The sequence below is a fragment of the Oncorhynchus keta genome, chromosome 28, assembly GCF_023373465.1.
Source record: "Oncorhynchus keta strain PuntledgeMale-10-30-2019 chromosome 28, Oket_V2, whole genome shotgun sequence".
Taxonomy (NCBI): Eukaryota; Metazoa; Chordata; class Actinopteri; order Salmoniformes; family Salmonidae; genus Oncorhynchus; species Oncorhynchus keta.
The window spans coordinates 16881875-16943396 of NC_068448.1; the positions used below are offsets into that span (position 1 = coordinate 16881875).

The following is a 61522-nucleotide window of genomic DNA, read 5'->3' on the forward strand; positions in this document are numbered from 1 at the left end:
CCCTGACCAAACCAAAATAGAGACATAAAAAAAGGAACTAAGGTCAGGACGTGACAGTTCTGTCCATTCTCATTGACAATGGGTCTCCTTTTGGTCGTTTCCGCCATTAAAAAATGTCACAGGTTTCTCTTTTGTTTGACGTTATTCAATTGTTACCATGCAATTGAAACAAGATAGCGCAGATGTGCTAGTGCCTTTTAGAATTTTGAAACATTTCAGAATAGGAAAGACTTCACTGAAATATGGTATTGTACATAAACTACAGGATCATATGGTACAGAGAGCCTCTTGAAAACTGTATAGCTTCTGAGATCTGAGAAGACAGGAGTAGCAATATTGACATCCAATTGGTATTTAACTTTTTCCCACATGGAAAAAGTCAGAATGTTGTCAAACACTATGCTCCCACCCATATTATCAGTCACATGGCTGTAGAGGTAGACTGAAGGAGCTCGATGGAAGCATTATGCTAAACATGGATGCAAGCCTTACAGCAGGAGCAGGGGACTACAGTATAGAAATTAACTATCTCCAAGTTACATGGGAGTCAGGAATATTTACAGTGGAAGTATCGTGGAAGTATTACTTTATACTGTAGCTCGATTGAAATTTAAGGCCATGTTCCCGCGTACACGGAGACGGTCAATTGGATATTACCTTTACATTTACATTTCAACACAGAATCTTCTTGCCTGGCTACCCAAACTGATTGTGCCGGACAAACGCCACATCCACAAGCGTTTCTTCTCCGCAATGAGTCTGGATTTGAGTACCTTCCTGAAATTTTTTGGAACGCAAATACATTCGAACCGTTCTAATTGGTCCTAGGAATTGGCTATGCCGATTTAAGTGATATGACTATAAAATAACTTCTCTCGGTTTAATATTACCTGATTAGGCTAATCAGGTAGATAATTAACAAGAAAGTCGGGGCACCACAAAATAATGTTTATAGAGCTGTTATCTTCCGAATAAACTCTTAAAGACCTAGTAATATTTTACGTCAGTAGCAGTCAATATTCACAGCTGCTCCCACTACGCCCTCTGGTGTTCATTCAGTGTCGTCCTAACCTGCAGTTTTGCCCCTGTATACTCTCTCTCTCTCTCTCTCTCTCTCCCTCTCTCTCTCTCTCTCTCTCTCTCTCTCTCTCTCTTCTATTTCTCTCTCTCTATTTCTCTATTTCTCTCTCTATTTCTCTCTCTCTCTCTCTCTCTCTCTCTCTCTCTCTCTCTCTCTTCTCTATTTCTCTCTCTCTCTCTCTCTCTCTCTCTCTCTCTCTCTCTCTCTCTCTCTCTCTATTTTCTCTCTCTATTTCTCTATTTCTCTCTCTATTTCTCTCTCTCTCTCTCTCTCTCTCTCTCTCTCTCTCTCTCTCTCTCTCTCTCTATTTCTCTCTCTCTATTTCTCTATTTCTCTCTCTATTTCTCTCTCTCTCTCTCTCTCTCTCTCTCTCTCTCTCTCTCTCTCTCTCTATTTGTCTATTTCTCTCTCTCTCTCTCTCTCTCTCTCTCTCTCTCTCTCTCTCTCTCTCTCTCTCTCTCTCTCTCTATTTCTCTATTTCTCTCTCTATTTCTCTCTCTCTCTCTCTCTCTCTCTCTCTCTCTCTCTCTCTCTCTCTCTCTCTCTCTCTCTCTCTCTAATATATAAAATAATATATGCCATTTAGCAGACGCTTTTATCCAAAGCGACTTACAGTCATGTGTGCATACATTCTACGTATGGGTGGTCCCGGGGATCGAACCCACTACCCTGGCGTTACAAGCGCCATGTTACAAGCGCCATGCTCTACCAACTGAGCTCTCTCTCTCTATTTCTCTCTCTCTCTCTCTCTCTCTCTCTCTCTCTCTCTCTCTCTCTCTCTCTCTCTCTCTCTCTCTCTCTCTCTCTCTCTCTCTCTCTCTCTCTCTCTCTCTCTCTCTCTCTCTCTCTCTCTCTCTCTCTCTCTCTCTCTCTCTCTCTCTCTCTCTCTCTCTCTCCTACCAGCTGCAAATCGTCCCATAATCAAGACCTCTACATATACTCATTCCTGCCACCTCCACTCTGCCAGATCGTAAACTCTGCTCAGTCAGTCGCTATCCTAGCCTTTTGTCAGTTCTCAAGATCCTATTGCCCTGCTGTGCTTGTTTCCCTGCCGTACACTGTTTTGTCCTCTCATTGCAGTTACCGCTCTGTCTCTGGATCCTGTCTCCTGTACCACATCTCACCACCCAACCACCTTGCTCGGGACTTCACTCACCATCACCACCTTGGATTCCCCTCAGGACCTGTTTACCCTGTTCACTCAGGCAACTTCAACCTCACTCTACAACTTCAGGGTTTTCTGCAACTCATCCGGTTCTGCACTCCATATCTCTCTGTGTACAATAAACATTTTGGTTCATTCATCCCTGCTTCCGCATCTAAGTCTGCTCTTGGGTTCCCTGTGTTCTCTACGCGTCACATTAGTCTCATCTAAAAGTTGTAAATTATTGGTTATCTTCACGTACCCTGGCTAACAAGTTGAATCAGCAATACAACCTTTGGTTTAATTATTTATTTACTAAATACCTAACTAATCACACAGAATTACATATACACAGAATGGATCATACATTGATTACAAATTATGTCATAAAACGTCCTTGGTGGACGGAGCCAACATGACGGCTGGTTACACAAAGGAAAGGGGATTGGGTTTGAGTGAAAGAGCGGGAAGACTGAGTAACAAAGGGAGAAGCTATGCTATCGTAAATACAGTATCTTATGCATTCTAAATTACCACCCATTTGAAAAAGGAGAATGCAATGAATATTTACTCTGAGCTGCGCTTCGGTAGATTCGTCGTAGATCGTAGGCCGGGTTGTCCAGCATGGATCTCTGGTCCTCTGAAGACTGTCTAGTGGTGGAGTGTGGTAGAATGTATACTCTTTCTGTCCTCTCCTAGCCAACGTTTAGCGGGGGGAGTGGGTAACACTTCTTTAGTGAATAAGAGTTCAAAGTTCATACCAAGTTGCCATACTATATGCTCATGCTATATTCTGGCTGGTATAGTCAAAATTCATCCTTCCGGCATGTAGGTCGTCACCTTCACATTGAAATTCGATGCTAATTTCGTTAGGTTCTCCAAGGTTGGCTTAGTTCTGCAGGTGGTCTTTGTCCTTTCAACGTGGGGACCTCAAGTTCACACGCCCTTGGAACAGGAAGTTACATTTTCATCAAGGGAGGGGAGAGAAGGACTTGTTTCATAGTTTATAACCAATGTCTGTTCACATGGGCTGGGCCACTGAGTTGAGCATAGTTCACTCATGAAAATCCAATTCTTTCATTAGGAAGCTAAGATTACAATTAATCTTTTCACAAATAGTTTTATATTTAAATTGCACAACAATTCTATGTTCCAAGATACAGTTTATGTCGTCCTATCATCAGTAATAATGTCTCAGACGCCAACTGATCTGGCATCATATTCATTTAGTACCAAAGCATATTTTCAGCTGGTTGGATTACCGAAATATGGGTCCGTTCCCATCTTTTGATGTCACCAGATGCTCTTTGTTAACAAAATGATTTTCAATAGCCACATCAGTAGAGAAGAGAGAGGAAAAAGGGGAAAGGTATTTACGGGGTTCATAAATCTCCCCCACTCAGGCCAACGTCATGACAGAACCGATGGGTTGGGCTAGAGCCAGGACAGACGTGGGTAAAGCAGCATTTTAAAAATGTTCTTTGTCATTGACTTTGATCCTCTGATTGGATAGAGACGATCCAATTGCCGATTACTTTGTTTTTTAGAACACCCCTTTTGACATCACCACAAAAGACTTCAACAATGGCAGTCTTAGACTGAAGTATGCAGTGGGTATAGAGCAGCGGAAGAGTTCAGTTTGAGTTGTCAGGCAACAATATTTCCACGATAATAATGAACCATTTTAACAGCAGACCTACAGTACAGTAATAAAACAGTACAGTATTAAAGCACATAAATAGGACCAATAGATAGGACAAATGAAATAGCTCAAAGGATAATAAGTGTGTGACATTGTGTTCACTCTTCTGTATGCTTATATACACAACTGTGGCCATGGACTGATCAGGCAAATGCAATAGTTTAATTACAGGGGAGAAATTGTGTGTCATTGTGTATCTGATTATTCTTCCCATAATGTTTGTTTGTGTATGTGGAGATTGCATATACAGTGAGTATACCAAGCATTAAGAACACCTTCCTAAAGTTGAGTTGCACCCTCCCCCACTTTTGCCCTTGGAAGAGTCTCAAAAACACAGACACTGGACAGAGGAACTCTGCCAGCATCCCGGAGTCGCCTCTTCACTGTTGAGACTGGTGTTTTGCGGGTACTATTTAAGGAAGCTGCCCGTTGAGGACTTGTGAGGCATCTGTTTCTCAAACTAAACACTCTAATGTACTTGTCCTCTTGCACAGTTGTGCACTGGGTCCTCCCACTCCTCTTTCTATTCTGGTTAAAGACAGTTTGCGCTGTTCTGTGAAGGAAGTAGTACACAGCATTGTACGAGATCTTCAGTTTCTTGGCAATTTCTTGCATGGAATAGCCTTCATTTCTCAGTACAAGAATAGACTGACGAGTTTCGGAAGAAAGTGCTTATTTTCTGGACATTTTGAGCCTGTAATCAAACCCACAAATGCTGATGCTCCAGATACTCTAATGAATGCCAGTTTGTTTTCTTTCAAAAACAAGGACATTTCTATGTGACTCCAAACTTTTGAACGGTAGTGTATATACACTGGATAAAAAAATAAAGTGAACACTAAAATAACACATCCTAGATCTGAATGAATGAAATATTCTTATTAAATACTTTTTCTTTACATAGTTGAATGTGCTGACAACAAAATCACACAAAAATTATCAATGGAAATCAAATTTATCAACCCATGGAGGTTTGGATTTGGAGTCACACTCAAAATTAAAGTGGAAAACCACACTACAGGCTGATCCAACTTTGATGTAATGTCCTTAAAAGAAGTCAAAATGAGGCTCAGTAGTGTGTGGACTCCACACGTGCCTATATGACCTCCCTACAGAAGTAGTACTTCAAAGTATTTTTACTGAATTACTTTACACCGCTGGTATTCATAATGGATCATTTTTGTGAATTAAATCATTAAATCATTTGTAAAGGCTAACTAACTTTTCCACAGTTTAGTGTTGTATGTGTACACATCTTACATGCACGTGTATGGCTGCCCTGCAGGAAACTGACTAACGTCTCTGAGGGAGAACACGATGCAGGTTTGTGAGGAGTGCATTTGCCACTGGACAACAATCACAACATTACACCAACAGGCCATCACTGTTGGTCAAGGGCCCTGCCATTTTTATAGACAGAAATTCTGGCCTCTGAGTTGGTCTGAGTAGTAACTTACCTGACCCGTCGTACCTGACCAAGCTCGGATAACAAACTGAAAATGTACTATTGATTGCCATTGACTATCAAGTAATGTAAAAACAAAAGTTTATATCTTCATTACTTACATTTCTATTACATTTACTATATCATACCAAGCACACTAATCAGATACATATTTTCTTAAACATTTGATTTGCACTGAAAGTGTCATTGATACCCATATGAAAAAGGTATAGAAGAATTTAACAATATTCTTATATGTTCTACCTAATATGTACGCCATCAAATACACTTAGAAGATTCATAGAAGATTATTTTAGTGTCCGACTTATATGGGTGGGTAACATTGTATTATATAAAAAACATACATAAGACATGTAAATTAAGCTTTGCATGCCACTGTCTGACATCATTGACGCAGGCAATGTGAAACTTATTGAAAAATAAGGAAAGTCTGCCAGTGAGGAGGAGGAGGAGGAGGGAGGGAGGAGGAGGAGGGAGGGAGGAGGACAGGAAGAGGATTATGAGGAGAGGAGTGGAGAAGAGGAAGAACAGGAGAGAAGGAGGGAGAGGGGGAGGATGTGAGGAGGGAGAGGAGGTTGAGGAATGACATAGCAGCAGTGGATCTATTTAGTGGAGATCTCTCAACAATCATTCTCACGATATGGCTGACCCTATAAAACAACACGTCACTGTGCCTATCCGGTGACATTAGTAAAACATTGTATTATATCATTTTTATTATAAACTTGGTGGTTCGAGCTCTGAATGCTGATTGGCTGACAGATGTGGTGTATCAGACCGTATACCACAGGTATGACAAAACATTTATTTTTACGGCTCTAATTACGTTTATGATAGTAATAAGGCACCTCATGGGGTTGTGATATATGGTGTGATATATGGTGTGGCAGACCAGGGGGTTTGGTCAAGATGTTTACAAAGATCAGACAGAATAGGAATAGCTCTGTTTCAAGGGTGTTTATTTAATTAATAAATCAAAAGAAAAGGATAGATGTCCCCCATGAGACCCTCTCCGGGATACCGTCTTCTGGGCTCCGGGTCTTGCTGTATCCGGTCGGGATCAAAACTACACTCACTCCTGTTACCTCTGTAACCATCCCCAACTATACGGGAGTCCTTTCTTTCCCCACCACCTACCCCACTCTCCCTTGGTGCTGCCCTCTGGCAGCTTTATGGGCCTTGCACAGCTGGTGATCAATTAACCCTTGATTACTCACAAACTCCCAATCAGCCCCAATTAGTCCTGGCCGGAGAACCTGTCGAGACCTGGCACATCCAGCAGATGGAGCCATTGCCTTGTGATGTATACACTGTCTGTCACAAGGCCTCGACGAGTCTCCCCCTGGTGTACGCCACAATGGCCAATATACCATGGTTAAGGGCTGAGTCCAGGCATAGGCTGGGCTTGGTTAAAAACATGGATGGGAGACAAAGGCATAGCTGTAGATTAATCAACTGTTCAGTAGGAGGAGCTGCCCAGCCTTAACCATGGAAACTCATACCTGAATATGAAAATGCAGACTGAGTATACAAAACATTAAGAACACCAGCTCTTTCCATAACATAGGCAGGCCAGGTGAATCTAGGTGAAAGCTATGGTCCCTTACTGATGTTAAATCCACTTCTATCATTGTAGATGACGGGGAGGAGACAGGATAAAGGATTTGTAAGCCTTGCGACAATTGAGACATGGATTGTGTATTGTGCCATTCAGAGGGTGAATGGGCAAGACAAAAGATTTAAGTGCTTTGAACATCGTGCCAAGCGCACATGTTTTTGTCAAGAACTGCAACGCTGCTGGGTTTTTCATGCTTACCAATTTCCTGTGTGTACTGTGTGTACAACTTAACACAACTGTGACAAGCATTGAAGCCAACATGGGCCAGCATCCCTGTGCAGCGCTTTTGTAATGCACATGCCACAACAAATTGAGGGGGGTGGGGGGGATGCATCTCAATATTAGGAAAGTATTCTTAATGTTTGCTACACTCGGTGCATACAGTGCCTTCGGAAAGTATTCAGACCCCTTGACTTTTCCACATTTTGTTACGTTACAAACTTATTCTAAAATTGATTAAATAGTTTTTCCCCCTCATCAATCTACACACAATACCCTATAATGACAAAACAAAAACTGAAATTTAAATAAGTATTCAGACCCGTCACGCAGTACTTTGTTGAAGCACCTTTGGCAGCAATTACAGGATTGAGTCTTCTTGGGTATGAGGCTACAAGCTTGGCAAACCTGTATTTCGGGAGTTTCTCTAATTTTTCTCTGCAGATCCTCTCAAGCTCTGTCAGGTTGGATGGGGAGCGTTGCTGCACAGCTATTTTCAGGTCTCTCCAGAAATGTTTGATCATGTTCAAGTCCGGGCTCTGGCTGGGCCACTCAGGGACATTCAGAGACTTATCCCGAAGCCACTCCGTCTGTGTGCTCAAGGTCGTTGCCCTGTTGGAAGGTGAACCTTCACCCCAGTTTGAGGTCCTGAGCGCTCTGGAGCAGGCTTTCATCAAGTATCTCTCTGTACTTTGCACTGTTCATCTTTGCCTCGATCCTGACTAGTCTCCCAGTCCCTGCTGCTGAAAAACATCCCCACAGCATGAGGCTGCCACCACCATGCTTCACCGTAGGGATGATGCCAAGTTTCCTCCAGACGTGATGCTTAGTTTTCAGGTCAAAGAGTTCAATCTTTGTTTCATCAGACCAGAGAATCTTGTTTCTCATGGTCTGACAGTCTTTAAGGTGCCTTTTGGCAAACTCCAAATTGACTGTCATGTGCCTTTTACTGAGGAGTAGCTTCAGTCTGACCACTCTTCCATAAAGGCCTGATTGGTGGAGTGCTGCAGAAATGGTTGTCCTTCTGGAAGGTTCTCCCATTTCCACAGAGGAACTCTAGAGCTCTCAGAGTGACCATTGAGTTATTGGTCACCTCCCTGACCAAGGCCCTTTTCCCCAATTGCTCAGTTTGGCCGGGCTGCTAGCTCTAGGAAGAGTCTTGGTGGTTCCAAACTTCTTCCATTTAAGTATGATGGAGGCCACTGTGTTCTTGGGGACCTTCAATGCTGCAGACCTTCAATGCTGTACACTTCCACATATCTGTGCCTCGACACAATCCTGTCTCAGAGCTCTACGGACAATTCCTTTGACCTCATGGCTTGGTTTTTACTCTGACATGCACTGTCAACTGTGGGACCTTATATAGACAAGTGTGTGCCTTTACAAATCATGTCCAATCAATTGAATTTGCCACGTTGTAGAAACATCTCAAGGATGATAAATGGAAACAATGTGCACCTGAGCTCAATTTCGAGTCTCATAGCAAAGGGTCTGAATACTTATGGTAATAAGGTATTTCTGTTTTTTATCTTTAATACACTTGCAACAATTTTTAAAACCTATTTTTGCTTCGTCATTATGCGGTATTGTGTGTAGATTGCTGATTATTTTTATTTTTTTTAATGAATTTTACAATAAGGCTGTAACATAACAGAATGTGGAAAAAGTCAAGGGGTCTGAATACTTTCCGAAGGCACTGCATACAAATATAGTATTTTTCTTATAGCATACAAATACACCCCTGACATTTAATGAAAACATACAAAATCTTACCAGATCCTTATTAGATTTTTGTCCAAATCTTCTTCTGCCATACAAGATTCGTATTTGATTTTCATGATTATTTTCCGTGTGGGTAATGGTGATGTAATGGTGATGTATTTAAAATTTTGCGTAAGGCTAACTCAATAATATTACAGTCTACGGAGTCAAGTAATGACATCAGAGTGTAATGAATGAAATTCCAATCACTTTAAGGCTCTCATGATTAGTTTGTTCTGGATCAATCTCACGTAGTCAATCAGTACTATAGCGGTCTGATCTCATTATTGACCCATTTGGAAAGAAAGGGCACATGAGTCACAGGCCACGGCATGTCTCTTAAGAGTGTGGGTGAAAAACTCTCATCCAGCTATCGAGCCCATCTAGTCCACATGCTGTGTTTTCTCACACGTGTTATGATGTCATAGGCAGAGACTTCCTGAATACAGGGTGCATTTACAGAGTCCTCCTCCAGCGAGTCCTGCCACCAAAATTAGGCTCCAAACCTGCTGTCTCCTGGCAACGGGGCTTACAGGGCTATAGTGAACCCTTTGTTGTTATTTGTTTGAGGGAAGGGTGGGGTTGTAAGTGTGTGTGTGTATGTGTACGTTTTTAACTATAGTTGTGGGAATAGTAAACCAATTAAAATTGAACTAGGTCAAATGCAATTTCTAGGGGGTTAAGGGTTAAGGTTAGAATGAATGTTAGGGTTAGAATTACATGGAACCCAAACCGGCTGCACTCGTGCGCCATCGTACGCAAATGTATTTTGTCGATCACGACACGCAGGTTAAAATATCAAAACAAACTCTGAACCAATTATGTTAATTTGGGGACAGGTCGAAAAGCATTACACATGTATGGCAATTTAGTTAGCTAGCTTGCACTTGCTAGCTAATTTGTCCTATTTAGCTAGCTTGCTTTTGCTAGCTAATTTGTCCTGGGATGTAAACATTGAGTTGTTATTTTACCTGAAATTCACAAGGTCCTCTACTCTGCCAATTAATCCACACAAAAAAAACGTCAACCAAATCGTTTCTAGTCATCTCTCCTCCTTCCAGGCTTTTTCTTCTCTTGACTTTATATTGCGATTGGCAAATTTCATAAATTAGGTGCATTACCGTCACTGGGTATAACCAATGAGGAGATGGCACATGGGTACCTGCTTCTATAAACCGATGAGGAGATGGGAGAGGCAGGACTTGCAGCGCGATCTGCATCAGAAATATAACTGATTTCTGTTTAGCCCTTGGCAACGCAGACGCTCGTTGGCGTGTGCGAGCAGTGTGGGTGCAATAATTGAATAACATAGATTTCAAAATGTATTTTGTAACGCTCGCGCACACGACACGAGCGGTGTAGTCAGCCTGTTAGCCCTTGGCAATGCAGACGCTCGTTGGCGTGTGCAAGCAGTGTGGGTGCAATAATTGAATAATAAAGATTTCTAAATTTGTTTTTGCAACCCTCGCGCACGCGATGCGAGCAGTGTAGTCAGCCTGTTAGGCTTAAGGTTAGGTTTTCGGGTTAAGGTTAAGGGTTAGGCAAAATAGGATTTTGAATGGGACTGAATTGTGTGTCCCCACAAGTTTAGTTAAACAAGAATGTGTGTGAGGTGTCACTGAGTTTGTCTGTAATAGGTGAAGCTGTGGTAAAATATGTACACGAAGAAAGGATAACAGAAATGGTCACCTCATTGATGAGTTAGGCAGGAGGAGAGGGGGGAGGAGTGAGAGAGGGTTGGGGTACTATAGCCTAGGTTAAGATATTTCTTTAACCTACTGTAGTATGAGTCACGGACTCTTAGGGTCTGCTGATTTCTATTTTCCCATCACGGTCTAACGAGAGGCATCAGTGACTATGCCCACTGTAGCTTGCCAACAACCAATAGAGGAAGCAACATAATAAAAACCATGAAACTGATTTAAACTGATGTTCTGGATAAGGATGACTGAAGTATTGAAATGTACCTACGGTATGTCAAATGAATTGCAGAAAGATTGTACACAAAAATGACAATAACTGTAGAATTCTTTGTTTATGATTCATTGCTAGTTTAAAAATACAAGTTTTGCCTGGAAAAATAGAGATGAAAATGCCACAGTGTTAAGGAAACATACATCTGATATAGAACAGAAAACGTACAATACGGATCGTCAAGCAGCATAAAGACTATGGGGAACATGACTGCGTTCATTCAAGATGCACAGCAGCTTTGCTTATAAACATTGTAAGACATCTGAAACTAAAATATAATCTGTTTCTCTAATTTCAACATCACTTTTAATATAAACGTTTTGACAGCTATATATATGGCTTATTACTAAAACACTGGGTTAACAAACATAATGAGAAAGCCAGAAAACAACTGATGCAGTTCATAAAACATACTTTTCTACTATACCCTATAACTACCAATAAAAAAGAGGACTACCAGAACCATTTATACAGTTGTAAGCAATTATCTATTTACAGTTAAGGGAGGGGAAAGCTATAAAGTTTACATTCAGGATATTTCAAACATACTGTTTGCTGTACATTGAGAGAATGGCTCAATTAAAAAAGTCAGATATATTAGCTATTAACTATTACTATCTATATCTTTTCATAGCACATAAAAACTAATATAAAATATATCATATGAAATTAGTCAAAATGACATAGGCAGATTCAGTCTGGATCATTAACTTTTAAATCTTTGTACAATCATAGCTATGGCATATAACTTGGCAATGGTCAGGCATAAACTTTTTAAACTATTTGTAAAGTGTTTTTGGGGGGTCTGCTGAAAACATTGAACATATTTTATTTGATATGTAACAAAACACCTACTTTCTGCACCAATCTCAGCTATCCCTTCTTATAATAATAAAAGCACTTTGAGCAGTTTCTAGGCTATATACATGCAGTAAATCATATCGATTATTATGCAACACCAATCATTTTGCTCCAAAAAGACTTTTCATGTTTGAATGTACATCAAATACACGTATAATGACAGTGACACTGAACAAGGAAAGCATAGCTCATCTTAGAAATGTAAGGCCCAGTATGTACAGTGCAGGTAATAATACCTGGGATGTTATTGTATAGGCAGACACTTATTAGCACTGCATATATAGCATGTTGTTCATTCTCATTACGGAAAAACTCAAAATGATATTAATTACACAAAATAGTAATAGGTAGGCTGTAATCTATGTTATACACATATTAACATTTTGCTCTGTTGCAACCAAACATGCAACAGATTTGGATAAATGTTACAATCATATAGGCTACTAATAAATTGGGCACTCATTAGCAAGCATAGAAAGACTATCCCTTTAAGACCTGAATGTAAGTCAGATGCATTGTACACATGCAACACTCAAAACATTGCCTGCTTAGACATCTTCAGAACCTGCTAATTTTGTAATTGCATTTCCCCCTGATCTTTACCTGTGTAAGGATTTAGCATATCATTCTTTGAATATTAGCCTTTTGAGACTAATTCAATATCCAATAATTCATTGAGAAAGATTAAATACTTTTCTCTAAGCAGTATAATCACTGGCCCAGATGAGGCATCTGGCCAATGCACTGCTTATACTGTAATAAACATTTTAGTTACATTAAGTTCATCACATGACACAAACACAATGAGGAAAACATATAAACGATGGAATAAAGACAACACACCATGTAAGAATATACATACACAAATATTCCCCTACTAAACAGTGCATATAACGTTCCAATTATTTCCTGGGAGGGAACTTCATGTGTTGTGCCGAATTGGTACATAACAACATAGAACACAAAAACATGTAGACAAGAAAATAAAAAATATGGAGAGGTGAAATTACAAGACAATATTTATTTGGTTTTTAGCATGGCAGTGTTCGTCTCCTTTAGAGTAGCGAGATGAGATGATCAAAGTAAGCTCAAATTGTATCAAATAATACACATATCACAGTGAAATGTTGACATGTTGGCATATTTTATGAATGGTGTCATTGGTAGAATTGTCAACAAGATGGGTAATAGAGTTAAAATTATTTTAAAGGTTTGCATATAGGCAGCGGTGCAAAGTACTTAAGTAAACATACTTTAAAGTACTACTTCAGTAGTATCTGTACTTTACTTTTTATATTTTTGACAACTGACTTTTACTTCACTACATTTCTAAAGAAAATAATGTACTTTTAATTACATACATTTTCCAAGACACCCAAAAGTACTCGTTACATTTTGAATGCTTAACAGGACAGGAAAATGGTCCAATTCACATACTTATAAAGAGACTCACTAAAAACACATGCTTCTTTTGTAAATTATGTCTGGATATCCGTAAATAAAATAAAAAACAAGAAAATTGTTACATCTCTATTGCTTAACATAAGGATTTTAAAATTATTATTTACACTTTTATTTTTGGTACTGAAGTATATTTTAGCAATTACATTTACTTTTGATTCTGTATTTAAAACTAAATAATTTTTACTTTTACTCAAGTAGTATTTTACTGGGTGACTTTCACTTTTACTTAAGCCATTTTCTATTAACGTACAGTATCTTTACTTTTACTCAAGTATGACAATTGGGGACTTTTTCCACCACTGCATATTGGTTTAACAACCAGTAATGTTACAGCGACTGCCATGATTGTGACTTGTTTAGGAATTTTCACCCTCTCTTATTTATTGTACAGAAAAACATCCATTTGAATCCGATAAACCTAACTAGTAATAAAACAAGGCACAATCTAGTTTCTTTTGGGCCTGAAAACTAAGAAAATTGTCTTTGGCAGAACATTCTTTGGCGTTGAGTAAAAGGCAGAGAATATTTTAGCTGAGAAACAGTTATTTGAAGGAAACGGACAGAGCAGCCAAACTGCTGGTGGCTGGGGTTGATACACTGTAGGGTTTATATGGAGATGGGCACACAGGGAAGAAGAAGAGGTTCTCATGGCAACGAAGAGTGAGCTGCAGCTGTCCACTTCCTGTGTTCTGTCGTAGTCTATGTCTGACCTCTGGCCTGTACGCCGGTCAGATCCTTCCTTATGATCTCGTTTACTGCAGGGAGGAGAAGAGAAACAAATACAGGCTGTTAGTTAGTCAGAGCATCCAAGGTGTTTGATGTAATACTGTGTTTGATGTGTACTGTCATCTCTTCTTCCCAGGCAGCATTTCACAGCTACAGGGAGGGCAATTGTCATTCCTGGCCTTTTCATATCTTGCTTTCTCTTTCAACAAATACTAACAAAAGGTACAGTATATTACACAGACAAAAAGGGCATAACATCTTGACAAAAACATACTGATCCTACAGTAAAACATCCCCAAGGGAAACATGACACTAAGTACTACTGATTACTCTGTGTGCAAGTTGGCTGCGGTAGCGAAACCAGAAGACGTCACTACAGTGAGCTGCATTGGCACAGAGTGTCCACTAGGAGGACCATAGTGTTCCATTCTACCGCTCTTTTTTATTCCCCATCACTTCCTGTTGTTCTGCTGACAGCCAGGTGACACAGCACAGCAGTATAAATGGAAACTTCAGCGTTCTAAAAATAGACTCAGTCAAGTTGTGTGGAGTGCTTACACAGTGTACACACCACGCCATGTTTAAGGTGGGGGAAACACATTTTACACACATTGCGACGAGATTAAACCTGTCCAAAGTTCAAATGTCAAGGAGTTCTTGTCTGGGAGGTCCGTGATAAGGCTAAATATAGCCATCTGTATTAAATTTAAATTGCCATCATGAAGTCATTCAAATATTTTACTATTTGAAAAGTCTACATACATTGAATGTAGGATTTCCTTTTTAGCTTGCCATGATCTGTGTTTTTATTTTTTAAATATTTTTATTTCACCTTTATTTAACCAGGTAGGCTAGTTGAGAACAAGTTCTCATTTACAACTGCGACCTGGCCAAGATAAAGCATAGCAGTGTGAACAGAGAACACAGAGTTACACATGGAGTAAACAAACAAGTCAATAAATAACACAGTAGAATAAAATAGACTATATACATTGTGTGCAAAAGGCATGAGGAGGTAGGCGAATAATTACAATTTAGCAGATTAACACTGGAGTGATAAATGATCAGATGGTCATGTGCAGGTAGAGATACTGGTGTGCAAAAGAGCAGAAAAGTAAATAAATAAAAACAGTATGGGGATGAAGGTAAATTGGGTGGGCTATTTACCGGTGGACTATGTACAGCTGCAGCGATCGGTTAGCTGCTCAGATAGCAGATGTTTAATGTTGGTGAGGGAGATAAAAGTCTCCAACTTCAGTGATTTTTGCAATTCGTTCCAGTCACAGGCAGCAGAGAACTGGAAGGAAAGGTGGCTAAATGAGGTATTGGCTTTAGGGATGATCAGTGAGATACACCTGCTGGAGCGCGTGCTACGGGTGGGTGTTGCCATCGTGACCAGTGAACTGAGATAAGGCGGAGCTTTACCTAGCATGGACTTGTAGATGACCTGGAGCCAGTGGGTCTGGCGACGAATATGTAGCGAGGGCCAGCCGACTAAAGCATACAGGTCGCAGTAGTGGGTGGTATAAGGTGCTTTAGTAACAAAACTGATGGCACTGTGATAAACTGCATCCAGTTTGCTGAGTAGAGTATTGGAAGCTATTTTGTAGATGACGTCGCTGAAGTCGAGGATCGGTAGGACAGTCAGTTTTACTAGGGTAAGTTTGGCGGCGTGAGTGAAGGAGGCTTTGTTGCGGAATAGAAAGCCGACTCTAGATTTGATTTTAGATTGGAGATGTTTGATATGAGTCTGGAAGGAGAGTTTACAGTCTAGCCAGACACCTAGGTACTTATAAATGTCCACATATTCTAGGTCGGAACCATCCAGGGTGGTGATGCTAGTCGGGCGTGCGGGTGCAGGCAGCGAACGGTTGAAAAGCATGCATTTGGTTTTAATGTATAGGGACTATAACAACATATGTATAGGCCTATAGTGAATGACAAAAAAATATGCCTATACTGTGGCTATAATGGCAAGGTGTCAAATGGAATAATGTGTCTCATTCATAACTAGAGCTAGATATTCACATGAAAATTAAGAGTGATTATATGACCTCACAAAAGCAATTAGAGTGCTACTGTAGCTGTAACTTACACCGCAGCAGTTTTTGGTTCACATTGACAATGGGAGAAACCTGCAGTAAAGTTAAAGGACTGTCCAGTAGGTTAAACATGTACTGTAGTAGAGTCTGTCCAGATAGACCACATCTTCCGTACTGCAGTCGGTCTGTCTTTATCAGTAACTAACAGCTCAAACAGGCCTGGAAGCACACTGTGTATACTGGCACTATGGACATAAGAGCCTGACGCCATGGCTTCTTGTTTTGACTTTTAGGGAACACATACATTTTAAGACATTCCCAAAATAGAGGGGGAAATTGTGAGTGTGACAGTGACATTATTTGAGTTTAATGCATTTTATTCATTAATGTAGTATATAAAAGCTGACCATATTCATGGTTACCTGCTGTATACTATATTAGCATGTTTTAAACATTCACAGGGAGGTTGTCTCACTTAATACAATAGTTTAATAGAGCAAACTCTGCTAATATGAAGCATCTTAAAATATGATCAATCTTTTTCACTTCAAAGGGATGAATAAGATAATATAGAGTGAGTAAGATAGTAAGCAGCACCATATTATGTATTGTGCTTTGTTTTAGAGTCGGGTTTAGGGGAACTCAATATCCAACAGGCTTTTAGGAGGCCTATTTAAAAGTTGTGATTGTTTTAAATTAAAATGGTTAAAAATATATTTTTTAAATAGCTTCTTAGCAAAGAGCAATTTCTCAAGCAAGAATTTGGCAAGGACAGTACGAGAGTGGTGTGACATGGGAGGGCAAAACTGAAAACTTGCTATTTTATTTTACCTTTATTTAACTAGGCAAGTCAGTTAAGAACAAATTCTTATTTTCAATGACAGTCTAGGAACAGTGGGTTAACTACCTTGTTCTGGGGCAGACCAATAGAGTTTTACCTTGGGGATCGGGGATTCAATCTTGCAACCTTTCGGTTACTAGTTCAACACTCTAACCACTAGGCTACCTGCCGCCCAGCTATTATTGGCAGAGAGGTTTGGAACTCTTTCTTATCGGTCTATTAACTAATTTATTTCACCAGGCAGCCCAAAACTCCATCCCACCAAAACAAGCCAAAATTTCAGGCGGTCTTTTCAAACAACTCTCATGCTAAAACGGCATTATAATAATTCACACAAATTCACAGTATTATTCCAACCTCATAGTGTGGACATGTATAGAAAACACAGGAACATCAAGTTTTTGACTGCACTGGGCCTTTAAAGCAGTGATCTATATAGTGGAACAAGGGAAATGGTGTCGCCTTTAAACAGCAAGTTAAGCGGACAGACATGAGATAAAACATTCTAAGTTATTGCAAGTCACCGAGTTATTTATCAGATGTGGGAGTTACAAATTATTTTGCCTGACAAACAACCCATAAGCTGAGCTAAACCATTGGCAGCTCAGCAAGCTGCAGACCTTCTTATATCATTAAGAGTAGCAGCAAGTCTATCCTCCTCCTCCCTCTGTCTCTGATCATCTGCAGATGTGAAAGAGAAATAAACCTTGGCCTTTTATAACAGCTCAACACTAAGCACACTTTATAGAGCAGAGCAGAGCTGCAACTGAAACAGGGAGGGAGGGAGGCAAACCAACTAGTGGCCAAACCGGCCCGGGTGCTCCAGCTCTCTCTGCTGTCATCACAACCACAACCTAAACGTCCATGTTTATTTTAGTTTCTAGTGGAATTCCCTTTGACACCTAATGCCTTAAATAAACTTTCATCTCCCCAATGGGGCCATAGGATTTTCCTGAGTATAAAAAAGGGGTTTAGAGAGGCGAGTGGTGCACCAAAGAAGTTACACAGTAGAGAGCTTTAACGGAGCCTCATGAAGGGTTGGCATGGCCATTTGAGGCTGGCCCAGGGAACACTCAGACTTAACCATACAATAGGTGAGTGTCTGGCTTTAGCGTCCTGCGCCAATGAACGTGTTTGTTTACCAACCAGAGGTGGGAGAGAGAGAGAGAGAGAGACACACTCATACGCACACAGTACAGTACTGTAGCTGACTCAGTCACATCACATTGCCTACTGTGAGGTGGGGGAGCGCGCGCACGCGCGTGTGTGTCTGAGAGGGTTGCCTGGGGGACTTGTTGTTGGCAACATGAGAAGAATCAACCCACAGAACAAGTGAGACAGACAGACAGACAGACAGACAGACAGACAGACAGACAGACAGACAGACAGACAGACAGACAGACAGACAGACAGACAGACAGACAGACAGACAGACAGACAGGTATGATGTTACACAAGTTTCCATTACACTTGAGGATCAATCATAGCCATTCAAAAGTTCAATTCTCAGAATACAGTATGGTATATAACACAGTTTAGTTTCTTAACTCTGGTTCCCTGTATTAGTGTGGGTATGTTGCTATTGTTGTCTTTCCTCTGCTCACTGGTAAGTGGGACATCAGTGACCTGAAACTAATGTGTGTTCACCAAGCTGTTTTCCTGTGTGCTTTATCTCTGAACGGTAGCTCTCCTTCTGCACGCTGGAATCATTTCACCTGCTCCACTGCCTCTGGGGTTAATTCCAGTCAGATTCACTACAACTACAACATGGAAAGCTGCAGGTACTAGAGTGTGTCCCAACTCCCATCCTTCACAAGGAAATCACTTTCTAGGTTGTGGACAACATCCTTACAGTATAAAGAACGTTGTAGGCCTATATACACACACACAAAGCCCCTAGCTTCTGATAAAGGCCTTTTGAGTACAGTATGAACTGTGAAGTTCATTCCATGTTTTGATTTTACTCATAGTGAAATACATGACTTTCTTCTGTTGTCCTTGACCTCTGTGACACCACAGAGAGCAGCGCTACTCTGATGATACAGTTCTAGAATCTAAACTAACCACGAGTCATGGTGCTCCAGAGTTGAACACTTTCAAAATGAGCAAGGTGTGAAAGACACTCAAGAGTGACTCATTTGAAAATTGTATTTCCCAGAAAATGTCTTTGTGATGTTCAAATAAATGAATGTTTTGCGCATAAAACACAACTTGACATCTTAGTAGAGAAAGACCAATGGGGCTTTCTGCATTGCCCTGTCTTCCTGTGCTGTGTTTGAACGTTGAAGGGAAGGTTTGAAGGTGAGGCGAGGGTGGCACATGTTCTATTCCATTTCTACAGCTACTGTACATAACTACCACTTGTATTGGGTGGGTGGATTCATACCCTAAACAACATAACTGACGGATGTTTCTGAGTAAAAAGATTCTTCTGATGCTCTGTCTCAAAGTGCACCTATAGTTATGCCTTTTTGAAATATTATATAAAATGGGTCCTCCCACTCTGCCTAGAGCGGGTGAAAATCTGCTAGTGAGAAAATGTCACTACCTTATGTTGTAAAATATATTGTACCAAGACGAATTTGATTCTTCATGTTCTGAATCATTCAGTGGGGTCTTTCTCTAACATATATTTATCTATTTTATTTATTTATTTTGCTCCTTTGCACCCCATTATTTTTATTTATACTTTGCACATTCTTCCACTGCAAATCCACAATTCCAGTGTTTTACTTGCTATATTGTATTTACTTTGCCACCATGGCCTTTTTTTCCCTTTACCTCCCTTATCTCACCTCAGTTGCTCACATCGTATATAGACTTGTTTATACTGTATTATTGACTGTATGTTTGTTTTACTCCATGTGTAACTCTGTGTCGTTGTATGTGTTGAACTGCTTTGCTTTATCTTGGCCAGGTCGCAATTGTAAATGAGAACTTGTTCTCAACTTGCCTACCTGGTTAAATAAAGGTGAAATAAAATAAATAAATAAATAAATAAAATATCATTAACATTATATCCAAAAAGTCAGATTTCACAACCTAATACATCTGATAATAACCACAGAACTCTGTTGACATAACAGTGCAGGTTTCTCCTAACAATGTTTGAGGATTTAGAAAATATGCGCTCAGTGCTCCGTTGACATTTCACAGGGGTACGTTTGTTTTTGAGAGAAATCTTATAAAAAGAACAGGAATTTCAAATTAATACAAAAACCGTACACTAAAATATGAAAATACAACATGTCTGAAATGAGCTGTTCAGCAATCTTATGGCTTGGGAGTAGAAGCTGGTCAGAAGTCTTTTGCCGTGTGGTAGCAGAGAAAACAGTCTATGACTGGGGTGGCTGGAGTCTTTGGAAACTTTTTAGGGCCTTCCTCTGACACCGCCTCGTATAGATGTCCTGGATGGCAGGAAGCTTGGCCCAAGTGATGTACTGGGCCATACGCATTACACTCTGTAGCGCCTTGCGGTCGGAGGCGGAGCAATTGCCATACCAGGTGATGATGCAACCACTCAGAATGCAGCTTTAGAACTTTTTGAGGATCTGAGGACGCATGCCAAATCTTTTCAGTTGCGTTGTCGTGCCCTCTTCACAACTGTTGGTGATGTGGAAGCCAAGGAACTTGAAGCTCTCAACCTGCTTCACTACAGTCCCATCGATGAGAATGGGGGAGTGCTCAGCCTTCCTTTTCCTGTAATCCAGGATCATCTCCTTTGTCTTGATCACGTTGAGGGACAGGTTGTTGTCCTGGCACCACACTTCCAGGTCTCTAACCTCCTCCCTATAGAGGATGTCTCATTGTTGTCAGTGATTAGGACTACCACTGTTGTGTCATTGGCAAAATTAATGGGTGAACAGAGAGTACAGGAGGGGACTAAGCACACACCCCTGAAGGGACCACGTGGCAGATGTGCTGTTGCCTACCCTACCACCTGGGAGTGGTCCATCAGGAAGTCCAGGATCCAGTTGCAGAGGGAGGTGTTTAGTCCCAGGGTCTTTAGCTTAGTGATGAGCTTTGAGGGCACTATGGTGTTGAATGCTGAGCTGTAGTCAATGAACAGCATTCTCACGTAGGTGTTCCATTTCTCCAGTGGGAAAAGGCAGTGTTGAGTGCAATAGAGATTGCGTCATCTGTGCATCTGTTGTGGCGGTATGCAGATTGGATTGGGTCTAAGGTTTCTGGAATGATGGTGTTGATGTGAGCCATGACCAGCCTTTCAGGGCACTTTATTTGCTACAAACGTGAGTGCTACGGGTCGGTAGTCAGTTAGGCAGGTTACCTTGGTGTTCTTGGGCACAGGGACTTTGATGGTCTGCTTGAAACATATTGGTATTACAGCCTCGGCCAGGGACAGGTTGAAAATGTCAGTGAAGACACTTGCCAGTTGGTCAGTGCATGCTCGGAGTACACGTCCTGGTAATCCGTCTGGCCCTGTGGCCTTCTGAATGTTGACTTTTCTGTAAAGGGCTTACTCACATTGGCTACGGCGAACGTGATAACACAGTTGTCCGGAACAGCTGGTGCTCTCATGCATGCTTCAGTGTTGCTTGCCTCGAAGTGTGCATAGAAGTCATTTAGCTCATCTGGTAGGCTTGTGTCACTGGATATGATTCAATCTTAGTCCTGTATTTACGCTTTGCCTGTTTGATGGTTCAACTGAGGGCATAGAGGTCTTTCTTATAAGTGTCAAAGTTTGAGTCCCGCTCCTTGAAAGCGGCAGCTCTACCTTTTAACTCATTGCGGATGTTACCTGTAATCCGTAGCATGTACTTACGGTCACTGTGGGGACAACGTCATCAATGCACTTATTGATGAAGCCAGTGACTGATGTGGTATAATCCTCAATGCCATCGGATGAGTCCCGGAACATATTCCAGTCTATGCTAGCAAAACAGTCCCGTAGCTTAGCATCGGGGCGGCAGGGTAGCCAAGTGGTTAGAGTGTTGGACTAGTAACCGAAAGGTTGCAAGTTCAAATCCCCGAGCTGACAAGGTACAAATCTGTTGTTCTGCCCCTGAACAGGCAGTTAACCCACTGTTCCTAGGCTGTCATTGAAAATAAGAATTTGTTCTTAACTGATTTGCCTAGTAAAATAAAGGTAAAATAAATTTAAAAAATAATCTGCGTAATCTGACCGTTTCAGTATTGAGCGAGTCACTGGTACTTGATGCTTTAGTTTTTGCTTGTGAGCAGGAATCGGGAGGATAGAATTATAGTCAGATTTGCCAAATGGAGGGTGAGGGTCTTGATCGGAGCTCATCCAGTTTATTCTCCAATGATTGGACAATGGCCAATAAGAAGGATGGTAGAGGTGGGTTACTCACTCAACAAAGAATTCTCACAGGGCACCCAGACCTGTGTCCCCTGTATCTGTGTCTTCTCTTCACACGAATGACAGGGATTTGGGCCTGGTCGGGTATCTGGAGTAAGTTCAGTTTGAGGTGAGTAATCGATGTTCTGATATCCAGAAGCTCTTTCAGTCATAAGAGACGGTGGCAGAAACATTTTGTACAAAATAAATTACAAATAATGCATAAAAAGCATAAAAAAGCACAATTGGTTAGGAGCCATTATTATGTCGTCTTTATTGCTTTAAGCTTTACATAATGTGTTCTGAATTTATTATTTACAATGCTTTGGGATTAAAGAGGGCACTTAAATGTAGTACTTCCCCAATTAATATTTTTTACGATATTTCCAGGAAGATGGTGAATTGTTCAAGTAGCTAACAGAATAGAGGGAAGGCTTTACATGGAGGGATCTTGCTAGGGCCGGCAGGGTAGCCTAGTGGTTAGGGTAGCCTAGTGGTTAGAGCGTTGGACTAGTAACTGGAAGGTTGCAAGTTCAAACCCCCGTTCTGCCCCTGAACAGGCAGTTAACCCACTGTTCCTAGGCTGTCATTGAAAATAAGAATTTGTTCTTAACTGACTTGCCTAGTTAAATAAAGGTAAAATTAAAAATTAAATAGGGCGCTCTGAGATCAACACATTGATGTTAGGGAGGAGGATCAAACACAGTCCAACCAGTATGACTCTCCCAGTTACTGTGTGTTAATTCAGAAACAGTAAATGCTGTTGCTGTTTACGGAGGGAAACACTATTAGGCCATCCAAAACTCAATTTCACTCCTGTACCCTTTATTTCAATTTCATTTTTTCCATCTGAACTCGGTCCCTTCCCTCTTCCTGCTGCTGCTTTTCTCCCGACTCCCACACTTATAGCTATCTTACGGAGAGCAGGCTGGATTTTCTGGAAGAGAGCAGCTGCAAATAGGAATTTATTGTGCCAGATTGGCAGAATCCCGGGCTGGAGATGGAAAAAAGCAAATCCTCCAGTGGGTTCCCCCACAGAATTGAGGGGTGTGGGGCCAAGGAGAAACCCTGGCCAAGTACAACAAACAAAGAGGCTTTCCCCGGATCTCCGAGGCAGCCCGTTCCACTGTTTGACAATGGTTGCCATGGAACTTGTTTTTCAGATCATAACAGTGTCAACATCTCCAGGCGATTGGTCAGGAGAACTGGCTGCTGCCTTTTTCCCTTTTCATTTCAGAGAATGAAATTTTTAAAAAGAGAAGTGTAATTTGACAGTTGTGGCTGCTTTGTGTGATATGTTGTCTCTATCTTGCCCTTTGTGCTGTTGTCTGAGCCCAATAATGTTTGTACCATGTGTTGCTACCATGCTGTGTTGTCATGTGTTGCTGCCTTGCCATGTTGTTGTCTTAGGTCTCTCTTTATGTAGTGTTGTCTCTCTTGTTGTGATGTGTGTTTAGTCTTATATTAATAGTGGATTTATTTGTTTATTTTTAATCCCAGGCCCCCATCCCCGCAGGAGGCCTTTTGGTAGGCTGTCATTGTAAATAGGAATTTGTTCTTAACTGACTTGCCTAGTTAAATAAATTAAATAAATGTAATGATATGTGGCGATGCCAGATAAACCCATCTCTCTCTCTGACAGGGTTGTGGTGAACTGAACCACAGGGTTGTCAGGTCCTTCAGACCACAGATCACCAGGGTTACAACCCTTCAACATGGTCTGGGAGCTGCCCTGAGACTGACGAGGACTAGCTACCTCTCCATCCCAACCAGAGAAGACTAGCTACCTACCTCTCCATCCCAACCAGAGGTTTAAAAGGTCAACATCATCATCAGGTCTGGTGATCACACTGTAATAACATGTCGTTTGGATTGGAAGGGGCACAACAAAAATGGATGGGTATAAGACCATGACTTCTGGATGTGGTCTGTTATTCTGATCTCACAGGGTAATAATATTAATAATGAGGCTGACACAGGTTAAATATAAATATATGACTCATAAACCATGTTATTTCCACCTTGAGGAACATACGTAACTACATTTCCTGGCCATTTCCTATTGGGGGGGACCGGGTCAAAAAAATATATATTTAAAAAAACACCTTTATAATAAAACATTTGCAGGTTAACAATAAGATACATTTCCTAATGTGATGAGCAGCCAAGATTCGGGACAAGATTAGGTAACGTTAGTCACTGCAGCCTAAGTTTGTTTACAATACAAAATAGACTTGTGGAAAGAGCAGCGCACATTTCTTTGTAAGTTACTGCATAACAATGTGTGTGAGAAAGAGAGAAAACGAGAGGGGTGTTGTAATTTAATTAGTAAACACAAGATTGTGCCTATTAAAACTGAGCACAAATAGACAGCAAAGCGATCCATCGCAAAGAAAAGATCTCAATCCAGCACCAGTAGGTAGAAAGCGCATTTGCCACTCGCTGGGCCGCACCCAATACTGTGGTGCTTGCTGGATAGTGGGCTAGTATGCATACACGTTTGACATGGGCAGGAGCAGACCAGCGAGTCAAGGGCGAGAGAATGCCATGTTCCTAATTTAATATTGTTTTAATTCCCTTTTTGACACCTTTAGAACTGTAAACTAATAAAAAATAGAAGTGGAAGACTATTTGAGAGCATTTCTCCAGATCATTTGATATTCACCACATTAGTCAAAACAGGAACATTTTACATAAAGCTTGAAATTAATAAGGTAATTATCTCAGAGACAAATGTCCTCATGTCTCCTTCCTATATCCCCCCAACAGAATCCCCATACTTTAACGATGACAGCTTCTCCATCCTAGAGGGGGAGATCAACCATTTCCATGTACTAGTCTGTGGCGACCTAAATGCCAGAACAGGACAAGAACCTGACACTCAGCACACAGGGGGACAAACACCTACCTGGAGGTGACATCATTCCCTCCCTAATATGCCCCCCTAGGCACAACTGTGATAAAACAACCAACAAAAACAGGTCACAAGTCCTGCAGCTCAGTCACACGCTGGGTCTGTACATAGTCCACAGCTCATCCCTTGGCAGTAGTACTGTAGATTACTTTATCACTAACCTCAACCCAGAGTCTCTCAGAGCGTTCACAGTCAGCCACTGACACCCCTATGAGTCTACTTGAACAGAGCAATATTCAACTATGAGGCATCAAAGCCAAAGTAACTGAACAATACTAAGACATGCTACAGATGGAAGGAAAAGAGTGTAAAAACTCCAAAAAAACTATTAGGCAACAAATTCAATCCCTTTTAGACAACTTCATGGACAAAACATTTCACTGTAATAGTGAAGGTGTAAACTTGGCAGTAGGAAACCTAAACAGTATATTTAACCTTTCAGAGTCCCTATCAAATAAAAAAAATAGCAAGCAGACAACCTAAGAACATTTTAAACAATGACAAATGGTTTGATGAAAAATTAAAAAACCTAAGAAGAAACTGAGAAACCAAAAACAGAGACCTTCACTATTGTGAATCACTAAAATACACTATGGCAAAAGAAAGAACAGCATTTCAGAAATCAGCTCAATGTAATTTAATAATCCATAGAATCTAACCACTTCTGGGAAAATTGGAACACACTAAACAAACACGAAGAGTTATTAAAAACAGAGATGTATGGATAAACTACTTCTCCAATCTTTTTGGCTCTATAAAAAAAACAGCAAAAAAAATATAAATGATCAATAACAAGTCTTAAAATCAGCTATCAAGGACTTCCAGAACCTACTGGATTTTCCAATTATATTGAATGAACTACAGGACAAAAAGGCCTGTGGTGTTGATGTTATCCTAAATTACATGATAAAATATACAGACCACAAATTCCAATTGGCTACACTAACCATCATCCCTTAGCTCTGGCATCTTCCCCAATATTTGGAACCAAGGACTGATCCCTCCAATCCACAAAAGTAGAAACAAATTTAACCCCAATAACTTCGGTGGGATATGTGTCAACAGAAACCTTAGGAAAATCCTCTGCATTGTCATTGACAACAAACTTGTATATTTCCTCAGTGAAATCAATGTACTGAGCAAATGTCAAATAGGCTTTTTGCCAAATTACTATAAGACAGACCACATATTCACCCTGCACACCCTAATTGGCAAACAAACCACACAAAGGCAAAGTCTTCTCATGCTTTGTTGATTTCAAAAAAGCTTTTGACTCAATTTGGCATGAGGGTCTGCAATAGAAATTGATTGAAAGTGGTTTTGGGGGAAAAACATATGACATTCTAAAATCCAACAAGTGTGCAGTTAAAATGGGCAATAAACACACATTTCTTATCACTGGGCCGTGGGTGAGACAGGGAAGTAGCTTGAGCCCAACCCTCTTCAACATATGTATCAACAAATTGGCGAGGGCACTAGAACAGCCTGCAGCACCCGGCCTCACCCTACTAGAATCTGAAGCCAAATGTCTACTCTTTGCTGATGATCTAGTGCTTCTCTCCAGTATCTTCTGCACAGATTCTGTCACACCAGGGCCCTGACAGTAAATCTCAGTAAGACAAAAAATAATGTTGCTTCCGAAAAAGGTCTAGTTGCCAGGACCACAAATACAAATCTAGAGGCCGTTGCCCTGGAGCATACAAACAACTGTACCAACCTTGGCCTAAACATAAGTGGCACAGGTAACTTCCACAAAGCTGTGAACGATCTGAGAGACAAGGCAAGGGCCTTCTACGCCATCAAAAGAAACATAGAATTCAAAATCCCAATTAGGATCGGTTAATTGAATCAGTTATAGAACCCATTGCCCTTCATGGTCTGGGGGTCTGGGGTTTACTCACCAACCAAGAAGCTGTTATATTCTACAACGACGTAAAAGGAAGCGATTCCCAAATGCTCCATAATAAAGCCATCACCTTCAGAGAGATTAACCTAGAGAAGAGTCCCCTAAGCAAGCTGGTCCTGGGGCTCTGTTCACAAACACAAACAGACCCCACAAAGCCCCAGGACAGAAACACAATTAGATACAACAAAATCATAAGAAAACAAAAAGATAATTGCTTGACACATTGAAAATAATTTACCAAAAAACAGAGCAAACTGGAATGCTATTTGGCCCTAAGTAGAGAGTACACAGTGGCAGAATACCTGACCACTGTGACTGACCTAAAATTAAGGAAAGCCGCCATAGCCTGTCTTCTCTTGAGAGCAAGTCTGCCTATGTGCACACTGCCCACAAAATGAGGTGGAAACTGAGCTGCAGTTCCTAACCTCCTGCCAGATGTATGACCATACTATAGAAACACATTTCCCTCAGATTACAGACACACAAAGAATTTGAAAACAAATCCAATTTTGATAAACTCCCATTTCTATTGGATGAAATACCCCAGTGTGCCATCACAGTAGCAAGATTTGTGACCTGTTGTCACAAGAAAAGGTCAACCAGTGAAGAACACCATTGTCAATACAACCCATATTTATGCTTATTTATTTTCCCTTTTGTACTTTATCTATTTGCACATCATCACAATGTACATAGCCACAACATAACATTTGAAATGTCTCTATTTCTCTGAAACTTTGTGATCGTAATGTTTACTGTTCATGTTTGATTGTTTATTATCTATTTCATTTGCTTTGGCAATATAAACATATGTTTGCTATGCCAATAAAGCCCTTAATTGAATTCAACTTAATTGAGAGAGAGAAGGTAGTGTGGCGTGTCCAATTGTAAAAAAAATAATTGAATTAAAATGCCTCAATTACGTAATTACTCCTGTCGATACAATCATTCAAAATAGACTAGTACACCAGCAAGCATGATTTTGCCCCAGATGATCATTCGCTTCAAAAAAATTTTTAAATCACAAGCATATAGCCTACAATTGGAAGGCCCACAATTTGGGCAGAACTCATGGCAAATACCAAACAAATGATTGTTGAGTTGCGTCTGTCACGGAAAAGCTGCTAATATAGGCCCAGGCATATCGCAATATTTCAAATACAATCGTGGGAAAACATTGTTTGGAAAGCAAAACTAATCTGTCTTCTAGTTATCAAAATTCTCAATTTGAGTATTTTAGGATCTTATTAACTAACACCAGTGGAGAACATAGTCTTCATCCCCAATGAGTGTGCATATTCACTCTTTATCATTGGGCTAATGAGTGCCATTTGAAACTTTGTATTTGGACAATAATTTCCTCCTCCAGGTTAAACGTCATACTGTACAATTATTGTCTCCCTTTTTAGTAGACCTAGATTAGATGGTTGCATACAAGGCATAGCTGCAAGAATTTGTTTAGAGCAGGGGGTACTGACCAATCACCTTTATAATAAAGCAATGCATGCATCTATGCAGAATAACAAAATCCAATTCCTAATGTGATGACTAGCCTAAGCATAGGACAAGATTTGGTAACGGTATTACTGCAGCCTCATGGCTGTTTGCAAAAAAGCATGTTGTGAACAGCACACACATTTCTTTGTAGGCTACTGCAAGAGAGGTATTTGATATTATTCCTATTCCCGTTCGCCAAGTTTAGATATGTAAACGAATAGAAAATAGTCAGTCATATATATTTTAATATCCTGTGTTCTCTCTTCTACACCTAATTTAATCGAAATAAAACAGTTTGGAAAGCAAATTGCTATTGCTGTAAAGAGAAGGCAATAAAAAGACTCCAATCTTTCTTTTACAGTAGTTATCATAATCTGCAACTTGAGGGAATAGTCTTATTGGCACCAGCGTAGCACATTGGCCATATCCCCTGTGAGTGCCTTGTGCACGTATTAACAGTTAATAATTTTGTCAGTTCCACTTGAAACTTTGTTTTGGATGATCATTTCCTCCTCCAGGTTAAATGGACTTCATATTGTACAGTTAGTGTTAGCAATATAGGCCTATAGTACCCTGTCATTTTTGTCATATTAAAAAAAGATTCTGCTATTGTCTCTAGACAGAAGGTGTAGTAGAATTGCATGGAATATGTTTCTAAACACAAAAAGAAAGATACATATCTGATATAACCTTTAGCCTAGGCCTACTCTATGCCACTGTACGCTCAGCCATGCATTGAACACTGCAGTCTTTTTTGCGAACAGTGGATTATTATTTGCCTAAATTATGACTATCCAATGCTGTTGTGATTCAGACAATAACATTTAAAAAACATGGATGTTACACCACCATGCTTCATTCAAGAGCATTAATTCTATTGATGTATAAAACCCTGGTACTAACTTACACTCACCGTCATCAAGGTACATCTGATCCAGGTTCTCCTCCTTGACCGTGACCTGTCCTCCAGGGAGGCTGGCTCTCTGCTCCTCTCCAGGGGCGCATCTCTGGGCTTCCATCCCTCCAGGGGAAGACCTGCCCTTGAGCACCACCTTGGGCACGTAGGGCTGTTGCTGGATCACCGTGGTGGGGTAATGCTGGGGGGAGTGGGCTGGGACAGGGGAGTGAGCTTGGGCTCCAGCCTGCTGAGGGAAGCCATCACAGTAGATGATATGCTGCTGGTTGTCAGGCTGGAGAGGTGGAGGGTCGCCTCCCCTGAGCAGGTGTTGGTTGGTGGGGGAGAACTGAATTATGGAGGGGTGTTGGCCCTGGCCCCCTCCGTGTTGCTGCTGGACTGGGGAGCCTGTGTGGACCAGGACAGAGTGGTGTGGGTCGGGCATCATCCCCATCCCTCCAGTCTGCTGGTAGAGCCCTTCGGGGCTGCCGCTCAGACTCTTGCCCCCGCGGGTGTACACAATGGCTGGGCTCTGTTGCTGGAAGCGGGGTTCTGGGCCGGGTGTGGGGAGGCCGGATCGGACCTGCTGGCATGAGGCCATGCTGGAGACCAGGCTGTTGTCTGGGTGAATGATCCCCACAGGACTGTGGTGGTAGTAGGACTGCGGGGAAACACCCAGGATCTGGGGCATGGTGAAAGGATAGTCATCCACAGGCTCTGTTTTAATGGAGGGAACTGTGGGAGAGATGGAAGACAATAGAGATATGACTGGGGGTTAAGTCATATTGCTTAAAGTAACTACGGCCTATTACACCAAGCATATCAATGTGACATACTAATGACAAGGAAAAACATAACTTGATATCATTCCTACATCATTGTATTGTTCTTTCAGAGCACTTAAAGGGGCTCAGAGCCTCCTTATTGCTGATGCTTATGGTACCTACCTGCCAGTGGGGTGAATGTGAAGTGCTGTGGCTGGCTGCGCTTCCTCTTCCCGTTGATGACATAGAAGTTCACTTTGGCAGGATGGCAGATAGATGGGTCACGATAGGAAGGGATCTCAACGAACAGCAGACTCTACAAAATGACATCGTTTTCAGTTCATAATAATCTGTCACATTATTTAAGATTATAATCAGAGATGATAAAGTAGGACATTATTTTAAATCAAATTAGTTTTTTTCTAAGACAAAAAATCCAGACAGTATAATCAGTGACTGGTTTGACCACTGTTTCAGACATGGAGAAGTGGGCCATCTATGAAAGGACTGGTACTCACAGGCTGACATTTATCTTTGTCTACTGTTGTCTCCATCTCCCAAATCTGCTGTCCATCTGCAGAGACAGATAAAGGAAGGGTTATTTCAGGTCAAATCAATAATTCAGGGTATATTTCAAAACCCTATTGGACACAGAAAATACAGGAACACAGAACAAGGAGAGGTAAAAAAATAAATAAACAATGGTAAAATAATGTGTGCTACTGGTACTATGCTTACTAAGTTGCTGACCAATGAAAAATGTACTCTAAATAATAACAAATTAACTATCCCAGCTGTATCTCTATCGTCTCTTCAACAGATTGAGAGCATGGGAGGGGATTCTCCACCTGTCTCAGAACACAACGCCTAGTTTAACCCATCACATCACTGTCTTCCTGCCACTAACCCATAGGCCAAATGATTAACATGGTGTTAGAGAAGGCTCTTTGTGTCACATAGATTATATCTCTTTCCTAACCACTTACCCTTCCACCATTCTGCTCACCTACAGCCAAAGACAGCAATATACAATGCCTTCGGAAAGTATCCAGACCCCTTGACTTTTTCCACATTTTGTTAGGTTACAGCCTTATTCTGAAATGGATTAAATAGTTTTTTTCCATCAATCTACATACAACACCCCCCTATGGAAAAGCTAAAATATATGTTTGCGGATGTATTTAAAATAAAAAAACAAATATCACATTTACATAAGTATTCAGACCCTTTACCCAGTACTTTGTTGAAGCATCTTTGCCAGTGATTACAGACTCGAGTCTTCTTGGGTATGACACTATAAGCTTGACACACATGTATTTGAGGAGATTCTTCACTTATTCTCTGTACATTTTCTTAAGCTCTGTCAGGGTGGATGGGGAGCGTTGCTGCACAGCAATTTTCAGGTCTCTCCAGAGATGTTCGATTGGTTACTCAAGGATATAAAGAGACTTATCCCGAAGCCACTCCTACTTTGTATTGAATGTGTGCTTAGGGTTGTTGTTCTGTTGGAAGGTGAACTTTTGCCCCAGTCTGAGGTCCTGAGCATTCTGGAGCAGGTTTTTTAAAGGATCTCTCTGTACTTAAAGACTCCATTTATCTTTGCCTCGATCCTGACTAGTCTCCTGGTCCCTACTATTGAAAAACATCCCCTCAGCAAGATGCTGTCACCACCATGCTTCACTGAAGGGATGGTGCCAGGTTTCCTCCAGGCGTGACAATTGGCATTTAAGCCAAAGAGTTCAATCTTGGTTTCATCAGACCAGAGAATCTTGTTTCTCATGGTCTGAGAGTCTTTAGGTGCCTTTTGGCAAACTCAGAGCGGGCTTTCATGTGCCTTTTCCCGAGGAGTGGTTTCTGTCTGGCCACTCTACCATAAAGCCTGATTGGTGGAGTGCTGCAGAGATGGTTGTCCTTCTGGAAAGTTCTCTCATCTCCACAGAGACGCTGGAGACCTGTCAGAGTGACCATCGGGTTCTTGGTCACCTCCCTGACCAAGGCCCTTCTCCCCAGATTGCCCGGGGTGGCTAGATCTAGGAAGAGTCTTGGTGGTTCCAAACTTCTTCCATTTAAGAATGATGGAGGCCACTGTTTTCTTGGGGACCTTAAAATCTTCAAACCTATTTAGGTACCCTTCCCCAGATCTGTACCTTGACACAATCCTTTTTCGAAGCTCTACGGACAATTCCTTTGACCTCATGGCTTAGTTTTTGCACTGACATACACTGTTAACTGTTGGACCTTATATAGAAGGGTGTGTGCCTTTCCAAATCATGTCCAGTCAACTGAATTTACCACAGGTGGACTCCAATCAAGTTGAAAAACATCTCAAGGATGATCAATGGAAACAGGGTGCACCTGACCTCAATTTCGTGTCATCTAGAAAAGGGTCTGAATACTTATGTAAGTATGGTATCTGTTTTTACATTTTAATACATTTGCCAAAATGTCTAAAAACCTGTTTTCAGCTGGTCATTATGGGGTATTGTGTGTAGATTGCAGAGGATTTTTTATTTTTTAAATCAATTTTAGAATAAGGCTGTAATGTAACTTTCTGAAGTGAAGCCATTCCCTGACCTTACATTTACCATAATATATTGTATGAAATCATACATACAATCACATATTTACTGTGTGTCAAGCAATATTGGTCTTTTTTTTTAAGTAAAGAAAAGTATATTCTATAAACAAAGTGTGATGGAGAACATTGGCCCAAGGTTTGATACACACTAGTGATCAAAAACAGTCCAAACCTGTCTTTAATATCTGACCCTTGGCAAGGCAGTGACTAGGGTCTGGTTTCAATTATGGACTATTTTTGCATAGATTAACTACGTCACTGGGGGGGAGGGGGAGGGGTCCGAACAATCACAGGGCAGGGCAGACATGCCAGAACGTCATGATTTAAAACCAAAGTTTGCAGGCAAAACATGTGGCTTTAGCTGATGGCTTCAGCTGATGCAAACTAGCCACTTGTGAAATGCACTCATTAAAAATAACTTCCGTGATCTCCATCTTGCTAGCTACTATTTTGTATTTTATTCAAGGGGATAACATAGTGACATAAGTAGTGACATACGCAGTGACGCAGTTCCTCTATGCCAAAGGAGTTCATCACTGAAACCAGACCCTAGTCACTGTTTCCTAGGGTCAGGTTTTCAAGACTAAAACCTGTCTGGGTATGAAGAGATTTTAGAGGACAAACTAACACACTTGTTTTACACCATGTTTTATGTATACCAATACTATGAAATTGTTGCTTTTGACAACTGTCACACTGTAAGACATTGCTTGAAACTCAAGGTTATGTCACATTCGTCGTATTGATGAGACCAAGGAGCAGTGTGATAAGAATACATTCTTCTTTTAATTAAACGAAGAACACTTAACAAACTAACAAAACGACCGTAACGCTACAATAACAAGTACTGACAGGCAACTAGACAATAACCCACAAAACCAAAATGGAAATGGATCCCCAATCAGAAACAACGATAAACAGAAGTTTCTGATTGGGAGCCAATTCAGGCCACCATAGACCTACATATCTTGAGATGTTGTTTCAATATATCCACATAATTTTCCTCACTCATGATGCCATCCTGCAGCAAAGCACCCCCACAACATGATGCTGCCACCCCCGTGCTTCACAGTTGGGAAGGTGTTCTTCGGCTTGAAAGCCCCACCCTTTTTCCTCCAAACATAACGATGGTCATTATGGCCAAACAGTTCTATTTTTGTTTCATCAGACCAGAAGACATTTCTCCAAAAAGTACGATCTTTGTTGCAACCCGTAGTCTGGCTTTTTTATGGCGGTTTTGGAGAAGTGGCTTCTTCCTTTCAGATTATGTCGATATAGGACTCGTTTTAATGTGGATATAGATCGTTTTGTAACGGTTTCCTCCAGCATCTTCACAAGGTCCTTGGCTGTTGTTCTGGGATTGATTTGCACTTTTCGCACCAAAGTACGTTCATCTCCAGGAGACAGAACGCGTCTCCTTCCTGAGTGGAATGACGGCTGCGTGGTCCCATGGTGTTTATACTTGCGTACTATTGTTTGTACAGATGAACGTGGTACCTTCAGGTGTTTGGAAATTGCTCCCAAGGATGAACCAGACTTGTGGAGGTTTACAATGTTTTTCTGAGGTCTTGGCTAATTTCTTTTGATTTTCCCATGATGTCAAGCAAAGAGGCACTGAGTTTGAAGGTAGGCCTTGAAACACATCCACAGACACACCTCCAATTCACTCAAATGATATTATTTAGCCTATCAGAAGCTCCTAAAGCCATGTGAAATAATCTGTCTGTAAACAATTGTTGGGAAAATGACTTGTGTCATGCACAAAGTAGATTTCTCCTAACCGACTTGCCAAAAATATAGTTTGTTAACAATACATTTGTGGAGTAGTTGAAAAACGAGCTTTAATGACTCCAACCTAAGTGTACGTAAAACCTTCGACTTCAACTGTATATGGCTGACCCTGTAAACAAACACAGGTCACTGCACCTATCTGGTGTATGTGACAATAAAATGTTTTTTTTTTGTTGTTTTTTTACTATGACGAAAAAAGTACATCTCTTAAATACAGTGTACAATCCTGTAAGCTGTCAATGAAGTACATGAACAATCTGCACTCGATACTAATACTGTCAGCTTGATGAATAATTGGGTGAAGTCTAAAATAAACCTACAACAAAACCTTGCTGTGATAAGCTTCTTATCTGAAAAAGGACACCACTGTTTAGTATCAGGAGGAATCTGAATGCAAATATCTGAGCGGTGAGTGAGGAGGAAAGGTCAGGATTCAAATGACAGAGAAAGCACGCTGGCCTTTGTCACTATTACTCAGTCACATTGATTCACACAGCAATATCTGACCATCTGTGTTGTAATGGTGAATCTGCCATTCCAAAATGAGAGCAGGGATGGGGTCAATTCCATTTCAATTCCAGTCAATTCAGGAAGTACACTGAAATTCCAATTCCAATTCTCTTCAATGCTTTTCAATTAGGAAAATGTTAAATTGGAATTGGGATTACTTTCTGAATTGAATGGAATTAAAATGGAATTGACCCCAACCCTGCAAGAGAGTAATGTAATAAGAAAGGACTGTGGTGTTAAACGCATGGGCAATAACTGTAAGTCTGATTATCATGGCTGGTTTATGAGGGTAAATACTTTTGCAACCCTTCTGGCACATAATGCAAAAGGTTTTTTGCAACAGAATCTGGCAGCTGTTAAACAAATCATTTTCCTGGATCAAAATAACCATAACATTTTAAATAGATGAGGCGGCAAATCATACAGCATATGGACCATGCCATTATCATTTCCTCCCTCCCTCAGAGGTGTTGGCTGAATACTCACCATGGGTTTTTTCCATAAAGATGACTTTGGAGTCAGAGCTGAAGTTCTGGCCCGTCAAGATCATCTGCTGACCTCCCAGGACAGAGCAGCTATCCATGTCTTGTTTCTCCACCATTGGTAGCTCATGGGCCGACCGCTGGGCTGTGGGACGGAAGAGAGAACATGACGTTACACAATCTGTGGTACTGACAGGTCATGTTGGGGTAGTGGGTAGAGAACTGGCCGCTGGGCTGCAGAACAGCAGACTGAGCATGGTATTATGACTTGACATTACACACTCTGTGGTAGGTCAGTTTGATCTCAGGTTGATATTTGCTTTGAACTCACAAGGTAATTGTTGACAGATTTCAATGAATGAGGCTTGTCACGACTCATTTCAAAACCAGATTTCCTCATTGTGTATTTCAAATATTTGTCTAAATATAAGATTTGTGTAAACATTAACATAGGCCAATGACTACAGTGCAGTACATTTAGTGCAGTGGGAGGATATGAAAGAAAGGTTGTAATGTAAAATGCGGCTACACGCTAGAGGCCTGGACGCACAGAGCACATCATGGAAGTGGGACACAGTCCAGTGGAAACAAATGACAGAGTGCAGTAACCTACAGTACAGAAAGGGGCAGAGGGGAGGAGGAAGAAGGAATATGGAGGATGGACCTCTCTAACACTATCATCATTACGCAATGGAGCGTATGTTGGCATATGTTCAACAAACCCTGTGACCTGTATGTGAAGTAGACACTGAACGGCTACTGTAGTGTGTTCTCTCCTGGAACGGTAGATTTCCTGGACTGATAGCTTAATCAGGAAGCTACGGCCACAGAGACAGCCATAGAAATAGAATAGAGGCAGCCATAGAAATATAATTACTAGAATGGGAAAGGCTCCTCAGACCATGGCAATTCAACTGGAACACTCATGGGTACATTCAATATGGTCACCTGTGCATAAACCCATCAACTTGAAAGGGAATTTTGGATATAGTCATTATTTTTGTAATATTTATTTAACTATGAAAGTCAGCTATAAGAACAAATTCTTATTTACAATGACGGCCTATCCTGGCCAAATCCGGACGACACTGGGCCAATTGTGCACCGCCCTATGGGACTCCCAATCACAGCCAGATGTGATACAGCCTTGATTTCGAACCAGGGATTCTAGTGATGCCGCTTGCACTGAGATGCAGTGCCTTAGACTGCTGTGTCACTCTCGGGTCCCATAGGGAGGCATCCAGGGTTGGGGAACCATTACGTTACAGCATTAAATGACTCAGCGCTTCTCTTGCCATCTATAGTGACTGATCTTATTCCTTTGGATCAACTGTCGGCAGTCTGAAGTTGATTCATGCCAGGTAGCATGCTTGAGTTACAAAGGGACCAAATTAATCACTTGTAATGAATGAGAAGGGCAGTTGCCCTGGTTTTAACGGTTTCATGTTTACTTCTAGAGTAGTTTGTGTGGCAATTAAATGTAAAAACATTTAGTACACATGAACGGTGTAGTTACTTCCTCAAGCTTATCGTCATCGTCCTGCCTTAATTACTGAAATTCAATCTCCACTGAGGCTTGTGAAGTGACCTTTGGACAGTCTACTATACTGCGAGTACACTGAGGATGATACCTGGAGGCTAGTCTCTTCATCCACATCACTGACGGACAGTTTCGCTTACTTATCGGCCATTTTGACAGATGTGCTGGGGGTGTTATAGTACGATTGTGCAAATACAACTTTGCACCTGATTATACAACTTTGCACCTGATTTTTGGGGGGGGTTCGGTGATGCTAGCACTACATAATCGTAAACATACACATACACACACAGTGTTGAGGGTTGAGAGAACCAAATCAAATTTATTACATGCGCCAAATACAACAGGGAAGGGAAAGGTGATACCTAAGTCAGTTGAACAAATGAATGCATTCAACCAAAAGGTGTTTTCTGCATTTAACCCAACCCCTCTGAATCAGACCGCTGCTGGGGGCTGCCTTAACATCATAAGGCACCCAGGGAGCAGTTTTGGGGGGTTAACTGCCTTGACTGCTCAGGGATTCGAACCAGCAACCTTTCGGTTAATGGCCCAAAGCTCTTAACCACTCAACACTCTTAACCGCTATACTACCTGCCACCCAACAGGTTTAGACATTCATGTGAAATGCCTACTTACTACAAGCCCTTTCCCAACAATGGAGAGATCAAAAGTAAGAAAAATGGGTAAAAAAATGTTTTTGTAGTAACACAACAAAATAACAGTAATGAGGCTATATACCAGTACCAGTCAATGTGCAGGGGTATGAGGTAATTGAGATAACGTTTTCTAATTTTTAAAAATGTAACCAGGTAGGCCAGTTGAGAACAAGTTCTCATATATGTACATGTAGGTAGTGTTAAAGTGACAAGGCATTCAGGATAGATAATAAAGGGAGTAGCAGCAGCGTATGTGACGAGTGTGAACGTGTTTTGTATGTGTGATTGTGTGAGTGTGTGGCATCAATATACATGTGTGTGTGTGTGTTTTGTGTGCGTGAGCATATGTAGTGTGTGTGTGTGTGTGTGTGTGTGTGTGTGTGTGTGTGTGTGTGTGTGTGTGTGTGTGTGTGTGTGTGTGTGTGTGTGTGTGTGTGTGTGTGTGTGTGTGTGTGTGTGTGTGTGTGTGTGTGTGTGTGTGTGTGTGTGTGCATATGTAGTGTGTGTGTGTGTGTGTGTGTGTGTGTGGGGAGTGTTAGTGTAGTATGTGCAAGTGTGTGGGTAGAGTCCCTTGAGTGTGCATAGAGCTGGTGCAGGAGAGTCAGTGCAAATAAAAAGGCTGTCAAGCTTAATCATAAAAGAGGCTTTGTATGTCTGTGTGCCTGGACCATCAGTACTACTCCCAGCTCATTGAAATATAGTCCCGCTTACTATGTGCGTTACCTCTGGTTAACGTCAGTCCAAATAAAACAGGCAAGAAGAAACATAGCTGGAAATATACTGCACTGTGTAAAATCAACATACAAGCACATACAAATACATGTTAAACCTAAACCACCCTTTAGGACACACCTATAGTAGGCTATAGAACGCATAGACAGAATTATACATCAAATAAAATCATAGATTTATGACATATAGAATGACATGGCCCTTCTCTGGACACTGTGTTAACTAACCTCCAAACGAGCTTCAATGCCATACAACACTCCTTCCGTGTCCTCCAACTGCTTTTAAATGCTAGTAAAACCAAAAGCATGCTTTTCAACCATTCGCTGCCCGCACCCGCCCGCCCGACTAGCATCACTACTCTGGATGGTTCTGACCTGGAATATGTGGACAACTACAAATACCTAGGTGTCTGGCTAGACTGTAAACTCTCCTTATTAAACATCTCCAATCCAAAATCAAATCTAGAATCGTCTTTCTATTTCGCAACAAAGTCTCCTTCACTCACGCCGCCAAACTTACCCTCGTAAAACTGACTGTCCTACCGATCCTCAACTTCGGCGATGTCATCTACAAAATAGCTCCCAATACTCTACTCAGCAAACTGGATGCAGTCTATCACAGTGCCATCCGTTTTTGTTACCAAAGTCCCTTATACCACCCACCACTGCGACCTGTATGCTCTCGTCAGCTGACCCTCTACATATTCGTCGCCAGACCTACTGGCTCCAGGTCATCTATAAGTCTATTCTAGGTAAAGCTCCGCCTTATCTCAGCTCACTGGTCACGAAAACAACACCCACCCGTAGCACGCGCTCCAACAGGTATATCTCACTGGTCATCCCCAAAGCCAACACCTCCTTTGGCCGCATTTCCTTCCGGTTCTCTGCTGCCAGTGACTGGAACGAATTGCAAAAATTGCTGAAGCTGGAGACTTATATTTCCCTCACTAACTTTAAACATCAGCTATCTGAGCAGCTAACCGATCACTGCAGCTGTACATAGCCCATCTGTAAATAGCCCACCCAATCTACCTACCTCATCCAATATTGTTTTTATTTACTTTCTGCTGTTTTGCACATCAGTATTTCTACTTGCACATCATCATCTGCTCATCTATCACTCCAGTGTTAATTTGCTAAACTGGAATTACTTCGCTACTATGGCCTATTTATTGCCTTATCTCCTCACGCCATTTGCACACACTGTATATAGACTTTCTTTTTTTTTGTATTGTGTTAATGACTGTACCCTTGTTTTCTGTGTTGTTGTTTGTGTAGCACTGCTTTATCTTGACCATGTCGCAGTTGTAAATGAGAACTTGTTCTCAACTAGCTTACCTGGTTAAATAAAAAAATAAAACGTGTTGGATTTATAGTACTTACAGCACTCGATTGGATGGGAGGAAACTTGCAGTGAGATGTGTTGCCCATTGGGTTGGGGTATGTGGACACGGAACACCAGGCGCACACGAGTGTTCTTCCGTCCGATGTCCGTCTCGCCCTTCCTTAGCTCAATGTCAGCATTCCTGAGCTTCAGGATCCCAGCACAGTCGATTCTGTGACAAACAAACCAATGTTGCATTATGATTACAACCGATATGGCTAATTACATCAGACCTGTGTTCAATTAGTATGTTATTTTTCATATCCTTGATTGAGCTTGCCTGGCACAATGGAACCAATAGAATTGTTTTATCAGTTCAAATCCATCATGCCCATCTTGTGGCACTGGAGACAGGCTGAGCAAAAATGGCCAAAAGGTTAGAAGAAAACAAATACTATTTGAACCCAGTTCTGCAAAAGACACTGCTCTGTATGGGTGGTGTTCGGCATGTGTCACTACTCTAGCTACTCTCACATCGCTTTCATGTTGTTCTTGGGCTCCAGAGGGATCTCCAGAACTTTGGTGGAGTTGATAATCTTCTCGTAGCTGGTGGTGGTGACCGTCTTGCCCGTGATACGGTGGACCTGGTAGAAGGCGTGAGGCTTCAGGATCCTGTCGTCTGCAGTCCCGATGAAGATCTGAAGGCCTAGGGGCTCCTTACCCCTGTAGCCATGCAACTGGAAGAAACACCAGAGGAAACTCCAATAAAACATGAATAATTCAAAGTCAAGATGTTCACACTTTTTATAATGTGTCATTTTAAAATGTAAAGAACATTTCTACTCTACCTGTTCTTTTTCACTCCTTATATACACACTGCACAAAAACTGGTAGGTACCCAGTGTTTTATTACATAGTTGAATTTATATAATGATTGATTTATATAATGATCTCATTATTTTGCCAATAACTAGATGTATTTTTTTGCCAGTTTGCTGATAACAGTTTAGGCTGAACATAACACTGCTGGAAACATTAGTATTTTTCCAGTCCTCAACATTAGTATTCAGTCGAGTCTCAATTTACTGTTGAGAGTTAGAATAGTAGAATACACAAGGTGCAATTTCAAAATTTTGTTGCAGCAGTTTTTGTCTTGTTACATGCCACTCACTGACAGTCCCTCAATTAGCCCATGTCAGTTAAATAATGTTGATGGGTAAATTAGTCTAATTAGTCTAGCCAGCTTTCTACACTTGTTGTAATCATGGCCGAATTACCGATGGCTCCCACAGATTTTGTTAATCACTCTCACTCAGATATCATTTTATTTGAGCAAGACAAAGGAGATGATCATGGACTACAGGAAAAGGCGGGCCGAACAGGCCCCCATTAACATCGACGGGGCTGTAGTGGAGTGGGTCTCGAGTTTCAAGTTCCTTGGTGTCCACATCAACAACTAACTATCATGGTCCTAACACACCAAGACAGTCATGAAGAGGGCACAATAAAACCTTTTCCCCCTCAGAAGACTGAAAAGACTTGGCATGGGTCCTCAGATCCTCAAAAAGTTCTACAGCTGCACCATCGAGAGCATTCTGACCGGTTGCATCACCACCCGGTATGGCAACTGCTCGGCATCTGAACGTAAGGTGCTACAGAGGGTAGTGTGTACGGCCCAGTACATCACTGGGGCCAAGCTTCCTGCCATCCAGAACCTATATAATAGGCGGTGTCAGAGGAAAGCCCATAAAATTGTCAGAGATTCCAGTCACCCAAGTTATAGACTGTTTTCTCTGCTACCGCACGGCAAGCGGTGCCGGAGCACCAAATCTAGGACCAAAAGACTCCTTAACAGCTTCTACCCCCAAGCCATAAGACTGCTGAACAATTAATCAGATGGCCACCGGACTATTTACATTGACCCCCTCCCATTTGTTTTGTACACTGCATCTACTCGCTGTTTATTATCTATACATAGTCACTTCACCCCTACCTACATGTACAAATTACCTCAACTAACCTGTACCCCCACACACCGACTCGGTACCGGTACCCCTTGTATATAGCCTCGTTATTGTTATTCTTAATGTGTTACTTTTTATTATTCGTTTGTACTTCAGTCTATTTGGTAAATATTTTCTTAAGTCTTCTCAAACTGCACTCTTGGTTAAGGGCTTGTAAGTAAGAATTTCACAGTAAGGTCTACACTTGTTGTATTCAGCACATGTGACAAATAAAGTTTGATTTGATATTGACCTGGCAAATGTGTTGAATTGCAGGAAATTTGATTTAAAAAAAAAAATGTAATGGTTCTACATAAACTTATTACTTTACCTTTCGTTAACAAAATACTTTTTCTGCTAACAGATCCCCCAGTATGTATTAAATTAGAGTTTTTAAACCCAGTGCTGAGTTAATGTAAATGTTATTTGATAAAATATAGAATTTGGCCTTTTCTACAATAGTCAATAGAAAAGCATTTAGTAACACATCCACAAATGGCAAAAATACAGTCAAAAAAATGTATCATAAGGAATATGGTTGAAGTGTTTTTTGGAAACATATTAACCCCTTATTTTTGTTGCCACAAAAATAAGGGGTTAAACATACTTCCATTAGTTTGTTTGGGTTATATTCAGACAAGTCCCGTGACACTGATGGGGGTCGGAGAGAAAAACAGAGAACACCATCATGTTTGTGAGAGTCTCCCCTTTCCATAGAGTGGTGACAAACATTTGGACACTGCAAACATTTTCCTGAGAAGACTGATGTTCTTTTTGTCATGGTCTGACAAACACCGCTGTCGCTCTGCCACCTTCCACCGCAAATGCGGAAACCCGACATAGGCGGATGATATCTCTAGCTTTTTAATTATCTTATCTTACTTAGATTTACGCATGGTTGTGTTTAATAAACTCTTAAGGATTAATGTGTAGGGGCTAATTGTATAGCTAATAGTAAATGAGCTTGAACTTTAAAATATTTTAAAAAATTGGACGGCCCTGTCGGAGGATGGTTTCTGTTTGTCCTAAAGTAAATGGAATTCAAAAGAGCTACGTAGGAACTATGATTCACTGGAATACTTGTTCGATTATGAGAAAATTAGACTGCCAAAGCCTTAGCTTTACCCTGTGAGCCAATGTTCCACAGACACTTTCAAGACAAAAGAAAGAAGGCAAGGTCTACGTAAATTCCAGTACTTCTCAAGTTTCTATACAGTGGAGAGGTCTGGTGAATTGGAGGTAGCCACATAGAAAATACATGTTTATAACATGATGTAAAACTCCTAATCATAAATGTTTATCAAAGTCATTATATAAAATTGCAAATAAGCTGTAGGCCTAGTTGTCGACAATATTGAGCTAAATAAAGTCTGCTTGCAACCTCAGACGTCTACACTTTACATACTTCTCTTTTAACTCACACTACTAAACCCCCTATGTCTCTGTCACACACACACACAAACACAGTGTCAAGCTCATTACTTTTTAGACAGATACTTTTAGTTGCAAGTTAACGCTTTGTGGTTTTTGCATGCTGCCTTCCAAGGTAGTTGCTGGTCTCTCCACTAATCTGCATCTGTGTGTATGTATGTGTGTGTGTGTGTGTATATATATACACGGAGTGTACAAAACATTCCTAATATTAAGTTGCACCCTCTTTTGCCCTCAGAACAACCTCAATTCATCGGGGCATGGACTCTACAAGGTGTCGGAATCTATTGAGTATGAAAAAACTAGCAGTGTTGCAGCTCTTGACGCACTAAAACTGGTGCACCTACTACCATACCGCGTTCAAAGGCACTTAAATCTTTTGTCTTGCCCATTCACCCTCTGAATGGCACACAAATAATTATATATTATTGGATGTAATGTATTTGTATTTTGTATTGTTTTAGTGAGTATGTGTATTGTGAACTTGTAATTGTCCTTAGCTGCTCTGGAACTACAGTGAAAATTTGCTTTTGGCTAACCCCGGCACATTTACATGAATTTTGCCTTAATGTAATATTGATCTTGATTAATGTGCACTGTCCCCTGTAAATAAGTAAATACACAATCCATGTCTCAAGGCTTAAACATACTTATTTAACCTGTCTCCTCCCTTTCATCTACACCAGGTATTCCCAAACTGGGGTACGCGTAATGCCATCGGGGGTACGCCAAATAAAAATGTGATTCACATGAAAAATATATTTTTTTATTTTAATTTATTCACATTTTCAAACAGTACATTTGTATTTTCCAACGGGGCTATACTGTCACGCCCTGACCTTAGAGAGACATGTTATTTCTCTATTTAGTTAGGTCAGGGTGTGATTTGGGGTGGGCATTCTATGTTGTCTATTTCTTTGTTTTGGCCATGTATGTTTCCCAATCAGAGGCAGCTGTCTATCGTTGTCTCTGATTGGGAATCATACTTAGGTAGCCTTTTTCCCACCTGTGTTTGTGGGTAGTTATTTTCTGTTCAGTCTCTGTTACCTGACATAACTGTTTGCTTTCGTTTTGTTACTTTGTTCGAGTGTTTTTTGATAATAAAAGAAATCGTGAAACACTTTTCACGGTGCGCTTTGGTCCGCTCTTTCCGACGACAGCCGTTACATATACATTTGGGCGAGTTTCTTTTCTCGCCTGAGGAGCCACGTTTCACTGCCAAAAATAAAAGTTAACCATCTAGTGTTCAGCGAAATAACAACACAATGTCAAATACAGGTAGCCTAGTCAAATAATTAACATCCAATCACATTAGCCATTACTCTCCACGGGAAACCTTCACTCTTGCGCAGACATTTAGAAACGAAACATGACAATTTGAAAGATAAGCCACGGGAGTTTTTTGAACGAGAATAAAGACAACTTTCGAGAAGTAAGACGTGTATAAAAGCCACAGATACCATTAAGAACAAGGGGCTAGAAGCATCTTATATGGTGAGCTACTGAGTGGCAAGGAAAGGCAAGCCCCATACTATTGTGGAGGACTTAATTCAGATGCTGGGACAATGCTGGGGGAAAAGGCCCAAAAAAACTATACAGACAATGTCTCCAAACACTGCTTCACGACGCATCAGTGACATGGCAGGAGATGTTTTGAAACAATTACTACTTCACATACAAGCCAGTGAATTATGTGCGTTACAGCTGGATGACTCAACAGATGTGGCGGGCCTGGCAAGGCTACTGGTATGTTTATGGGGGGTCAATTAAGGAAGACATCCTCTTCTGCAAACCACTGGAAACCAGGACAACATATTTTTAAAGTATGGGACAGCTTTGTGACATCAAATGGACTTTGGTGGTCAAGATGTGTTGGTATGGTTAACTTTGCAAGGCCCCTGAATTCTCGTGTATTTTCTGCTTTATGCAATGATATGGGCAGCGATCATGTAACACTTAACACATACAGAAGTGCGCTGGTTATAAAGGGACAAAGTATTGACATGTTTTTTTGTGTGTTTTTTTTCTCCCCTTTTTCTCCCCAATTTCATGGTATCCAATTGTTAGTTACTGTCTTGTCTCATCGCTACAACTCCCGTACGGGCTCGGGAGAGACGAAGGTCGAGAGCCATGCGTCCTCCGAAACAGTGCGCATCCAACCCGGAAGCCAGCCGCACCAATGTTTTCGGAGGAAACACCGTGTACCTAGCAACCTGGTCAGCGTGCACTGCGCCCGGCCCGCCACAGGAGTCGCTAGTGCGCGATGAGACAAGGACATCCCTACCGGCCAAACCCTCCCTAAACCGGACGACGCTAGGCCAATTGTACGTCGCCCCATGGACCTCCCGGTCGCGGCCGGCTGTGACAGAGCCAGAGCTCAAACCCAGAGTCTCTGGTGGCACAGCTAGCACTGTAATGCAGTGCTTTAGACCACTGCGCCACCCGGGAGGACCTGACATGTTTTTTTTAAATTGAGAGACAAGCCTAAAGTTCTTTACTGACCATCATTTTCCCTTGTCTGACTTGCATGATGACGAGTTTCTCGCCTGAATGATCTGAATCTAGGATTACAGGGACTCTCCGCAATTATATTCAATGTGCAGGACAAACTTGAGGCTATGATTAAGAAGTTGGAGCTCTTTTCTGTCTGTATTAACAAGGACAACACACAGGTCTTTCCATCATTCTACGATTTGTGTGCAAATGAACTCAAGCTTACAGACAATGTCAAACGTGATATAGCGAAGCACCTGAGTGAGCTGGGTGAGTAATTATGCAGGTAGTTTCCCGAAACAGATGACACAAACAACTAGATTCGTTATCCCTTTCATGCCCTGCCTCCAGTCCACTTACCGATATCTGAACAAGAGAGCCTCATCCAAATTGCAACAAGCGGTTCTGTAAAAATGTTATTTAATCAGAAGCCACTGCCAGATTTCCGGATAGGGCTGCGCTCAGTTTCTTGCCTTGGCAAATCACACTGTTAAGACACTGATGTCCTTTGCAGCAACGTACGTATGTGAGAGTGGATTCTCGGGTCCTCAATAGCATGAAAACTAAATACAGGCACAGACTGTGTATGGAAAATTATTTAAGACAGACTCTCTCCAATACAACCGACATTGCAGAGTTATGTGCATCCATTCAAGCCCACCCTCACTAACCTGTGGAGAGTTATTCACAATTTCTGATGAACAAATCAGGTTCTACATGTAAGATGGCTAAGAGAACAATTATTGATTATGCTATTATTATTATTTGTGTCCTGGTTCTATAAGAGCTCTGTGTCACTTCCCACGAGCCGGGTTGTGACAAAAACTCACTATACATTTATTAAACATAATAATGAGTGTATGTGTGGCAGGCTTACAATGATGGCAAAAAGCAACATTGGAGAGTGAGCTGACCCTGGTGCTAGAGGGGGTACAGCTGACCATGGTGCTAGAGGGGGTACGCAGCTGGAGGTTGAATGTTTGAATGGGTACGGGACTATAAAAAGTTTGTGAACCACTGATCTACACTGATCTACACTGATTGAAGTGGATTTAACAAGTGATATCATTAAGGGATCATAGCTTTCACATGGATTGGTGGCCCCTTCACACACTGGTCTCATGAAAGTGTTTCAGGAGACAGGAGTGATGAGCTTTTAGTCAGGCATACTCATGTGAAAAAATGAAAAGCAAAAATGTAACCTTTTGTTACCTTTTGACACAATTTATACATGCTGTATAGAGTTAGCAGCACTTCTTTACATGTTCAATGTAAGCTGAACTTAAAAGTACAACTGGCAAGAAACAACTTCCCTGAGAGAAAACAGCCTATGTGGTATCGATATTGTTCAGAAACGGTTATTCTAGTGTCAAAATTGACTACAAAGTGTAAATAGGATAATTTTGGTCATAAAGTCAGTCTCGTTCAAAACTGAGTTTTGTAAATTAGTTCGTCATGACTTGAGAGTTTGGTATTGATTTCAACAATGCTCACTTGCCCACTAACACGGGATACACATCTGCAGCGATTGCACTCTATCCAATCCAGCTGCAGAATACACAGACAGTGTGACAGACTGCCCAGCAGCGCAGCGGATCAGACTTTGTTAACAGATTTATTCTTAAAATGGATTCAATCTTTTTTTTCCTCATCAATCTACAAACAATACCCCATAATGACAAATCGAAGACAGGTTTTTAGAAATGTTCGTACATTTTTGCAAATACATTTACATAAGTGTTCAGACCCTTTGCTATGAGACTCAAAATTGAGCTCAGGTGCATCCTGATTCCATTGATCATCCTTGATGTTTCTATAACTTGATTGGAGTCCACCTGTGGTAAATTCAATTGATTGGACATGATTGGGAAAGGCACACACCTGTCTATATAAGGTGCTACAGATGACAATGTATGTCAGAGCAAAAAGCAAGCCATAAGGTTGATGGAGTTGTCCGTAGAGCTCCATGACAGGATTGTGTTGAGGCACAGATCTGGGGCAGGATACAAAAACATCCAAGAACATAGTGACCTCCATAATTCTTAAATGAAGTTTGGAACCACCAAGACTCTTCCTATAACTGGCTGCCCAGCCAAACAGAGCAATTGGGGGAGAAGGGTCTTGGTCAGGGAGGTGACCAAGAACCCGATGGTCACTCTGACAGAGCTCCAGAGTTCCTCTGTGGAGATGGGAGAACCTTCCAGAAGGAAAACCATCTCTGCAGCACTCCACCAATCAAGCCTTTATGGTAGTGGTCAGATGGAAGCCACTCCTCAGTAAAAGGAGCAGCCCGCTTGGAGTTTGACAAAAGGAACCTAAAGGACTGACATACCTTAAGAAACAAGATTCTCTGGTCTGATGAAACCAGGATTGAACTCTTTGGCATGAATGCCAAGTGTCACATCTGGAGGAAACCTGGCACCATCCCCACGGTGAAGCATGGTGGTGGCAGCATCATGCTGTGGGGATGTTTTTCAGTGCCAGGGACTGGGAGAATATTCAGGATCGATGGAAAGATTAACGGAGAAAAGTACAGAGATCCTAGATGAAAACCTGCTCCAGAGCGCTCGCGACTTCAGACTGGGGGCGACGGTTCACCTTCCAACAGGACAATAACCCTAAGCACACAGCCAAGACAGAGCAGTATTGGCTTCAGGACAAGTCTCAGAATGTCCTTGAGTGACCCAGCAAGAGCCCGGACTTGAACCCGATCGAACATGCCTGGAGAGACCTAAAAATAGCTGTGCAGCAATGCTCTCCATCCAACCCGTCATAGCTTGAGAGGATCTGCAGAGAAGACTAGGAGCTCCCCAAATACAGGTGTGCCAAGCATGTAGCACCATACCCACGAAGACTCAAGGATGTAATGCTGCCAAAGGTGCTTCAACAAAGTAGTGAATAAAAGGTCTGAATACTTATGTAAGTATATTTATTTTAATACATTTGCAAACATTTCAAAAAACAGTTTTTGCTTTGTCATTATGGGGTATTGTGTGCAGAGTGATTTTGGAATAAGGGGGGTAACGTAACAAAATGTGGAAAAAGTCAAGAGGTCTGAATAATTTTCCAAATGCACTGTACCTAAGTCAACATATCTCACATTTAACTTGATAAATACTGCATCAGACACCTGTGCTAGATGTATAATTGTGCGACTAAACCTTCTCTACAAAAACGTCTCAATTAATGACAGATTTATTGAGTTCTCTTGGATTCATTCGGACTATTTTGAGGAAGTGATACTGGCTTTGTTCCTATGGTGTCTCATGGGGGACAAACATCAGTAACTGCCACCGCACTACACCCCAAGACAAATCTTGTTTTCTTAGTGAGCAACAGAGAAATAGATGTGGAATCAGTGTGTTCAGATGCTCTTTAATAGAAGACATTTCCACATGTTGACGGTCATCTGTATATTTTAAGCAGGGCCTATAATTTTCAGTTCATATTTTAAAGTTTCCACGGCAACGTAATGAAAGCTTCCTTGTTGTGGTTGTTGACTGTCAGAACCTGGCCGAGTGGAAATTAACCATTTCTCACTTTCTATTTTCTGTCTCTCACGGTCAGTGAGTTGTGCCTGGTGTCATCCAATCATGTGGCTGGCTAGGCACGTCCAAACTCCCTCCCAGTCCCAGACTGAACTCTTCACTTTACTTTTCCCAGTCCCCCTCATTCTGACTCACTCACTGCAACCATGGCAACCGGTTTCTCAAATGGCCTGTTTAGTATTTGCAGCAGTAGACTATTTTACTCACTGTGTCAGACTCAGCTACCTTTGTTCAACACCACGTATTCATGTCACTTTATGACCAAAATGTTCATATTTACACTTTGTAGTAAATTTGATACTAGAATAAATGTTTCTGAACAATATCGATGCCACAAAGGCCATTTTCTCTCAGATATGTTATTGCCTTCAGTTGCGCTTTAATTTCAGCTTACATTTCTGTTTTTCATATGAGTATGCCTGACTAAAAGTTCACCACTCCTGTCTCCTGAGACAACTGTCATGAGACCAGTGTGTAAAGGGGTTCGGGTTAGGGGTGTAGATGAAAGTGAGGGGCCAGGGTAATGAAGGATTTGTAAGCCTTGAGACAATTGAGACATGGATTATGTATGGGTGCCATTCAGAGGGTGAATGGGCAAGACAAAAGATTTAAGTGCCTTTGAATGGGGTTTGGTAGTAGGTGCCAGGCACACCAGTTTGAGTGTTTAAATAACTGTAATGCTGCTGGGTTTTTCACGCTCAACAGTTTCCTGTGTGTATCAAGAATGGTCCACCACCCAAAGGACATCCAGCCAACTTGACAACGGTGGGAAGCAGTGGAGTCAACATGGGTCAGCATCTCTGTGGACCTCTTGACACCTTATAGAGCCCATGCTAAGACGAATTGAGGCTGTTCTGAGGGCAAAAGGGTCATTCCTAATGTTTGGTATATTCAATGTATATTGTTCATAGAAAATTCAATAAATAATAGTCTAGGAAGGTTTTACTGTAGTAAGTATGGGAGTTAGTGTGAGGATACATTAGCTGCCATGTATAAGACATCAGTGCAAGATATAACTCATTTCAGTGAGTGTGGCAGGCTGCTGGGAAGAAAAGAGAGGAGTGAGAGAGAAGGAGAGAGAAAAGATGAGGTAAAGGATGACAGAGCGTACACGGTAACACACAGTAGTCATTTTCATAAGCCAGGCCCTGGGGCAGTAGTACCACATGCTGTAATGATGACTAGGAAATACCATTACACGCAACAGGCCTTCCTATTCAGAGTGTCCTACATTAAAATGGGCTACCTAGAACCATAAAGGGTTCTTCGCCTGTCCCTCTTTGGTTTTAGGATATGTTTTAACATTTTGCTGCAAGGTACTGTAGATTCCTTTCACCAAATGGTTCCTAAAGGGTTCTTGATGGTTCTTCATTTGTTGAAAACGTTCTACATGGAACCAAAAAAAGGTTCCCAAAAGCACCTCCTTTTCTAAGAGTGATACAGAGCCAGCGGCGTACCTGGACGACAGGATGACCTCCAGTGGGGGCTTTGACCGCTCCCCTGCTCCCCTCTGTCTCATAGTGGGCTCGGTGATGAGGCTTGGGCTGCACGTCAACATGGAGCTCGTACTGGTCTGTATGGCTGGGGACAGGCCATTCCAGAGGGGGCAGAGAAGAAAATGGGATGCTACAGGAAATAAGATATGGAAAAAAGGGTTAATTGTCTGTGATTAGGCTTCCTAAAGCTCCTAATGTAGTCATATAACTGATACAATGTAATAGACACTAAATCTTATTCATAATATGGGTGTGTCCCTGGTTAGGCAGAAAGTATTCCACTGCACCCTTTATCTATACAGTACAGGCTTCCTACACCATTCACCTGCAGAGGTTGGGGACCAGCTGCTTGGTCCAGATGGGAGGGATCACAAAGAAGGACTCCGCCCCAGTTTTACTCTTAACGTCTTGCTCACAGGACACCAGGTAGTTGACCTCCCTGTGGTTCTCTGGGTAGAGGGCGTACGCCTGGTTGGCCGTCTTCACTACCTTGGTGGGGACCAGACCAGGCTGGACAGTGCCGTAGCCGTTCATGGCCTTAGCCATACTGTTGGGGGTCCCGTAATGGGCACTTGCATTCTGTTGGGAGTGCTCCCCGTGGCCCCCGTGTGGGGAGGGACTGCGGGAACGGATCCCAGTGACCAGGCTGGGATTCCTGTACATGTCGTAGGTGCGCTTGCCCTGTGGCGAGGTGGAGCGGGATCCTGGCCTAATGGATGGGGAGGGCGAACGGGGGCCGAGACAGCCCTCCTCAGTATGGGGGGAAGTACCTGGGGATGTGCGGGGGGAGGCGGTGTGGATGTTCTGGAAGCGGGGGCAGAGGTCTCCGGCCCCGGTCTGGCCACTACTTGGGGACACGCAAGGGGAGGCCCAGGGGGAATAGCTCTCCGAGTGCCAGCTGGTGGAGGAGTTGCTGCTGGCTGGGCTCAGGCACTGGGGCTCTCGGTATACCAGGCTGTCGTGGCCAGGGACGGTCAGAGTGGGCCGGGGACTGATGTTCAGAGGGTGGTTCTGTAGGGAGTCTCGTCCATGGCTGTAGAGCTCACGTGACGGAGTGATCTCGATCCTGGGGCTCAGGGCGATACCCCCAGGCCTGGTGTGGTCCAGGTAGTTTTTAGCCTCCAGGTGTTCATAACCAGAAAGGCTCTCTGGGTTGTGCTCGCTGCACTTGATGTCGTAGGGGGAAGTCTCCTCCAGGGGGTATGCCAGATGAGATGCAACACTGAGGACTCTCAGTGAGGAGAGATTTGGCTCATCTGCTGAAAGGTAGATAGGGAACAAGGAAGAGAAATGAGCAGAAGAAAATATATTATTTATAAACGGACTGTCCATTGTCTGTAAAATTACTGAAGATATTACGTTTTCTCCGAAATCACACATCTTACAAAACTTTGGATCCATGTTTGCAATACACATGAGAGCCACATTAAACAGAAATGATATGTTCTTTGAATTCAACAAACAACCATTTCAAATAATAATGTTGTCAATCATTTTTATTCAATCATTTTGATCAGTTTGATTAACAATCATTGAAAACAAAAAGGTTTAGGTGTGGAAACTATTCACATTATCAAATGGGGCTCCTTGTGACTGTTAGAATATTTGTAAACATTAAAGCATGCACATAAAACAAATGACAGATTATGTTTTCCAGTTAGAAAGTGTGTTGAAACAAGCTAGCCATGATTATACAATGTATACAGACCTGCAGAGCAAATGCAGGATCAATTGTATAATTTTTGTGAAAAAAAATCAATTTCCTTTTAGTAATGTTTACTAGAACTATAAGTGGAAGGAAAATAGCATTCTGTCAAAATCACATCGCTGTTTATTTGTTTTCAATGACGCCACTGCATTTAACGTTTTACGTTGAAAAGTAATATAAGCGTCTAAAATGTGAAAAGCGCGCGGGAGACTTGACAAGCCATTGGACAAACCTTGATCTTCCCCGGGAAAGTTGTTGCAAGGTGGTTCATATTCAAACAGGTAATCAAACTCCAACTCATCTTGGCAGTTTACTTGACTCAGTTCCTCTTCCAGCCCTAACTCACTAGGGTCTTTTCTGTCGTAAAACGAGCTCATCTGTCTTATTGAATCAATCTACTTATAATAAGAATGAAAGGAAGCAGATATGTTGTATAATCAATGATGTTACTCTGGCAGTTCTCTTCATCCACGAAGGCCTTGCGATGTCAGAGGCCTTGGCGGAGGTGGATAGGCTATGATAGAATCTTCACTTGCTCAATTGAAGCGATAATACGCCACTGATGCCTCAGTAAAAAAAAACTGCGAAAAGAACGAGCAGCGAGTGCAACGTAATAGCAGCTAAACTTCCTCTTTCAAACTAAACCTCATATAGAGAGATAAGGCGTGTCTATTTTCATATAGAAGCCCTAAATAAATACGGTGCAAGGTGTCAAAGGCGGAGTGATCACGCCTCCCTATGATCATTGACAGAACAGCTGCAGCTGCACAACTTCATAGTGATGAGTTGCATCAGTGGTACAGTTGATGTGCTGCTGCCCCCGGGTGTCTGGCACCAAGCAATTACGCATGGCATATAGGGATATCTTACTGTAACTTTTAATACAAACTACAGATATGCCCAACTAGAGTCGCCTTATATAGCCTACAGTATGAAAGGATGCTAGACTGGCTTACTGGATGAGCATTAGAGCATTGTCATCCATTTTCACCCATCATCCCAGATGCTGTATCAATGAGTCAATAAATATTTAAATGATGAATAATTGCAACAACAAAAAATAAGTTCACTGGTATGGTCTATGTTCTAATGAATGTATTACTTACAAATACACGTTTATACCAGACCCTTTATAAACTACATTTGACAAAGGCATTTCTAAAGCTGGCATTGGTTCATTACATGTAAATCCAATGGAAAAGGCTTCAGGATTCGACTGTTTCGGTGGAAATGTTTGTAACACTCTAAAAAGAAAATATTCCTGGAGTATATTTTCGGGGTTCTTCAAATTGAAACTGTGGGGGAAGCCCAATAAGTTGTTTAAAGAACCCCTTTTAATGGTTCCTCAGAGAACCTTTTGAATATGCTTTTGGGGTTCATTTTTTAACTACCCCCCTCCCCTATTATCATTATTAATAATACGCATAACAATAACACAATCTTTTAGTTGTCCGTGTTTATTAGGATTTTAGTGGCATAGCAGAATAAATAAAAGAAACTCCCAGCAGAGCCCTAAGTCCAATGGGTATATCCTCTGGAGTGTTGATGTTAATGTGTTGATGTTCTCCGTATCCATAGCCACAATGATTTTGCAGTGCATGGTGATCGAACAGGTTTCCTGTTATATTCATCAAAGGTGTAGGCAGTGGGTGAAATCTGTGAATCCAAAAAATAGTAATTATAAAGATGTTTAACAAAACCTGCACATGACAGTATTCATACTTTAGTTTTTGTGGTAAATGTGAATGATTGTTTTATTTTTTATAATGGTTTCATACACATACCTTGTCCATAATGTAGGTGAGGATAATTTTTGATAATTGATATCCATTGAATTGTGTCCATTTTCTGTTTTAGAAAGATTTGCACAAATATAAAAAGATAGATGGTATCATCATAAGACACTATCAATTTAGATTATATAGGGGACAAACCTTACCTTAATTTGAGAAGATCTTTACATTGTTCAGATAAGTGCCTGCCTCTGCTGTCCTTTCAAATTTAAAATCAAATGTTTTAGTTGGGCAGTTAGGTTCCTGCAAGAGCCCCCACCAACTAAGAAGGTTCCTCGATAAACCCCACCTCTTATGGGGTTCTTGGAAGAACCTTTTGGGGGTCATTTTCCATGCCAAGAACACTAAGGTTCTTCTAAGAACTTTGAGCATCTTAGAAGAACCCTTGTTGAACCTCAATTTTTTTGAGTGAAGGCAGTACTGTAGACTAGGTTGAAGATACCCAGGTCAGGACAACCTAATAATTCCATGAGGAAGCTTTTAAAAAAATTAACAGATTCATGGGACCAATGTCGTTGCTAACCAGCATCGCTGGTCCCATTGTTTAGAATTCTTCCTAATGTATGCAAAGTTATGGAATATTAGAATCCTCTTGTAGACAGGCCCCACCCGCTATACGTAACCAAGACCACACTTAGTGGGTTGTACTCATGAAACAGCACAGAATGCTGTAGTGTTCAAACTGAACCTCCCAGCGTGCAATGTGCTCAGTCGGATTGTACTAAAAAACAACATTATGTGGCCCAAAATCAGGGCCCGCATTCATAAAGCATCTCAGATTAGGAGTGCTGATCTCAGTTTAGCATGTTCGATTATAATAAATATGATTACAAGGACAATGGGAACTGATCCTAGATCAGCACTCCTTCTCTGAGACGCTATATGAATACGAGCCCTGATTTACATTGAATTGCCTGACTTCTGGTCCCAGATCTGTTTGTGCTGTGGCATGACAATGACCATAGGAGTTGATTAAACAGCACATACATATCTAGGATCAGGCTAGAGAAAGTTGACAGATTATTGTCATTTAAACCGCAGCCTGCGCTCCTTGGTGTCTAAACATGTTTTTTAATAGGATACTTAATATTTGTGATAAACTTGACAGTGGAACAACACCATTTGTAGTTATTACACCAGCAAACCCTAAAGTATCAGCTATTACAGTACAACCATTGTTATAGCATTGTAATAACATCTTGTAATAACACCATACCGCAATAGTTATATTGTAAAAGTTTACAGCAAAAGTCTGAAATATGTGTGGGTCCTACTCCTAACTGCTCTTAGCAACAATAACTGAAAAAGAGTCCCATGCTAAAATTAGGTGCAGCCTAATAATGCCTTGATAGCAAAAAACGTGTGAAATGGCTTATTAATGAAATACACATTTTTATAATTTGTTAAATTTATTAATTCCAAACCAAACTGTTAAATAGCCATGCATACCTTACCTGAAAGTCTCTTGCCTTGGCATTGTCATCATACTGAACTCCCAAAGACGGTCAACATACTGAACTCCCAAGGACGGTCAACATACTGAACTCCCAAAGACGGTCAACATACTGAACTCCCAAAGACGGTCAACATACTGAACTCCCAAGGACGGTCAACATACTGAACTCCCAAGGACGGTCAACATACTGAACTCCCAAGGACGGTCAACATACTGAACTCCCAAGGACGGTCAACATACTGAACTCACAAGGACAGTCAACATACTGAACTCCCAAGGACAGTCAACATACTGAACTCCTAAGGACAGTCAACATACTGAACTCCTAAGGACAGTTAACATACGGAACTCCCAAGGACGCTCAACATACTGAACTCCCAAGGACAGTCAACATACTGAACTCCCAAGGACAGTCAACATACTGAACTCCCAAGGACAGTCATCATACTGAACTCCCAAGGACGGTCAACATACTGAACTCCCAGCCTACCCAGTCATCATACTGAACTCCCAGCCTACCCAGTCAACATACTGAACTCACAATTAATAATGCAAATTAAATCATGTCCCATCCCATAGGCTTTAGGTAACAGCTAACAATGTCTATTATACATCTTTACCATTATAGTATTATTGTGAATTTTGATACATTACTGCCCATTATAGAGTCATTAATGTTATTTTAAGAATGAGGTTAGCCTACTGGTAATACATGTAAACTATTAGAATTATAACCTGAAGCGTCATATTCATGTGACTACAATGACGTATAACCCCTACATTAGCCTACCTTACACTGCGCTATAGTGTTCCCCAATGGCTGTACCGGGGGGCATGTAATAGCGAATCGCCTGGTAGGCTATAGGTTGATCAACTCACGGGCGTCAGTTATTTCCCAAACCACTACCTGTACAGATATATCACATACGTTAGACAACTAACGAATCCATAAACCCTATTTTGTCGAATATACAATGTAAAATTACATGTACATACGTCCAGGCCTAGGCTATTAGGCTACTCGAAAATCAATAGGGTTGATAAATTACCAGATTATCACAATTCAGCACGCGGCATCCATACCTTGATCCATCGACCTCATGTTGTGGTACTGTGCCAATCTCCAAGATTCTCTAAACATTTGGAATACAGTAAAAATAATTATAAAAAAATATTATCCTATCATAGCAATAGAAATCCACTCGCGTAAAAGGCTAAATAAAAATGAAGTATTAGACGTCCAATAGTCGTTTATAAATTCAGAAACATGGAGCTAAAATAGACTCCAGCAAGCTATAGTTGAACTTCTTTTCCTTACTCTGAGGATTACTTGAGTATCAAGAGCGGGTTCCTTCCCTGCTCTGGGTGTTTATAATGGTCCAATGCTGTAAAATAACGGGATTCCCTCAGTGTTTCCTCCTGTTTATGCACTTCGCCATGGAAACCTGGAGCGGCTCCATCTCTCAGAGACTCAGGGCTTTCCTGCTAAGCCCACGCTCAGGAATCCATGACGTCTCCGGCTCATGCGCCAGGGCATTTCTGCGGCTTCTCGCAGGCAGTGGCACACAATAACTTCATTGTAGGGATGTGAAAGAATTACTGTAGGACAGAGGCAAAAAAAAATAAAACAGTATGTATACTATATACAGTACATAAATGTTTTAGGCTACACAATTTTAATGTTTGATGGTCACTTTACTGTAACTTGTACCTTTTAATTGAGTTGTAAAAATCAGAAGTAGTCATATAGGCTATTCAATTAATTACAGTCTGGGTTTGAACCTGTGGGATATGTTGCTGGAAATCAAATGTGGCTATTGGTTGGCTTGCTTGTCATGTCAAACATGGAATCTTTTTGAGGAATTCTCAGTTTCACCCATTCAACTTTCTATTGGAAACTTCTAATATAAGACGGAAAAAAGTTTGAAATCATGGACTGCTAAATTGACCCCAGCAAACATTTGCATTACAAATACATGTGGCATATATTTCCATTAGACATACATATTTCGCAGGGAAGTAGCTAACAAAAAACATAAGATTATTTAGGCCTTTTTTTTTTTGCACCTTACATGTGGAATTATCTCCAATGGACTTTACATTTGGAGGAATTGGTGCTTCTGGGACATTTCAGACGGCTGTTATGGGACCTTTTTACTGAAGAATGTGTCTGTTTTTTATGATGGTGTTTTGCTTTACTGTCACGCCCTGATCTGTTTCACCCGTCTTTGTGATTGTCTCCACCACCCTCCAGGTATTCCCCATCATGCCCTGTGTATTTATGTGTTCTCTGTTTGTCTCCTGGTTGTGACCCTTGCCTGTCCTGACCCTGAGCCCGCCCACCTGACCACTCTGCTTGCCCCTGACCCTGCCTGCAGTCCTGTACCTTTGCCCCATCTCTGTATTACCAACCTCTGCCTGATCTGACCCTGAGCCTGCCTGCCATCCTATACCTTTGCCCCTGTTGTTGTAATAAACATTGTTACTTCGTCTGCTGATAGTACGAACTGGCCTTGACTGACCCAGTAGACCCGGACCAGCTGCGCAACGCCATCTCCTCCCACGACCGGAGACCAAGGCTATGAACACCTACATTGGGGACTCCCTAGCTGCAGGATGTATGCGTCCTTTGTCCTCTCCCGCGGGTGCAGGGTTCTTCTTTGTGGAGAAGAAGGACAAGACCCTGCGCCAGTGCATCGACTACTGGGGCCTCAATGACATGTCGGTGAAGAACCGCTACCCACTACCACTCATCTCCTCGGCCTTCGAGCCGCTCCAGGGGGCCAACGTGTTTTCCAAGCTGGATCTACGGAATGCCTACCACCTGGTGCGGATACGGGAAGGGGATGAGTGGAAGACCGCCTTCAACACGGCCAGTGGCCACTACGAGTATTTGGTCATGCCATTTGGCCTCACCAACGCCCCTGCTGTGTTCCAGGCTCTAGTAAATTATGTTCTCCGCGATATGTTGAACCGGTTCGTCTTCGTCTACATTGATGACATCCTCGTCTTCTCCCGCTCCCCCTAAGACCATGTGCTCCACGTCTGACAGGTTCTTCAACGCTTCCTGGAGAACCAGTTGTTTGTCAAGGCAGAGAAGTGCAAGTTCCATCGCTCCACCATCCCTTTTCTGGGGTACATCATCTCTGCCTCTGCTGGGAGTGTCCAGATGGATCCCAGGAAGGTGAGAGTGTTGGTGGATTGGCCCCAGCCTTCGTCCAGGGTGCAGCTGCAACGTTTCCTGAGCTTCATCAACTTCTGTCGCCACTTCATCTGGCATTACAGCACCCTGGCTTCCCTCCCTGTCAGCACCCATTTCTCCCAAGGTTCCATTCCTGTGGTCCCCTGCTGCTGACCGGGCGTTCCGGGACCTCACACTGCTTCACCACTGCTCCCATCCTGGTTCATCCTGACCCTTCCCATCAGTTCATGGTGGAGGTCGATGCATTGGATGCAGGAGTGAGGGCGGTCCTGTCCCAGCGTACTGCCCTGGACCTGAAGCTCCATCCCTGCGCCTTCTTCTCCCATCGCCTCAATGCCATGGTTCTCCCAGCCGAACCCCGGGGGGGGGGGGTCCCGATAACCGGATGTTCATGCCTGACACGGTCCGCTCCGCGGTCCTGGAGTGGGTCCACTCCTCCAGACTGGCCTGCCACCCGGGGTCCTGCCCGATCCTGGCATTTGTGCAACAATGCTTTTGGTGGCCCACCATGGTCCCTGACGTCTCCGTATTCATCGCCGCTTGCACAGTGTTAGCTCAGAATAAGACTCCATCGGCAAGCTCTGGCTGGTCTTCTGCAACCTCTGCCTGTCCCTCACCATCCCTGGTCCCACATGTCCCTGGATTTCATCACGGGACTCCCCGTCTGAGGGCAACACTGTCATCCCGACTGTGGTCGATGGGTTTTCCAAGGACGCCCACTTCATTCCTCGCCCCACACTACCCTTGGCCAAGGAGACGGCCCAGCTCATGGTGCAGCATGTCTTCCGGATCCATGGACTGCCCATGGACATGGTCTCCGACCAGGGTCCTCAGTTCTCGTCCCAGTTCTGGAAGGCGTTCTGCACCCTCATTGGGTCTTCGGCCAGCCTGTCCTCTGGGTTTCACCCCCAGTCCAATGGCCAGTCAGAGCGAGCCAACCAGGACCTTCCGACAACTCTGCGCTGCCTGGTCTCCGCCAACCCCACCACCTGGAGCCAGCATCTTGTGTGGGTGTAATACGCATGCAACACCCTTTGCACATTGAATGTTCCCTGGGGTATCAGCCCCCGCTCTGCTGAGCAGGAGGAAGAGGTTGGCGTACCTTCTGCCCAGATGTTTGTCTACCGCTGTCATCGTACCTAGGAGAAAGCCCAGTCGCCCTTCCTCAAGACCACCTCCAGATATCGACGACAAGCAGATCGCCATCGGACCCCGGCTCCCTGGTATCATCCTGGGCAGAAGGTATGGCTATCCACCCGGGATCTGCCCCTCCGCGTGGAATCCCACAAACTCTCCCCCCAGTTTATTGGCCTGTTTTCCATCTCTAAAATGATTAGTCCCTCTGCTATTCATCTTCTGTTGCCCTGTACCCCTCATATACACCCCACCTTTAATGTGTCCTGTGTTAAACCCATGTCTCACAGTTTTCTGTTTCCAGGCCCACCCCTCCTCCTTCGGCGTACACAGGGATACGCCTCCTGAGTGTTCGACCACGGGGCAGGGGTTTCCAGTACCTGGTTGACTGGAAGGGTTTTGGCCCAGAGGAGATGTGTTGGGTCCCCTCTAGTGACATCCTGGACCTAGCCCTCATCACCCTGATCTGTTTCACCTGTCTTTGTGATTGTCTCCACCCCCATCCAGTTGTCGCCCATCTTCCACATTATCCCCTGTGTATTTATACCGGTGTATATAGCAGTCTCTCTTTTCTCGTCTACCTGGTTTTGACCCTTGCCTGTCCTGACCCTGAGCCCGTCCGCCTGACAACTCTGCCTGCCCCTGACCCTGAGCCTGCCTGCCGTCCTCTACCTTTGCCCCGTCTCTGGATTTTGACCTCTGTATCAAGGCACAAGGCGAGACCCAAATGCAGACACCGGAGGCAGATGGTTGGAGTCTTACAATGTTTATTAATCCAAATGGGTAGACAAGAGAATGGTTGTGGACAGGCAAAAAGGTCAAAACCAGATCAGAGGCCAGGACGTACAGAGTTGCAGACAGGCTCATGGTCAAGGCAAGCAGAATGTTCAGGCAGGCGGGTACAAAGTCCAGAACAGGCAAGGGTCAAAACCGGGAGGACAAGAAAAAGGAGAATCCAAAAAGCAGGAGAATGGGAAAAACGCTGGTTGACTTGGAAACATACAAGACGAACTGTCACAGAGAGACAGGAAACACAGGGTTTAATGTGTGTATTGTATTTTGACATGTATTGTGGTGCTAAACAGGGCTCCTCTGGAAAAAAGACCTTGGTCTCCAGATTGACTCCCTGTCAAAATAAAGGTTAAATAAAAACCTGACAGATCGGTACATATGACATTAATTTAACTTTTCATAATATGAACAAGGCCCCACTATCCTGGCTTCTATGCTAATGGTCAACAATGACATGTGATTGTTTGGATTGCATGTTGGCAACACAGTCAGCTCTTGGGGCTTATGCATCATCCTTTTTGGACTTTTAATATGTACATTTGCTACTGTAAATCTATTCACACGTAATACACACACTAGCAATTAAACACTCAAGGTCTACCTGAAGCATTTATCTTGGAAAGGTCTTTTTAAATCATGGGACCGGGTAACCCAAACCAA

The 61522-nt window shown here is 42.1% G+C and overlaps 1 protein-coding gene across 7 annotated transcripts; it reads right to left on the bottom strand.

Moving 5' to 3' along the window:
- Positions 1 to 13511: 13511 nt before the first annotated feature.
- nfatc2a (nuclear factor of activated T cells 2a) lies at positions 13512 to 57199 on the bottom strand. Of its 7 annotated transcripts, none has more exons than XM_035740086.1 (11): positions 57053 to 57199; positions 56818 to 56867; positions 51103 to 52033; positions 50739 to 50907; positions 40341 to 40543; positions 39866 to 40038; positions 35560 to 35700; positions 30713 to 30768; positions 30378 to 30510; positions 29443 to 30165; positions 13512 to 14044 (listed from the first exon to the last, which is right to left on the bottom strand). In XM_035740086.1, the coding sequence occupies exons 2-11, from the start codon at positions 56834 to 56836 to the stop codon at positions 13989 to 13991; spliced, it is 2604 nt and encodes an 867-aa protein (XP_035595979.1). In that variant the 5' UTR covers positions 56837 to 56867; positions 57053 to 57199; the 3' UTR covers positions 13512 to 13988. The 7 variants fall into 7 exon arrangements, with proteins under 7 accessions (XP_035595979.1, XP_035595978.1, XP_035595977.1 ...); XM_035740085.1 differs by having other exon boundaries at positions 51103 to 52036; XM_035740084.2 differs by lacking the exon at positions 57053 to 57199 and having other exon boundaries at positions 56818 to 57035.
- Positions 57200 to 61522: the final 4323 nt, after the last annotated feature.

What these genes read in the sequence shown, in the direction of transcription:
- nfatc2a (XM_035740080.2), bottom strand. Translation starts at nt 52,862, where the DNA reads ATGAGCTCGTTTTACGACAGAAAAGACCCTAGTGAGTTAGGGCTGGAA. An exon ending in CTTTCCCGGGGAAGATCAAG is followed by an intron (nt 52,037 to 52,717) that starts GTTTGTCCAATG and finishes TCTACCTTTCAG; the next exon opens with CAGATGAGCCAAATCTCTCC. An exon ending in ACAAAGATAAATGTCAGCCT is followed by an intron (nt 30,511 to 30,712) that starts GTGAGTACCAGT and finishes GTCATTTTGTAG; the next exon opens with AGTCTGCTGTTCGTTGAGAT.